The 70,309-nt window shown below is 41.5% G+C and overlaps 5 protein-coding genes across 11 annotated transcripts in view; 3 read left to right on the top strand and 2 right to left on the bottom strand.

The window, feature by feature from the left end:
* The first annotated feature begins 10,874 nt into the window (after positions 1 to 10,874).
* Positions 10,875 to 20,238, top strand: HFE (homeostatic iron regulator). 3 transcript variants are annotated; one of them, XM_032268586.1, is made up of 6 exons: positions 10,880 to 11,105; positions 15,655 to 15,918; positions 16,127 to 16,402; positions 17,594 to 17,869; positions 18,028 to 18,141; positions 19,389 to 20,238. In XM_032268586.1, the coding sequence occupies exons 1-6, from the start codon at positions 11,030 to 11,032 to the stop codon at positions 19,427 to 19,429; spliced, it is 1,047 nt and encodes a 348-aa protein (XP_032124477.1). In that variant the 5' UTR covers positions 10,880 to 11,029; the 3' UTR covers positions 19,430 to 20,238. The 3 variants fall into 3 exon arrangements, with proteins under 3 accessions (XP_032124479.1, XP_032124477.1, XP_032124478.1); XM_032268588.1 differs by lacking the exon at positions 16,127 to 16,402 and having other exon boundaries at positions 10,875 to 11,105; XM_032268587.1 differs by lacking the exon at positions 17,594 to 17,869.
* Positions 20,239 to 27,892: 7,654 nt separating this feature from the next.
* On the bottom strand, positions 27,893 to 46,820 carry LOC116543200 (histone H2B type 1). 3 transcript variants are annotated; one of them, XM_032268612.1, is made up of 2 exons: positions 46,297 to 46,820; positions 27,893 to 27,908 (listed from the first exon to the last, which is right to left on the bottom strand). In XM_032268612.1, exon 1 carries the CDS (start codon positions 46,684 to 46,686, stop codon positions 46,306 to 46,308), a length of 381 nt encoding a protein of 126 aa, XP_032124503.1. In that variant the 5' UTR covers positions 46,687 to 46,820; the 3' UTR covers positions 27,893 to 27,908; positions 46,297 to 46,305. The 3 variants fall into 3 exon arrangements, with proteins under 3 accessions (XP_032124503.1, XP_032124502.1, XP_032124504.1); XM_032268611.1 differs by lacking the exon at positions 27,893 to 27,908 and adding an exon at positions 36,858 to 37,122; XM_032268613.1 differs by lacking the exon at positions 27,893 to 27,908 and adding an exon at positions 43,269 to 43,283.
* On the bottom strand, positions 31,314 to 33,981 carry H1-6 (H1.6 linker histone, cluster member). Its single transcript, XM_032268590.1, has one exon. It carries the CDS (start codon positions 33,108 to 33,110, stop codon positions 32,388 to 32,390), a length of 723 nt encoding a protein of 240 aa, XP_032124481.1. The 5' UTR covers positions 33,111 to 33,981; the 3' UTR covers positions 31,314 to 32,387.
* Positions 46,821 to 46,933: 113 nt separating the features above from the next.
* LOC116543194 (histone H2A type 1-C) lies at positions 46,934 to 62,963 on the top strand. 3 transcript variants are annotated; one of them, XM_032268602.1, is made up of 3 exons: positions 46,934 to 47,533; positions 50,949 to 51,030; positions 62,795 to 62,963. In XM_032268602.1, exon 1 carries the CDS (start codon positions 47,021 to 47,023, stop codon positions 47,411 to 47,413), a length of 393 nt encoding a protein of 130 aa, XP_032124493.1. In that variant the 5' UTR covers positions 46,934 to 47,020; the 3' UTR covers positions 47,414 to 47,533; positions 50,949 to 51,030; positions 62,795 to 62,963. The 3 variants fall into 3 exon arrangements, with proteins under 3 accessions (XP_032124493.1, XP_032124494.1, XP_032124495.1); XM_032268603.1 differs by lacking the exon at positions 62,795 to 62,963 and adding an exon at positions 54,836 to 54,853; XM_032268604.1 differs by lacking the exons at positions 50,949 to 51,030; positions 62,795 to 62,963 and adding an exon at positions 48,402 to 48,417.
* A 7,264-nt stretch (positions 62,964 to 70,227) lies between these two features.
* Positions 70,228 to 70,309, top strand: part of H1-4 (H1.4 linker histone, cluster member) — a 795-nt gene continuing 713 nt past the window's right edge. Inside the window, exon 1 of the mRNA XM_032268592.1 lies at positions 70,228 to 70,309. This exon is cut by the window's right edge and continues 713 nt beyond it. Coding sequence (XP_032124483.1) covers positions 70,306 to 70,309 — 4 coding nt within the window. The 5' untranslated portion in view covers positions 70,228 to 70,305.

The following is a 70,309-nucleotide window of genomic DNA, read 5'->3' as shown; positions in this document are numbered from 1 at the left end:
CGGGATGGGAGGGGGTGCATAAGCCTTGGGGGGGTCTGGGGTGGTGAGGGGATAGAGACTTAAATCTTTGATTTGAAGACTTTGAAACTATCAAATCCCTTTTTTCATAGATGGGGGCGGGGCATCCTTTTCACTTCTCTACAGGCGAGAAATTGGGCTCTTTTTAAAAAGCTCTGAGGTCCCCCTCTGAGTTGTGTAAAGCAGGAGGTCTGGCCCTCAAGATACAGATAATAAAGGAAGAAGGGAGACCCCTTAAGCCTGCAAAGAACAGCCAATAGATTTGGCAGAGGCACTGAGATAATCTGTTTTCAAAGACAACAAACATGTATTTATTTATTTATTTTCGTAGGCTGCAATATAGAGATGAATTTCAGCCCATGCAAATTTGAGGTTACTTTCAGTAACCATACCTTAGACAAGTCACCGTACAGGACAATCTCCAGTTGGGAACTCAAATATATCTTTGAGTTGAAAATAAAGCAACTGACTTTAGTAAAACACACTCTTGAGTTTTGAGATGAACAATAGAGTTGAAATTTGTTGAAAATAGCAAATGTTTACACAGTACGATGGGAAAAGCACCAGAACATGTAACATTTGTTATAAGATCTGTTGTTGGTGAGCTGAAAATCACCTCTTCTCATCACCCCCCCTGAAACTATTCTGTTCTAAAATTTGCTGCTTTAAGGTTCACTACTTCGTATTTTACTCTTTGGCTCCAAGTAATTGGTATTTTATTTTCTTGAGATTAAAGGCAAGATAAATTGTTTGACCATATATTTGGTATAATTATAGATTTATATTTAGGGACAAAAGGAATATTACAATTCACCAAAATTTTCCGTTCAAATATATGTTTTCATGAAAATATGTGTTAAAGAGAACAGCCTTAGATTGTGGGAAAGTCAAAAGGTATCCTACAAATTGAGTTCAGTGAGAAATGAAAACTGAAACATCTTTTAGACTAAGGATGACCCCATTGTTTTCTTATATAACATTTGTCCAACATTAGGAAACATTGTATACTTATGTCCTCTGGGAATTAACAGTGTGATGAGATTACTGATAGATGAATTAGCAGTGGTGGAAAAACACTTTAGACCTGCCATTCCTCGGAGTGACAGGATATAGGAATCATACAAAATTATGGAAAGTATATAAACAATTGAAACACCTGCATCACACTAATATATGGTAGTAAAAGAAATCATATAAAGCTGGGCCTGTGGATCATGCCTGTAATACCGGCAGACGGATCACCTATGGCCAGGAGTTCACGATCAGCCTGGCCAACATGGTGAAACTCCGTCTCTACTACAAATACAAAAATTAGCTGGGGTGGTGGCACTCGGGAGGCTGAGGCAAGAGAAGCACACGAACGCAGGAAGTGGAGGTTGCAATGAGTGGAGATGGTGCCACTGCAATCCAGCCTCGGCAGCAGAGTAAGACCCTGTCACCAAAAGAAAAGAGAGAAAGAAATAGGCTGAGTGCGGTGGCTCATGCCTGTAATCCTAGCACTTTGGGAGGCTGAGGCGGAAGGATTATGAGATCAGAAGTTCGAGACCAGCCTGAACAATATGGGACAATCCTGTCTCTACTAAAAATACATTAGGTGGGCATGGTGGCACATGCCTGTAATCCCACTACGCAGGAAGCTGAGGCAGGAGAATCACTTGAAGGAGGTAGAGGTTGCAGTGAGCCAAGATCACACCATTGCACTTCAGCCTGGGCAGCAAAAGCAAAACTCTCTCTCTCAAAAAAAAAAAAATAATAATAATATAAGTACATATAACTTAGATCTTATTCTATGTGCAATGAGCCCACTTCTCATTTGAAACTCAGCTAAGTGTATCCACCATGAAAACAGCTGTGAGGAGTCTTGATTACTGGGTTACTGGAGTTCCTTTCGCTGTAAATTGGTGTCCTGGTTTATAAATCGACATGTAAATTAGATTACTGTGAATCAGTTTTCTGATATGATTATTCCAGTTGACTAAATCAAATCACATCTCTTTACATTCAAATCTGAAGTCCAGACCTCAAGCCATTAGGACATCCAGTCACTGAGAATATTGTCCCCAACCTCCTAGCAACATGTTGGAGGCCAGAAGGCAGAGAAACATGTAACCAATCCTTCACTAGATACCTTGTAAAATGTGTTGAAAAAGTTATGCAAAACTTATAAACAAGACAAAAATATTTCTCCAAGTCCTTCTAAGCTATATTAGAGAATTCTGTAAAAAGCCTACCTGTGGGTTGTCTGATGATGTAAGGCAATGCTAGACAGTAAACTGGAATGTGAATCACATACATACTTTCTAAGTTTGTAGTGGTCACAGTGAAAGAATGAAAAGAAACAAGGAAAATTAATGTTAATAATATATTTTATTTAACTTATATCTAAACTATTATCACTTCAACATATAATCAATATGCTAAAAAAAGAGATAGTTTATAAATTTCTTTAAATAATAAATCTTCAGAATGTTGTGTGTATTTTACATTTTTAGAACATTTGAAATCAGACTAGCTCCAGTCCAAAAGGTCAGTGATCACACGTACCTAGTGCTACTGTATTGGACAACACTACTCTATGTGAAAGTAACTCTGACTTAATGTTTACTTTTTATGGAGCCCAGATTATTTAAAACCAGACATTTACTTGTAGAAGTTTAATAAATCACTACAGATTTTGTCATGGAGATGGAAATGAATTTTTAATATAGAAAAAATGACCTCAAGCGTTGTTATTGTATTGCCTAATAAGACATTAACCAATTTTGGTCAGGCGCTGTGGCTCACACCTGTAATCCCAGCACTTTGGGAGGCTGAGGTGGGCAGATCACGAGGTCAAAAGATCAAGATCATCCTGACCAACATGGTGAAACCCTGTCTCTACTAAAAACACAAAAATTAGCTGGGTGTGGTGGTGCGCCTGCCTGTAGTCTCAGGCACTGGCGAGGCTGAGGCAGGAGAATTGCTTGAACCTGGGAGGTAGAGGTTGCAGTGAGCCGGGATTGCACCACTGCACTCCAGCCTGGGCAAAAGAGGGAGACTCCATCTTAAAAAAAAAAACTCATTAACCAACTTTATATCTGATTTTCCAGACGTCATTTATCTCTGACCAAATACATATTATTCTCCTGTATCTTCCTTTGACCTAATTGTGATTCTGCCTCCTCCCTTGCTAATGAGTTAAATCATTCTTTGACCATACACAAGCTCACTACATATAGTACACGTATGTCCATCATATTTTTAACTTCTTGAATATCGTACTTTGACACTTGGTTGTTCAATTTGGCCTAAGAGTTCTGAATCAAAACCTTTAGAAGCCATTCTGAAAAGCTGGAAGATAGAAAGCTTTTGACTACCAACTCCAAAGCAACCTGATATCTGCTTGGTGTTCCACGGAAATTTGTTTTCTCAAATTTTGAAATAAGATTGAAGAAGCCTGTGAGCAACAAAAAAAGTCTATTGAAATGATCTCTAAGGGAAAGTTGAGATTAAGGATGTGGTTTTCCCAGTCAAAATTTATGTCTTCAAGAAAGCTGCCCATAAATTGAGGACAGAGTTAAAATACCATAATGCAATATATTGTGTATTCTTGTATGTACACACACATCATAAATATTATAAGTTGACTAGTTTTCTTTCATGCCACACTCTTTAGGCTCTGGAAAACATGGTAGACAATGTTAAAAATGCAGAGGAAAATGTCAAGTCCAAAGATAGTAATGGGGCTAGAGAGCAACTCACAGAGCCAAGGTACATTCAACGGAGAGTAACAGGCGTTGGTGGGACAGGTATAAGGAATGAGGCTGACTGCTGGTTTCTTCTTCACTTTCTCCTTCTACTCTACCAATTAGCGTTCTTTGTTTTTGGTTGAGATAGAGGTCTTGCTATGTTGTACAGGATGGTCTGAAACTTTTGGCATCAAGGATGGGCTAACTCTTGGCACAGCCTCCCAAAGTTTTGACATTATAGATGTGAGCCACCAAGCGCAGCCTTAGAGTAGGGTTCTATCAGTTTTTGGTTGTAGCTAACCTAGTATTAATATATCCTGTATATGCCAGAGTTTTGAATAATTAAAACCTGCTTTTTCCTGAATCACTAACTGAACGAGGCTAATCATAACAGCCACCCCACTGGCAGTGCCTGCGTCAAAGAGTAGACGTAAGTGCTGCTGTCTGCTTGAGACCAACAATACAGGGCCTCCAGGATATTTTTAGCCTAAATAAGATTGTAGGGGCTCTAGTCGGTTGCCTTGCTTCAGCGAAACAAACTTTTTAAAATATATAACCGAGAGCCACAGTTTTGTTCATTTTTCAGTCTTTGAAGGCAAATGGCCAGCAATTAAAAGATTAAACCTGAGGCTAAATACTTCCTCATCTCAAGGGTTGAGACCAAAGTTACTGCATCTGTATTCCCTAACATGCCATCGAAATGGGTTGGGGAAACCAAAAGAAAATATACGAAAACATACCATTGGGCATAATAAATACATAGATTAGTGGGTGATGGCATGTGCCTGTAGTTCCAGCTACCCTATTCATGAGGCCGAAGCAGGAGGATTGCTAGTACCCAGCAGTTTCAGGTTACAGAGGGCTGTGATCACACCACTTCACTCCAGCCTGGGCGACACAGCAAGACTCTGTCACAGAAAAATAAATACATATAAAATTTAAAAATATAAATAAATACATAGAAAATATTACAAAAGGAACAATACGTTCCAAAATATACTTACCTAACATTTTGAAATTGCCATTATAATTGTATAAGTGAGTAGGAAACTGGGCCGTTAATAGCTACGTTATTCTTCAAGCTACTTTCAAATGATGTCAAAACATTTCAGAAAGTAAAATCTACCCTTAAAGGATAAGAATTTGTCAATTGTGAGAATATGCACATTTTTACACCTTCTCAATCTGTGGCCATAATGAAGACAGTTATAAAGCATAAGATGCAAATGTATATTAGGCAATAGCCTTCATCAGAATATGTACATAATCTGACACAATGACTATTTTGGAGCAAACATGGAAATTTAAATTTCAGTAGATTGGTTGTCGCTATTTTTTAATGTCCACTTTTTCACTATGCTGTTTTTACATACTTAATGAGCACTTGTTAAACACAGGACACCAAGAAAAATAATAAAACCAAAGATCAGCTAAGCAGTGTGTCCTCCCCAGGACTTATACCTGAAGGGACAGACACAGAGAAATATAACCATCATATGGTGTGAGAAACCTGATACGAAAGACAGCCACTGAGAAGAAAAGAATGAAAACACAAAAATGTTGATGTGCTGGTTAAATCTTTGCCCTCAAGTATTTACCAATGCATTTGGGAAAATAAGACATAAGACAACAGTCTAAAACAGTGATTTTTAAACATTTAGATTTCAGGACTTTTTTACACTCCTAAAAATTATCTGCTGTCATGACTGTTGTTAATAATACTAATACAGTTAATTAACTGAAACTTCCTTTGCACCAAGCATTATATGCACTATTTTCATTCTGGCTCCCTACATCCTATGAGACAACCACCACTGTAATCATTAGCACTTTGTCAATAAGGAAATGGAGAATGAGAATTCAGACTTCTCTAAGAAGTGCTGTAGATTGATTACAAATCATGCATCCTCAATACACACATATTAAAGTATCAACTGAAATCAAACAATAAAAATTTTGTCTATCTACAAAATGTACAAATTAAAATATGCCCCACTACTTAACTAACACACTTAGTAAGTAGAGGGAGGTCCTCTTCAAATACATTCTTCACCAACCTCTCAGCTTACCCCTCTGTCACAGGCATTTGCAATGTCATGCTGTTTTCCTGATGGACACTAGGTGGCAGCCTAAACCAGGAGCTGTTGAAAGAGGGTAACTTCTTTTTCTGCAGCCTCAATCTCCCGGGCTCAAGCGATCCTCCTGCCTCAGCCTCCTGAGTAGCTGGGGCAACAAGTGTGAGCCACCACACCTGGCTAATATTTTATAGAGATGGGGTCGCCATGTTGGCCAGTCTGGTCTAGAATTCCTGACCTCAGAGTATCTGCTGGCCTCAGGCTCCCAAAATGTTGGATTAACAAGTGTGAGCCATAGCACCTTACCAGAAATTTTTTTACCTCTAGCCATGCACTTAGTTTTCTGTGTCTTTCAGTGGACAGAGAAATTATTATATTTATTTGATAGAAGATAATTCTGAGGCTCTGGCGGGCCATGAGACTGCATGGATTGCACAGCCTGGCAAGAACATGGGAAGGAAAACATAGGTTTGCTTTGGCTTCAATCTCTCTGTGTCCAGAGGCATTTACAATGTAGGATGTTTGTGCTTGCAGACACTAGATAACTCTCCAAATGAAAATGCCAGTAAAGGGACAGCGGCTGATCCAGCCGCCTGGCAAATCATTAACTGGGTTGACACTGCATTACTCAGCAGATTTAAAAACTCATTCACGTACAGAGTCTTTTGATGGACAAAAATACTTATTACCCACGACTGACAGTAACAGCACTGAGAAGCTGGGAAACTGAAGTAGGACCCCGGAGCAGCCAAGTACGCAGGCTGGCTCCCAGGACCTTAGGACTTAATACTATGCCTAAAGAGAGTGAATTATCAAATAGACAAGAAACTCATGTGGGTGGATTCACTCACTTGCCCAAAACAATTATTAAGCAGTAGAAATGATAACTACGCTGGTATTGCCGACAGTTTACAGTGAAAGGGAAAAGACATGGGGATAAAAACAGGCAGTGATGTTTTATGTGTGTCAGTACCAAGTAGAGATCAAAGGAGAAAATGGCCAGTCTTACCAAATAGTGGATATAGAATTAATCTTACATCCACTGGAGATTAAAGTGGAGAAGACACTTTAATTATGTCTTAAATAAGAGTAACAAATTAAGCGGAAGAACCTATAGGGGCCAAGGGGAAACTTACTCTTTGGCTTCTGCAGATTCGTGGAAAACCACCACCAAGAGGGAAATTAATCGAATAAAATGCATCCGATTTATTAATGTGTACACGGAAGACTTCAGCTCCCAGAATCAGGGGAAATTGTCCATTTTTATTTTTTAGATTCAACAAACTATGGGCACCCATGTTGAAACAGGACTGCTAATACACTGAGCATGGAAACCTGGCAGGGCTGTCTGTCTAGATTCCTCCTGGCCTCTCCATGCAGCATTGCTTCCTTCTGGATCGTCTCTGGAACGGAGCCTTATGATCTATGGTCAAATAAGGTAGTTCAGATCATTTCTTTATGGCCAGTTTACACAGAACAACAGAGGGAAAGTCAGAGTAATATTTTTAGGTTTTATGGGTGGCTCCGGGAAACAGGTGTTTGGATTTCTATGGCCTAACTTGAGGAAGAGGAATTCTCGTTTCTGTGGCTAGACTCGGGAGAATAGGACTGAGAGACAGGAGGGTAGGAGAGGGTCAGAGAAAAACTTTGGCTTCAGAGGCCTCTATTTTGGGGTATCGTTTTCTGAATTACAACAAACCCCAGGGATCTACAGAGACTGCATACTTTTTTTTTCTTTTTTGTTATTTTAATCGTGAGATAAACGCAGCGTAGGTGATTTGTTTTTTGCTTTTTTTTGAGACAGGATTTTGCTTTGTTGCCCAGGCTGGAGAGCAGTGGCATAATCATAGCTCACTGCATCTAGGCTTCTGAGATCCTCCCACCTTAGCCACCAATGAGAGTTGCTCCTAGCATTTAGCAATTAGAGGCCAGAGATGAGTAGAGACCCGCTGAGTGTTTTGAGCCTATCCAGCTTCACAATTATCTTTGCTAACCCCTAACTTTTGGATGCTACAGAGGAGTAGCATCCCCTGGAGTGTCCAAAGGAGAGGTAAACAAGATCATTTGACATATTTGGTTATACAGGATTGTCAAACTAAAGCAGTGTTTGATCTTCAGGTTATACTTTAGTGAAAAATGTTAATATGTGTTCCAAAATTATACAGAATTTCTAGAGTTTTGATGTCTGAGTTTGTGTTATCAGTCATAATTAGGGCTATTGTGTTAGCTTATTGTAAATCACAGAGGTGGCCAAATTTCCTTGCCAGTTGTGTTTTTGACTGTGACCACCCTAGGACATTTTAACATTTATAGACAAATGTTGTCTTGTTTTAAGACTCTTCAAAGGATGGATTATAACTCTCGATTGCAGGTTTCAGATAATTTTGAAGACTGTGAACAGGAGTTGACAAGGTGAGCTGAACTACTGGAACTTCTTGGAACCTATTGCAACTATTGGAACTTCTTGACTCTTGCCTGTGTACCTCGTTCTTCCCAGATGCAGGACAAGAACTTGGGCAAAGGTGCTGCAGCATAAAGTCTGGCCAGAAAAACTGACATCCCAGAGGTCTTGTAACAATATTTTATGTTAAAGAATTTATACATATTTCCTATTCTAAGCATTTCAAATGGTTGCAAGAATTCACCTGATGACAATTTATAGCTGAGATGATGTATATTCTAATTTTTAACTCAACTTTATACCAATCTAAGTTGATAAGCATTCCTACAAAGTTTATGAAGTTCAGATTAGCCATATTAGGTATTGTCTTAAGATTTTTAATAATTGAAAAATTTGGAGCAGCTTTGTTCATTAGCTAATTGGATACTTTAAAAGTTCAGTAAGTCAGCTTGGTGCAGTGGCTCACTCCAGTAATCCCAGCACTTTCGGAGGCCGAGCAGGCGGATCATCTGAGGTCAGGAGTTCGAGACCAGCCCAACAAACACTTCAATTAAGAAATAATTTTCTCAATAAATGATGGTAGAACAACTGAATAACCACATTTTTGTTCTATCCGGGGTCCTGATTCAAAGACCCAGGCAAAGATGGAGAGAACTCAGAGCTCTCATACACTGCTGATGGGAGGATAAAATGTTTACTTTGGAAAACAGTGTGGCATTTCCTCAAAAAGTTAAACAGAGTTCCCATATGACCCAGCAACCCACTCCTAAATATATAACCAAGAGAAATCCATACGTAAGTCCACACAAAAACATGTACATAAATGTTCGTGTCAGCACTAATCCCAACAGCCACAAAGTGGAAACAAAACAAATGTCCATCAGCCAATGAATGAATAAATAAAATGCTGTGGTATGTCCTTATAATAGACATTATTGGTCCATGGAAAACATACATGAAAACCTTATGCTAAATTAAAGAAGCCAGTCACAAGAAAGCAATATATTATAGGGGTCTATGTATACTAAATGGTCCAAATAGAAAGAAAGTAGATTAATGATTGTCTAGGACTGGCAGGGGAGGGGGTGGAGAATGGAGGAATCAGGGGTGTGACGAATTCAGGGTACATAGTTTGTCTTCGGGGAGACAGAGAAATGTAAAATTTTGGTAATGGTTGAATACCTCTGTAAATATACTAAAATCCATTAATTGTTGCATTTTAAATAGATGAATTGTATGATATATAAATTATATGTTACCAAAAATTGACAAGAGTAACAGTACTATCAGTCCCAATGTGCCCACCATCAATATTCTACATTTTTCCCATGTAATTTTATCTATTTACCTACAGTTGAGGTCCTGATATCCTGTTTGATTTTCTTAACTTGTCAAAATTTGCACACATGCTTATAAAAATCATGCCTGTTGAATTTGCTACATATGTAAAGTTTTGAGCAAATCAAGTGTATTAAATTTATTAATATGGTTTGAAATGTTTAAGGTAATAATTCCTAAACTTCTTTGAGGGAGGAGGAAAGCTTTTAAAATCCCAGTGCCCAGGTGGCCTCCCATACTGTTACCGAGAATTCTGCGTTGGGATGGATCCTCTAACTGACATTAACAGAGCCAGAGCTCTGGACCAGCAGTCTTGCTTATTGTGCTAGTGAGGAAAGAATTGCAAACTAACACCAAAAGGCAAGCTTAAAGCAAACTTTATTGAAGCACAGTAATACACCCTCAGGGAGACAGAGGGCTGATTTCTGCAAAGTGAAATCAGCACCTCTTTACGGAGCTCAAAGTGCCTTTATGGGGTTTGTGGGAGGAGTTGAGGTTTTCGCTGTGTCTGAGTGACAGGATGATGTTATTTGATTGGCAGTTTATAGCTATGTAAACTAAACTGTGCATGTTCTTACCTATAATTCGTTATAAAAGCCTCCCAGGGATGGGGAGCAAAACCATGTATAAATTCTGTTACAGTGATGGTAGGATGAACTTTGGGGTGAACGTGAGGACGGGGTTTTATGTTACTGGGCATGTGCCGCTTTAGGGAATTTCTGCCTGTGCCCTCCTTCTTGCTTCTCCAGGATGTGCTGGTCACAGACTCTACCACAAACTCCATCCCTTAGGGTGGAATTAGGGCAGTCTTGGGGCTGAACTTAGATGGGCCAGTGGCTGTCTTCCTAACAGCCTTTCCGCTCTCGTCTCTGATCTCCTCCCAGATACTAATGTTTAACTACCTAACAATACCCATTAAATCAGGCCTCAATATGTTGAATCATTCTCCAGGTAATCCCAATGCTGTCAAGTTTGTGAAACACGTGTCAGATAATTCAATTATGAAGGCTGTATTTCAGTAGGATCTAATTGGTTAATGTTACGATTTAATTAATTCGAATCAAAAAACAATGGAAAAGCTTTATATTTGTAAATCAGATAAGACATACGAGTTGGTCTAAGGTTGAGATAACATTTTTAAATGTGTAATTGAAACTTGAAATTATTACATATTTAAATATCTACAGTTTACATCAGAAGATTGCGAAGACACTTTCCCCATTCGGCAACACCCCTTCAGGGTTTAAAAACCGAGGGGCCGCTGGATCGCCGAGTGTTTCACAGGCAGGCATCTTCTGCTGTAGGAGAGGAAATTAACGTTCTGAAGCCCTCTTGCTTTTCACCAGGAAGTTTTGCAGGGCATCTCCTGAGCGTAAGCCATAGCCGTAGGGTGGCTTCTGGAGCCGCTCGTTTCCCCGCCCCAGCAAAGAAGCGGAGACTGACAGCGACGCGCAGTCAGAGCCGGAGAAATGAGCCCGCGAGCCGGGCCGGCGCTTCTGCTCCTGACGCTTTTGCAGACCGCGGTCCCGCAGGGGCGCCTGCCGCGTGAGTCCGAGGGCTGCGGGCGCACTGGGGGCGCGGCGGGGGGTGGGAAAACCGAAAGTAGCATTTCTCTGCGCTCGGGAGTTTGGTCACTTTGGAGGACCTGCTCAGCCCTATCCGCCGCCCCGCCCCCTACTTTCTGCGTCCGGATCCCGGGAGGGAGTGCCTGCCACTGAGGGGCCGCTGGGGGTCCCTCGTCCCGGGAACTGCCCTTCCCCCGGCAGTCCAGGCTCTTCGGAGTGACTTTCGGAACCGCCCACTCCCTTGCCCCAGACCAGAATACTTTTAAATAACTCTCGTAGTTTCTCACTCGAGCTCAGCTAAGCCTGGGGCTCGTTGCACCTGGATTTCGGGTTTATTGTTTCTAGTGTCAGCTGCGCGGCTTTCCCCCGGGCTTCTCCAAACAGGAAGTTCTTCCTTGTGTGCCTGCCTAAAAGGCCGACCGAACCCACAGAGGGGCTCGCGCGGGGTTTCCATCTCAGAACGAAAGCGCTGGGCGGTGGGGGCACGGGGGAGTGGGGCTGGGATCTGAATTCGTCCCCATTCCACCCACTTTTGGTGAGACCTGGGGTGGAGGTCTCTCGGGTGGGAGGCTCCTGAGAGAGGCCTACCTCGGGCCTTTCCCCACTCTTGGCAGTGGTTCCTGAGCCTGGAAAATTAAGTGTATGTTAGTTTTGAACGTTTGAACGGAACAGTTTCTTTCCAGCTAGGCTTTATTGATTTGCAATGTGCTGTGTAATCAGGAGGCCTTCTCTAAAGAATGTCAGAGTACTGATAGTGAACATGTAGGCAGTGCACTCAGTTGTCAGTCATATTCATATCTGATCTTATTTGACGTTCACTAGGCATAGGGCGGTAGGAGCTATTAATAAGCTTAATTTACTAGAAGTTAATTGGACTTGAGATTAAATAACTCTTTTCAGGTTACCAAGAACATAAGTAATCTGGTTTTCTGATGTTATTTCAAGTACTACAGCTGCTTGTAAGCTTAGTTAACAGCGATTTTGCCCTGTAGTCTGGCACAGTGTTCTGTGGGTCACCTGCCGGCCTCAGCACAGCACTTTTTGAGGGTTGGTACTATGTATCCACATTTTACACATAACAAGAATAAGGCGTGCACGGCCTGGCCTGCTTCCCGGCAGATTTGCTCAATGGTACACAGGGCTTTGGTGGCAGAGCTAATGTCTCCAGTTCATAACTAGGATTCTTAAACATCACACTGTGTTAGAGGTTGAATAATAAAATTTGCTGTTGAGCATAAATATTCGTTGTTTACAAGTGTAAATGAGTCCCAACCATGTGTTGCACTGTTCTAGGCCCAAGGGATAGGGCAGGGAAACAAGCCTTTATCCTTTGATATTTCACATTCTAGTGGGAGAGATGACAGTAAGCAAATGAGCAGAAAGATATACATCAGGAAACGACAGGTGTTGTGAGAAGCAGAGAAGTCAGGGCAAGTCACTCTGACACTTGAGCAGAGACACGAAGGAAATGAGAATATTGACTGCCAGCATTATTTCCCAGGCAAACTGAGTGGGCCTGGCAGGTTGGATTAAAAAGCAGGTTTTCTCAGCACTACTCGTGTGTTTGTGTGTGTGTGGTGGGACGGGGACTGCCATCTGCATGCAGCATGTCTAGCAGTATCCTGTCCTCCCTACTCACTAGGCGCTAGGAGCACTCATCCTCCCTACTCACTAGGCCCTAGGAGCGCTCATCCTCCCTACTCACTAGGTCCTAGGAGCGCTCATCCTCCCTACTCACTAGGCCCTAGGAGCGCTCATCCTCCCTACTCACTAGGCCCTAGGAGCGCTCATCCTCCCTACTCACTAGGTCCTAGGAGCGCTCATCCTCCCTACTCACTAGGCGCTAGGAGCGCTCATCCTCCCTACTCACCAGGTCCCAGGAGCGCTCATCCTCCCTACTCACCAGGTCCCAGGAGCGCTCATCCTCCCTACTCACTAGGCCCTAGGAGCGCTCATTCTCCCTACTCACTAGGCCCTAGGAGCGCTCATCCTCCCTACTAACCAGGTCCCAGGAGCGCTCATCCTCCCTACTCACCAGGTCCCAGGAGAGCTCATTCTCCCTACTCACTAGGTGCTAGGAGCACTCATCTTCCCTACTCACTAGGTGCTAGGAGCACTCATCCTCCCTACTCACTAGGCCCTAGGAGCGCTCATCTTCCCTACTCACCAGGCCCTAGGAGCCCTCATCCTCCCTACTCACTAGGTGCTAGGAGCACTCATCCTCCCTATTCACCAGGCCCTAGGAGCGCTCATCCTCCCTACTCACCAGGCCCTAGGAGCGCTCATCCTCCCTACTCACCAGGCCCTAGGGGCGCTCATCCTCCCTACTCACTAGATCCTAGGAGCAGTCCCCCAGTCTTTCTTTTTTTTTTTTTTTTTTTTTTTTGAGACGGAGTCTTGTTCTTTCACCAGGCTGGAGTGCAGTGGTGCAATCTTGGCTCACTGAAACCTCCGCCTCCTGGGTTCAAGCAATTCTTCCGCCTGAGCCTCCCAAGTAGCTGGGACCACAGGCACGTGCCACCATGCCTGGCTAATTTTTGTATTTTTAGTAGAGACTTGGTTTTACCAGGCTAGCCAGGATGGTCTCGATCTCTTGACGTCATGATCTGCCCGCCTCGGCTTCCCAAAGTGCTGGGATTACAGGCGTGAGTCACTGTACGCGGCCTCCCCCTGTCTTGGCAACCAAAAATGCCTGTAATCTTTGCCACATGTCACCTAGGAGACAATCTCCTACTTAAGAGGCTAGGGTTGAAAGAATCATAAGGCGTACTGGAGGGTAGAGGCCAAGAAGTAGGTAATGAGCTCAGAAGAGGAGCCAATAATGACTTGTACAGGGCCTGTAGGCTGCGGTGTGAATGCTGGTGAGAAGTAACAGTGACCGTCATAGGCTTTACAAAGACTGCTCTGGCTTATATGTGGAAGGCAGAATGAAGGGAGCAATGGTAAAAGTAGGGAGCCCAGCCAGGAAGCGGTGACACAGTTCAGGCAAGAGACGGATTGCAGAAGGGTTCTATGTTGTGTGAGACAAAGAGAAGAATTGCCTGGGTTTGTTAGCTCACGCCTATAATCCCTGCACTTTGGGAGGCCAGGGAGGGTAGATTCTTGAGCTCAGGAGTTCGAGACCAGTCTGGGCAACATGGCAAAACCCCTTCTCTACAAAAAATAGAAAAATTAGCCAGGTGTGGTGGCATGCACCTGTAGTCCTAGCTACTTGGAATGCTGAGGTGGGGGGATTGCTTGAGCCCAGGAAGTTGGGCTGCAGTGAGCCGTGCCGCTGTACTCTAGTCTGGGTGACAGAACAAGATCCTGTCTCCCCTGACTCCCCATAAAAAGAGGAGTTAAAGTTGACTTTGTTCTTTATTTTAATTGTATTGGCCTGAGCAGTGGGGTAATTGGCAATGCCATTTCTGAGTTGATGAATGCAGCAGAAAGAGCAGTTTAGGGCAAATCAAGGATCTGGATTTGGACAGGTTAACTTTGAGATTCCAGTCAAGTATCCAAGTGGTGAGGCCATATAGGTAGTTCAGTGTCAGAGTTCAGGGCCAAGGGTGGGCGCGGTGGCTCACTCCTGTAATCCCAGCACTTTGGGAAGCTGAGGCGGGCGGATCACTTGAGGTCATGAGTTTGAGATCAGCTTGGCCAACATGGTGAAACTCCGTCTCTACTAAAAATATAAAAGCTGAGTATAGTGGCGCGTGCCTGTAGTCCCTGCTATTCAGGAGGCTTAGGCAGGAAAATCCCTTGAACCCAGGAGGCGGAGGTTGCAGTGAGCTGAGACTGTGCCACTGCACTCCAGCCTGGGTAACAGAGAGAGACTCCATCTCAAAAAAAAAAAAAAAAAAAGATTAAAATCTTAAAAATCTAGGTGTCATCATTTATTCTTCCAAGTAGTATTTCTGAAGTACCCACTACATGCCAGGTGCCCCTGTAGGCACTGGGGAAACATTCCAGAACCCCTCATTCTGTAATTGAGGAAAGGTATCGGGAAACTCACACTTGCCGAGAGGTCTTGTCCTTTCATCTTTCTGGGGGCCTCCTTCTGTATTTGCTTTTGCCCTATTGTCATCCAGAAAAGTTACTCTGATCTATTTATCAGCACATCCTTATAGCATTTCAAGGAAAAGACTTGCACACAAGAAGCTTTAGCTGTGAAGGTGGTTAAAAAAAACAAACACAAAAAACAAACCCACATGAACGAATTCCTCAGGATTTGGGTCAAATTTGCTCTGAGCACCAACTCCTTAGTTCAATTTCCACGGCCAGATACACCTTAGCATTTTCTAGAATCCACCAGCTCTAGTGGAGGCTGTCCAACTATGAGTAATGGAACAGGGTCTGGGGGCAATGAGGGGAGGCAGCCACATGTGGCAGAGAAAGGTGCACAAGGAGGGAGCAACCAGGACTGGAAAGACAGGACTGCATCTCACCCTTACCGGAATGAGACAGACACAGCTGATGGTATGTGTGGAGCCTCAACCTTCCGGCCCCCTCCTGCTGCACATGGTGAAGGCCTGTTGCTCTGTCTCCAGGTTCACACTCTCTGCACTACCTCTTCATGGGTGCCTCAGAGCAGGACCTTGGTCTTTCATTGTTTGAAGCATTGGGCTACGTGGATGACCAGCTGTTCGTGTTCTATGATCATGAGAGTCGCCGTGTGGAGCCCCGAACTCCATGGGTTTCCAGTAGAACTTCAAGCCAGATGTGGCTACAGCTGAGTCAAAGTCTGAAAGGGTGGGATCACATGTTCACTGTTGACTTCTGGACTATTATGGACAATCACAACCACAGCAAGGGTATGTGGAGAGGTGGTCTCATCTTTCTGAGGTTGTCGGAGCGTGTCATCTTTTCATGCATCTTGAGGGAAATAGCTAGAAGTCTGAGGTGTTGTGGGAGCAGGGAAGAGGGAAGGAATTTTCTTCCTGAGAACATTTGGTCATTGGGGATGGTGGAAATAGCGACCTACTCCTTTGGTTGTAGTAACAAGGCTGGGGGTTTTTCCAGAGTCCCACACCCTGCAGGTGATCCTGGGCTGCGAAATGAAAGAGGACAACAGCACCGAGGGCTTCTGGAAGTATGGGTATGATGGGCAGGACCACCTTGAATTCTGCTCTGACACGCTGGATTGGAGAGCAGCAGAGCCCAGGGCCTGGCCCACCAAGCTGGAGTGGGAAGCGCACAAGATTCGGGCCCGGCAGAACAGGGCCTACCTCGAGAGGGACTGCCCTGCACAGTTGCAGCAGTTGCTAGAACTGGGGAGAGGTGTTCTGGACCAGCAAGGTATGGTGGAAACAGCCTTCTGACCCCACACTCTAGTGGCAGAGTGGAAGAGGATGCAGGGCATGGAATCCCTGGCTGGGGTTTAAGAGGTGGCTCATGTTATATGCCTCTCTAAGTTCTGGGAAGGGACTTTCCCAATCCTAGAGTCTCTACCTTATAATTGAGATGTATGAGACAGCCACGAGTAATGGGTTTAATTTCTTTTTTCCGTGCATATGGCTCAAAGGGAAGTGTCTGCAGCCCTTGTTTTTATTTAACCAATAATCCTTTGTATATTTACACCTGTTAAGAATTCAGAGATGTCAAAAATACACGCATGCGCGCGCACGCACACACACACACACACACACACACACACACACAAAAGAATTCAGAGATATCAAGTCTCGTGAATACCAGGACAAAAAAAATACCAAGTGAGGCCAACTATCAGAGTAGCAGAATCCTTTAGGTTAAAAGTTTCTTTCACAGAACATAGCAATAATCACCGAAACTATCTGTCTTAAAAGGCCCCGCTTTTTTTTTTTTTTTTTTTTGGAGACAGAGTCTCGCTCTTTTACCCAGGCTGGAGTGCAGTGGCATGATCTTGGCTCACTGCAACCTCCGCCTCCTGGGTTCAAGCAATTCTCCTGCCTCAGCCTCCCAAGTAGCTGGGATTACAGGCACCCACCACCATGCCTGTTTAATTTTTTTTTTGTTTTTGTGGGGTTTTTTGGTATTTTTAGTAGAGACAGGGCTTCACCATGTTAGCCAGGCAAACTCCTGACCTCAAGTGATCCGACCGCCTCGGCCTCCCAAAGTGCTGGGATTACTGGCATGAGCTACCACACCCGGCCACAAGACCCCTTCTTTGAAATATGCCTATTATGTTTATTCAGGTGAAAATGACCATCCATATGCAATCATTTTCAATGCACATAAAGGGGAATTTTATTTGTCAGAACAGAGAACATGGGTAACAGGTATGTATATTTACGTGTTGGACAAGAGAACAGACTGATCTGACTGTGCTCCAAGTGATACTGCGTAAGAGCCTAATCTTAGGACACAAAATGTTGTCTCTCCTGCAGCTTGTTTTTTTCCTTAAAAGGGCATTTCCTTACTCCAACCCAGAAAAGGAAATGAAAGTTCCAGCCTTTCTGGCAAGGGTAAAAAGATCCCCTCTGGTTATCCTTCCTCTTTCCTGTTAAGTGCCTCCTTTGGTGAAGGTGACACATCACGTGACCTCTTCAGTGACCACTCTACGATGTCGGGCCCTGAACTTCTACCCCCGGAACATCACCATGAAGTGGCTAAAGGATAGGCAGCCACTGACTGCCGAGGAGGTTGAACCTAAAGACGTATTGCCCAATGGGGATGGGACCTACCAGGGCTGGATAGCCTTGGCTGTACCCGCTGGGGAAGAGCAGAGATATACATGCCAGGTGGAGCACCCAGGCCTGGATCAGCCCCTCCTTGCCATCTGGGGTATGTGACTGATGAGAACCAGGAGCTTAGAAAATCTGCTGGGGGTTGGGAGGAATGCCCGAGGTGATAATTACGGGAGTGAAATGAGAATCAGCTCTTTGTTAGGGGGTGGGCTGGGGGTGGCTCTCAAAGGCTTTAAATTGCTTTATATGTTTTAGAGCCCTCACACTCTGGCACCCTCGTCATGGGAGTCATCAGTGGAATTGCTGTTTGTGTCATCATCTTGTTGATTGGAATTTTGTTCATAATCTTAAGGAAGAGGCAGGCTTCAAGTGAGTAGGAACAAGGAGGAGGTCTCTTAGTACGTCTGCCCAGGGCACAGTAGGAAGAGGGGCAGAGGGAGGGCGGAGGGGATCTGGCATCCGTGGGAAGCATTTTTCTCTTTTATATTCTTTTTTTTTTTTTTTTTTTTTTTTTGAGACTGAGTTTTACTCTTTTGCCCAGGCTGTAGTGAAGTGGCGCAATCTCTGCTCACTGCAACCTCCGTCTTCTGGGTGCAAGCAATTCTCCTGCCTCAGCCTCCTGAGTAGCTGGGATTACAGGCATGCGCCACCACACCCAGCTAATTTTTTGGCCAGGCTGGTCCTGAACTCCTGATCTCATGATCCACCTGCCTTGGCCTCCCAAAATGTTGGGTTTACAGGTGTAAGCCACTGCACCCGGCCTCTCTTTTATAGTCTTTGGGAACACCAGCACTTCCCTGGGAGACAGAAATTAATGGTTCTCCCCAGAATGAAAGTCTCTACTTTCAACAAACATCTTCAGAACACCTACTATTTTGCAAGTGCTGTTTAAGGTGGTGCAGGGGCTTTGAGGTTGAGAAGTCACTGTGGCTATTCTCAGAACCCAAATCTGGTAGGGTGTGAAATTGATGGCAAGTAAATGTAGCTAAAGAAGACCCCATGAGGTCCTAAGGCAGGCAGGGAGCAAATGCTTAGGGTGTCAAAGGAAAGAATGATCACATTCAGCTGGGGATAAAGAAAGCCTTCTGGATCTTGAAGGAGAAGTGAGATTCCATTAGGTGAGGTTGAAGATGATGGAAGGTCTACACAGACGGAGCAACCATGCCAAGTGGAGGACTGTAAGCCATGCTGGGAGGTTAGAAATAATGACTGTACCTTGACGCTGAGTTTGCATAACTATCAGTCACCAGTTATGCATTTCTACCCCCTCAACATGTGTGGTGTGGGGAAAAGAGAGGCAGGTGGAAGCCAGCTCAGAGTCCTGAGTCTTTTGAGACACTGAGTTATGATCACTGGGGTGTCATTGAAGGATCCTAAGAAAGGAGAGCCACAATCTCCCTTATATGGTGAATGAGCTGTTAAGGGTTGGGAGGCGAGGACGCCAGGTAGAAAGTCAATAAGCAACTCCAGATGAGGGATAATGGTGCTCGAAATCCAGAAGTGCCATGAGGGTGGTCTCAATTGAGACAGGTGAATGAGGAAAATAAGGAACAGAGAAGAGTCCAGATGATGCCTGGGTTTGTGATGCCTCTCTCCTGGGTCTCTTGTCTCCACAGGAGGAGCCATGGGGCAATACGTCTTAGCCGAATGTGAGTGACATGCAGCCTGTAGACTCACTGTGGGAAGGAGACAGAATTAGAGACTCAAAAAGGAAGTGCACTTATGGAGCTCTTCGTGTTTCAGGACAGAGCTGAACCTAAAAATAGAAACTGCCTGAAGAACTCTTTGCTTTTAGCCTTCTCTGTTCATTTCCTCCAAAAGATTTCCCCATTTAGGTTTTTGAGTTTCTGTATGCCAGTGATCCCTAGCTGTGACTTCCCCTCTGGAACTGCCTCTCATGAACCTCAAGCTGCATCTAGAGGCTTTCTTCATTTTCTCCATCACCTCAGGCACATACACCTATGTCATCTCATTTCCTATTTTTGGAAGAGGGCTGCTTAATTTTGGGGACTTACATGATTCATTTTAACGTCTGAGAAAACCTTTGAACCCTGGCACATAGATGTCATAATCTTACCAGATTTTTACATATGTATCTAGGTATTTTCTGGACCCGCTCGACTTTTCCTTTGAATCTTCCCTCTGTGTTACCCAGCAACTCATCTGTCACCAAGCTATGGGGACTCTTCCATCCGATTGTGCTGTGGGTTGGACAGCTATGAAGGCTGCACACTGCACAACTGGAAGAGGCACCTTTCCCAGAAAAAGCATCATGGATGTCCGTGGGTATTACCATGGGTGTTTTTAGCAGGTAGGAGGCGAATATCTTTAAAGAGGTTGTGAAGAGGTGTCTTTTTCTAATTTGCATGAAGGTGTCCTACAGGTCTTCAGAGTGCATTGGTGCCTGCATTTGGGATGCTACTCTAGTATTCCAGACCTGAAGTATCAAAATAATTTTCTACCTTGTCTCTCCTTGTTCTGATAATGAAAATTATCATAAGGGTGATGATGATGATGATAGAAGCACTTATGTGGTGTCTGACTCTTCTGAGCACCTACTTACATGCATTATTGCATGCAATTCTTACGATAATTCTATGAGATAGGTACTGTTTATTTACCACATTTCTTTTTTAGACAAAGAAAGTGAAGTATAGAGTATCTCATAGCTAGCCAGTGATAGAAACATGTTTCAAACTCAGTCAGTCTATTTGATACATCTCATACGGCACTACATTCAGGTAGATGCCTGTAGTAAATAGAGAAGGAAGGAGATGGCTCTTCTCTTGTCTCATTGTGTTTCTTTTTTTTTTTTGAAATGGAGCCTCTCACTGTTGCCCAGGCTGAAGTGCTGTGGCACGATCTCCACTCACTACAATACTCTGCTTCCCAGGCTCAAGCGATTCTCCTGCCTCAGCCTCCTGAATAGCTGGGATTACAAGCGCCCACTACCACGCCTGGCTAATAGTTTGTATTTTTGATAGAGACAAGGTTTCACCATGTTGGCCAGGCTGGTCTTGAACCCCTGACATCGTGATCTGTCCACCTCAGCCTCCCAAAGTGCTGGGATTACAGGCACGAGTCACCATGCCTGGCCTCATTGTGTGAATGTGAATCAGATTGAAGGGAAACAGCAGAAAACAACCAGTTGATCCTCAGCTGTCATGTTTCCTTTCAAAATCCCTGTGGGAAGGAGCCAGAATGTGACTCCCTTGCTCCTCTGTTGCTCTCTCTGGTATTCATTTCTTTGGCTCCTATACAAGGACTGTGATTGGTGGGGACAGCTGGTATCCCTGCTGGGCCTTCACACACAGTGTCTTCCCTAGGCCAGTGCCTCTGGAGTCAGAACCCTGGTGGTATTTCCCTTGATGAACTGTAGTAAGCGATTTCATTTTGAGATGGCACAATGGAAGCCACCAAGCAGTGTAGAGGATTCCCAGGCCCTGTCCTGGGGTCACTGGGGTTCTGGTGCACATTTAAAAAAAAAGTCTAACCAGGACTCTCAGGAATTGCTAGATTCTGGGAAATCGATTCACCTGACCATGTTCAAAAGAGTCTTAATATATATAGCCAGATGGCATGTGTTTACTTTATGTTGCCGCATGCATTTGGCTGCATAAATGTGATACAAGCATTCTGTCTTGCAGGGCAGGTGCTTTAGGATACCATGTATAGCTCAAAAGTTTATTTTGTAGGCATTACATTTTAGCAAGGATATCTTGTCTCTTATTTTAAACCAATTTCTTTTTTTCTGGTTAGAAAAGTTATGTAGAAAAAGGTAAATGTTGGCCAGGTGCAGTGGCTCACGCCTGTAATCCTAGCCCTTTGGGAGGTGGAGGCAGGCAGATCACCTGGGTCAGGAGTTCAAGATCAGCCTGGTCGACATAGTGAAACCGTGTCTCTACTAAAATACCAAAATTAGCCAATCATGATGGTGGGTGCCTCTAATCCCAGCTACTTGAGAGGCCTAGACGGGAGAATCACTTGAACCCAGGAGGCAGTAGTTGCATTGAGCGAGATCTTACCACTGCACTCCAACCTGAACATCTGAGCGAGACTCTGTCTCCAAAAAAAAAAAAAGAAAAAAAGGTTAATGTGATTTCTGCTTATTGTAGGAAAGCTGAAAAATGAATAAAATAATGCTGTTATTTAATTAGCCAGTGATAAACTATTAACGACTTGTATGTTACCTCTTAGTATTATTGTTGCATTAAAAATACATATACTTTAATAAATGTATATTGTATACTGCATGATTTTTTTGATGTTCTTGTTCATTTTGTGTATATATTTAATTGCTTTGTCATTTTGGAGACATTTGTCTATTTTTTTTACATTTTGTTATATGAAATATTTTCATTAAACTGTGGTAGCCAAATTAATTATTTTTCTTCACTCTGGGGACATTATAATCTAAGTTGTAAGACTTAGATTATAATGGTTATTGTTGGTTATTTTACCAACAAACCATTCTGGAAGCATAGGACAAATTCTTTCTCTCTTAATATTGTCCTGTACTCAAAGCAGACTGCCGTAAGGCTTCACTTACTCTTCTGTTTCATAAATAATAGGTTACAATTCATTAGGTAATCATTTGTTTTATATTGGTTTCATTTCACATGGGGTGAGATTTCAAGAAACCCCCAAGTCTTCACAGTTACACATTTCAGCAACACATTTACTAAGCATCACAAACTATGGCCTGTTAATTTTTTTAACAGAAATTATTAGTCCTATTTTTGTTTTCTTTTTTTCTTACCTCAATTTTTCTGGTTTTATTCAAAAATTCTTTTCTTTTTTTTTTGAGATGGAGTTTCACCCTTGTTGCCCAGGCTGGAGTACAGTGGCAGGATTTCAGCTCACAGCATCCTCTGCCTCCTGGGTTCAAGCGATTATCCTGCCTCAGCCTCCCAAGTGGCTGGGATTACAGGCATGCGCCACCACACCCGGATAATTTTGTATTTTTAGTAGAGACAGAGTTTTTCCAAGTTGGTCAGGCTTATCTCGATTTGTGACCTCAGGTGACCTGCCCGCCTCAGCCTCCCAAAGTGTTGGGATTACAGACGTGAGCCACTGCACCCTGCCTATTCATAAATTCTTAAGGTCAACTACATTTGAAAAATCAAAGACCTACATTTTAAATTCCCCCTTTTTTTTTTTTCTTCTGACGGAGTCTTGCTGTTTCCCAGGCTGGAGTTCAGTGGCGCAATCTCGGCTCATTGCAACCTCTGCCTTCCGGGTTCAAACAATTCTCCGTCTCAGCCTCCCGAGTAACTGGGATTACAGGTGCCCGCTACCACGCCCGGTTAATTTTTGTGCTTTTAGCAGAGACCATGTTTCATCGTTCACCTCTGGTAAAACCATTCACAAAGCATGGTGGTAGAGAGAAGGGTGACACCTGGTGGCCATATGTAAACGTACCACGGGGGCCGGTGACCAGAGATGCAGGGCTGAGGGTTTTCCTGAGGGTAAAGGAATAAACAACGGGTGGAGGGGCGTGTACTGAAAATCACTTGTAGAGAAAGCCCCTGAAAATTTGAGAAAACAAACCAGAAACTACTTACCAGCTATTTCAATTGCTGGAATCACAGGCCACTACTGAGCTGCCTGAACTGGGAATACAGCAGAAGGAAAACAAACAACTCTGATAATCATTGAGTCAAGCACAGCAGGTGATTGAGTATGGCTGGGAGGTACAGGCCAAAATTCTTGTGTTGTGTTCATTTTTTTCAGCCAAGTTATAATAATTGTCTCAAAAAATTTTTTTAATTACATATATTCAGGGAGTAAAAGTTCAATTTTGCTACATTGATACATTGCATTGTGGTGAAATCAGGACCTTCAATCCATCCTGGAAAAAATTAGTTTTAGAAAAAATTTATGCCATGAAAAATTCGGAATATAGAAATTCATCAAATTAATTCCATAAAGAATTTATTAATAAAGCCAGAAAAATTAGAATATCTTATAGTACTGTCTATATTTTATAAAACATTCTTCACAAACACACACATTTAAAAACAAAACACTGACTCTAAAATTACCAAATTTCTTATCAACTATTAGTTTTAAACTACCGTTTCTTCTAACCACAATCTGATTTAACGATGACTAGCACTTAAATATTTCTAACTTTGAAATTAAAGATTTTCCTATGCAGGCTGATGTTTGTAATTGTGATTCTCTCTATCGACGTTGTATATAATGTGTTCTTTTCCTTTTTTGCGTCAGTGATTAACTTCTCCACTCTAACATGTAGAACATTAATATAATATTATTTTGTGTGACAATTTTATTAGAAAACCTAGAATGCCTTGGCACCTTGCATTTATTTCTTACTTCATATGCATGTATTTTGGCACCTCAAGCATTTTATTTCTGAGTACTTGCTTAAGGTATAGAAGAGATAGATGTGGCAGATTTAGAGCTGATACTTCTATAGTTTTTAATTCTTGACTGGATGAATTTGTATATTAAAAGTTTTTCATGACATAATTTTTTTTCTAAAACTATTCTTTTCCAGGATTGATTGAAGGCTCTGATTTTACCACAATGCAATGTATCAATGCAGCAAAATTGTACTTTTACCTCATGAATATGTCTAATTTTTTTAAAAAACGATTTTTTCAGCCAATTATTGTTACTTACTAGATATTAGGCTCTATTCTGAATCTTAATATAATTCCTCCAAAGTATCTTATGAGATAGGTGGGAGCTATTGCTGCTATTCTGTTATCCTTATGTTGCTGTTATGAAACCAAGTCACTGTGAGGTTAGTTAACTTGGTGAAGAAAATGATTGTCGGCGGGCGTGGTGGCTCATGCCTGCAATCCCAGTACTTTGGGAGGCCGAGGTGGGCGGATCACGAGGTGAAGAGATCGAGACCATCCTGGCCATGATGAAACCCCGTCTCTACTAAAAAATACAAAAATTAGCTGGGCATGGTGGCATGCGCCTGTAGTCCCAGCTGCTCGGGAGGCTGAGGTGGAAGAATCGCTTGAACCCAGGAGGCGGAGGTTGCAGTGAGCCGAGATTGTGCCACTGCGCTCCAGCCTGGTGACAGAGCAAGACTCCATCTCAAACCAAAAAAAAAAAAAAAAAAAAAATGATTGTCCTAGATTTTTATTCCAGCCATTCTTGAACAACCACTACATAACCTTATGTCTGAGCCAAGAAAACATGTGATGTGGCAGTTGTTACCATCTTTTTGGGAACAGCAGCAGCACTCCTGATGTTGATTGCAGGGAAAAAGGAATCTCAGAATTTGCCTGATTCCTATAACTTTTTTCCTAAATATTTTGAATCATCTTTCAGGTGTATTCTAAAATTTAAGGGTATTTTGTTCTGTTCATACAGAATTTTTTTTCTTCTTGAGACAGTCTCACGCTGTTACTCAGGCTGGAGCGCAGTGGCGTGATCTCCACTGCAACCTCCACCTGCCAGGTTCCAGTGATTTTCCTGCCTCACCTTCCCGAGTAGCTGGGACTAAAGGTGCATGCCACCATGCCCGGCTAAGTTTTTTGTATTTTGAGTAGAGAAGGAGTTTCGCCATGTTGGGCCAGGCTGGTCTTGAACTCCTGACCTCAAATGATCCGCCCTCCTCTGCCTCCCGAAGTGCTGGGATAACCGGCGTGAGCCACTGCAGCTGGCCAAATTTCTAACTTGTATTTTTATTGTTAAAACAGGGTCTCACTCTGACACCCAGGCTGGTGTGCAGTAGTGTGATTACGGCTCACTGCAGTCTTGAGCTCCTGAGCTCAGATGATCCTCCCACCTCAGCCTCCCAAGTAGCTGGGACTACCAAATGTTGCTCTTTTTTTTCTATTATTTGTTGAAACGGGTTCTGCTATGTTGCCTGGTTGGTCTTGAACTCTGGAGCTCAGGCAATCCACCTGCCTCAGCCTCCGAAAGGATTATCAGGCGTGAGCCAGGGTACCTGGCCAAATTTCAAACTTTTGAATTCACATATTCATTTACTCTCTTTATCATTCAGGGAGAAATTTTGGGATACGTAGCCTTGAAGCATCATTCACCGTTATTTTAACCACCAGCTTTAGATACAAAGTATTTTACATTTTTTTTTTAATCAAATTCTGGATTTTGGTCTGAAGATTGTAAAAAGAATTTTGGAGTCTTTAATTCATTATTTGTGGGCAGGGGAATAAGTACCAATAATTGTATAACTCGCAGTGGAAGTCATATTAGCTAACTTTAAGTCTATTAATTATCCTTGATTTATTCATTAAACTGAGTCACCATAACAGCACTTTCATAAAACAGTCGCTAACCAATTTCACTACTGCCCAAGGGCTTTATTGTGTGTATGAGGGCATCTTTTATAAGTATGGGTGTAATGTTACAGGTTTTTCTTTGTGTAAGTTTGGATTCACAATTTAATAATTACAACAAATGTAAAATACATTGTGATTTCTGTGTGCTATTAAGAAGGTATTCAAGGGAATTTTGAAAATCAAATTTAATTACTATTAAGTTCGTAAAATTTTTGAAACAAATGTTTAAGAGAGGATACTGTTAGAAATTCTCTTTCCAGCCAGACCTGGTGGCTCACGCCAATAATCCTAGCATTTTGGGAGGACAAGGTGGGTAGATTGCTTAAGCCCAGGAGTTTAAGACCAGTCTGGAGAACAGAGGGAAGCCTCATCTCTACAAAATATACAAAATTAGTTAGGTGTGGTTGTGTGCACCTGTAGTCCAAGCTACTTGGGAGGCTGAGGTGGGAGGATCACTTGAGTCTGGGAAGTGGAGGCTACCATGAGCCATCATGGTGCTACTGCACTTCAGCCTGGGCCAAAAAAAATAGGAACCAGAAAAGAAAAAGAAGGCTGGGCTTGGTGGCTCACACTCATAATCCCAGCACTTTGGGAGGCTAAGTCAGTGAATCACTTGAGATCGGGAGTTCAAGACTAGCCTGGTCAATGTGAAACCTCATCTCTACTAAAAATACAAAAATTAGCTGGGTGTAGCGGTAGGTGCCTGTAGTCCCAGTTACTCAGGAGGCTGAGGCAGGAGAATTGCTTGAACCAAGGAGGTGGAGGTTGCAGTGAGCCAAGATTACAACACTGCACTCCAGCCTGGGTAACAAGAGTGAAACTCCGACTCAAAAGAAAGAAAGAAAAGAAAAGGAACTTCCTGTCCAAATAAGTTTATTTTTAATAAGTAAAAGTGTATTAACAGTGTTTATGGGAGAGTGTCCACACAAGTACAGCAAGCCTACAAAGTACAGGTTAAGAGACCTTTTAGTAAAATAATTTAAACTGAGAAGAAAAAGCAGAGATTTTTTTCCTAGAAGAGTAAGGAGTGGAGGTAAGGAAAACCAGCAGAGACATAGGTTATGCTATAGAAACAAAGTTGTGCCAATGGCATTGATAATTTAATACAGAAAAAAATAAATCAGAAAATGGGTATGTATAAATAGGTTAGGTTTCTGAACAAGAGAAGCAGTGAAGCGTTAGATGGGAGTGAGAATAAATCAGCCACTGGCTAGAGGAGTGGTTTGCCCAAGACCAGGGATGATGTCCCCAGGTGTCTGGAAATAACTGTTGTGATGTTGTAAAGCCCCCGTAGTCTAAGTTGGGTGAGGCTATACTTATTTTCTCACCTGTAATATAGCTAAAAAGTATTTCTACTCTGGGATTTCCTTACGTTTTACTAAAGCGCAATTATATACTTAAAATTGATGGTGTATGCTGAACTGCTGGTCATTCTCAACTCTGGCCAAGTATCAGAATTATTTATTGAATATACAGGTGCCATATATAGGTGTGTACACACACACACACACCATATTCCATTCCTCAACTGGGATATTCTGACAGAGTTAGTGGAGGGTATTTCTGGCCAATTTATATTTTCATAAGACCTCTGTTTTTTTTTTTTTTTTAAGTATAGATGAAATATTGCTATGTTGAGCAAAATGGTATGGAAATTCTGAGTTCTCCCAACTCACCCTCCAAAGTGCTGGGATTACAGGCGTGAGCCACTGCATCAGGGCAAGACCTCTGATTAATATCCTAGGTTTATTTGTTCAAAAGTTTCACATATCCTCTTAACCACAAGTTGTTGGCAGAGTTTTAATCTGAAGGGCTTGGGTCTCATGTTGAATGAATGAGGTTCACCTGATGGGTGAGAGGAAGGTGAAATGGAAAGTGAACAGGAAGCCATGCAGATTCGGCAGGTGAGCCTCCCCTCTCCCAAACCATAAGATTGAGTATGCCTGAATTCTTCCCAGAGTGGAGGAATCCATTTTAGGGGTGTGTGTGTCTGTGTGTGTAGATCCTTTAAATATTTCTGTTCTGACATTCATTGTTTTTGAGTCGCTGTCATTGAGAAAAGTTTATAAAGGAGATATTAGGAGTAGAAAATAGAAAGTAAATAAAATAATCAAAATAAAAATGTGGTTTTATACATAATAAGCAAAATAAAGGAAAGCTATCCTAGACCTCTGGTTTAAATGAAGATGGCACTTGGTGAGGTGTGTTCCAGGGGAGTTCACATGATGTATGTTTTCAGAGAATTACCTTATTACATATGCTGCTATATTTTTAATTTTCACGAATTAAAAGGCGTGTTGAAATTTCAGAGTTTTACTTAGGATCTCAGACTCTGCACTTTTTCTCTGTAATGTTTGACATTTCTTCCTAGCTAAGCCTCCACTTATAAGGTATGTGTTGCCACATGTGGATAGTGACGTTTAAAAATACCTAAGAACTCAATTTGGGGCAGAAGAATGTAATCAATTATGTCAGAAGTGATACAAACCATATGACATTTAGAGCATTCTGGCCTTTTCTGAGTCTTTTTTCTCCATTCCTGGATTTCTTATCTTCATGTGAGCAAGTCTGTGGTTACTATATGTTGCTTCTCATAGGCCACAGTCTTATTCTAAATATTCATGATAGATATTTATTTATTAAACAGAGCGTGGTGGGTGGGGGGTAAGTTTTTATTTTTTAAACAAAAGTGATTCTTATGGGCGTTTTCAAAAGCTGCAGCAGGAAGCTAAGAAGAAAATTTTGAATTGAGAGATCTCTTCAAATTACATTCAGACCCAATTCTGCTTTTCTATTTATGTTTATTTTTAAAGGAGATTAGCCTTATTTTAACACCAATAATCTTATCACAAAACCTCCCAGAGGAAGACCCTGTAGACTTTGTAATGACCTTAATCAAGTATTAGCCCTACACTTCAATTAATCCCCTACTATACAAAACCTATGTTCTTTTCTTTGAAGCCGGAGCAAGTTGAAAGGGGATTAATAATGCAGGGAAGCGAAGAGTGGAATTGCAGGTAGAGCAGACAGGCACAGCAGGCCAGGAAGAGTGTCCAGAGAAAACATTATCCAGACTTGTTTATGTTCCCTGCCTCTCACAGACTTGCTGAAAAATGAGCCATTCAATAATTATTTGAATCTAGAATTTGCACTTATGAGGTTTTAATTTGCAGTTATTTTGGCTACATTTTGGCCTCCTAAACCTCGGGTCTTTAGGAGCGAAACTTCAAAACGAAACTTATACTTTGTTCAGCACAGAGAAGGCCATCAAAATGCCGCCGTTTAAATAAAAACATTAAAATGATTGAGAGGCAAAGTCCCTTGACCTATAAATCTGACCTTCTTTAAACATTATTTGTACTTTCTCCAATAAACTATTCCCTAATTTATTAGTTACTACGTGGAAATAAAAATAGACGTGGAATGGAGCTGTGTTTAGCGTCATTAGGCTGACAGGAATACAGTGCATTCAACTTGGAGACACCCTTCCCCTCTCACGAAGAGCAAGGTCTCACTGGCCAATCAAAGCAGTGAACTCGTAATGAAACAGTTTTCTTGCTCCACCCACTCTGTAACTTAATTTGAAAAAAATCCGCGCCAACTCATGTTGTTTTCAATCAGGTCCGCCAAGTTCGTATTTAAGGGACTGGGTCAGTTCAGGTTTCCCATTGCAATAGGAATCATGTCTGGTCGCGGCAAAGGTGGTAAAGGCTTGGGGAAGGGTGGCGCTAAGCGCCATCGTAAGGTCCTCCGGGACAACATCCAGGGCATTACAAAGCCGGCTATTCGCCGTTTGGCGCGGCGCGGTGGCGTCAAGCGCATTTCTGGTCTCATCTATGAGGAGACTCGAGGTGTGCTTAAGGTTTTCTTGGAAAACGTAATTCGAGATGCTGTCACTTACACGGAGCACGCGAAACGCAAGACTGTCACTGCCATGGATGTTGTATATGCCCTAAAACGTCAGGGGCGTACTCTGTATGGTTTTGGCGGCTGAAACTGTCTCCCGGAAACTTTAAACAAAAAAGGCCCTTTTCAGGGCCACCCACAAAGTCACTTAAAAGAGCTGAAATAACGTTGCAAAAATGTGTTAAGTTTGGGTAGCAGAGTTCACTGCACCATCCTGCATGAGACTGCTGAGGGGCATGTTAGGTTTTATTTGGTATTGTATCTGTTTACCTGACTGCACATTTTGACAAGTACTTTTTAAGCAGAAAGTAGGTCTAGACAGGTAACCTCTTAAGAGTAACTGGCTCCACTAAAGAATTTTTCTGTGTGCTATGTCTCACGCCTATAATCTAGCACTTAAAGACGCCAATTCGGGTGGATCACTTGGTCAGGAATTAGACTAGCCTGGCCAACTTCGTGAAACCCCATCTCTACCAAAAACAAAAATAAACTGGGTGTGGTGGCCTGGGTCTGTAATCCCAGCTATTCGGGAGGCTGAGGCAGAATCGCTTGAACCCAGAAGGAAGAGGTTGCAATGAGCTGAGATCGCAGCCACTATGCTCCAGCCTGGGCGATAGAGACTCCCTCTCAAAAGGCATGTATTTGAAAGCATTCTAAGAATGATACTTTGGACTTAACCCGGTGGCTGGAGGCCTGTGTTGAACAAAGGTTAACACTCTTTGGCTCATGCACCACACAGCTATGTAAATAAAGCATCTTTAGGGACAAGCTCTCATTTGCAGGAGGATTGGGTTCTATGGCCATTGTCCTGTTGGCCAAAACCAGAACTGGAGGAAGAATCATAGCTGGTTAACTGTTTTTAACCTTATGTATGCCAGGCACTGGAAGGCCAGAGGAGCAAAGGTGCAGGAAGTCATCCAGAGGGATTCCCATATTGTCGAGAGAATGACCAACTGCAGGGAGAGGCTAGTCGTTCTTTCTCACTGTCTGTGATGAGAATCTAGGGACACTCCACTGCTGGGCACAGCATTTAGACAAAAGAGCTCTCTGCTATGTCAGGCAAGTGAGCTAAGATACTTTAGCTCAGACCCCAGAGATTAGAACAATTTTGTGGTTTAGGAAGGTTGAATTCAGATCCTAACTGAGCAGCCTCCAACATTTCCATGAAGCTTTGGATTCTTAAAATTTTTTGGACTGCACAATGCTCTGGCAGTCTGATGAAACCTACAGACTCTTCATAAAGAAAATACTTAATTCATAGGGTTACAATTGTTTCACCAATAATATTAAAATAACGATCAAACCACTTGACAGTAATGTGTTTTTGTTGATATATATCAGTACTTCTGAATCCATATTCTGGGAGAACTTGATTCCTATTTATTGATCCCTTAAAGTCGGTGGACACCATATTAAGAACCAATAGTTACAATGACACCACAGGAAAAGACTAGAATGTAGTACTTGTGTGAAAAAAAAAAAAAATCAGCATATCATTGTTTGGATACCAAATTGCTCTCCACTCCCTTCCTCAGCAAACAATGGCATTTTCAGAACTTAGATGCTCTTATATGTAAAAGCCTACTCTAGTGCACCATCAAGCTTTTCAGGATTGGACATCAGACTGTTCAATTCCTGGACCTTTAGGTATACACGACGTCTGTGACAAGAAGCCCTTTTTCTTTAGCTTTTTAAGTTTTGGACAAGTTCTCATTTGCTGTCACCCAGGCTGGAGTTAAGTAGCACAATCATGGCTCACTGTATCCTCAAATTCCTAGGCTCAAGAGATTTTCCCTTCTCAGCCTCCGGAGTTGCAGGGTCTAAAGGAGCGCGCCAATCATGCTCAGCTAATTTACTCTTTTGTAAAACCAGCAGTCTCCAACCTTTTTGGCATCAGGAACTGGTTTCGTCTAGGACAATTATACCATAGACCAGAAAGTGCGGGGGCTGGGGGCGGTGATTTCCGGACTAAAACTGTTCCACCTCAGACCAGGCATTAGATTGTCACAAGGAACCTGCGACCTGGATCCCTTGCATGTGCCATTCAGAATAGTTTGCTCTTATGAGAATCTAATGCTGCTGCTAACCTGACAGGTGGCGGGGCTCAGGGTAATGCTCGTTCACTCCTTACCTCCTGCTGTGCGGCCCAATTCGTCACAAGCCATGGACAGGGACCGGTACTGGTCCGTGGCTGGGGGCATGGGGACCCCTGGTATAGATGGTCTGTGTTGCCCAGGCTGGTCTCGAAGCCTGGCCTGAAATAATTCTCCCACCTCAAGACTTTTCATCCCAGCCTATCACAACTTAAAACCTATAGTTTACTGTCAGAAACTTAAGTGTTACGCCATCTTAAAAAAATGTGGGTGGCTCTTAAAAGAGCCTTTGGGTTCTTTCTCAATCGGCTTCCTGGAAAGCTCTTTACTTCTTAGATGTGGCCTTTCTAACATTAGTTTTATGTTGTGGGGTCAACTTTGGCTTTCCAGCCCTTGCCTTTACTGGGCTCTTCGGCTGTTGCTTACCCTTGGCTCCTTTAGGCTTTCTCCCGTTTCTAGCAGCCTTTTTAGGAGCTGTCGCCCTCGGCTTCTTGGCTCTCTTACTGGTTTTAGCAGTCTCTGGGGACTTGGAGTCCCTGGATATAACCAGCCTCTTGGTCTTGGCAGAAGCAGACTTTTTGGCCTTAGTCCTGGTAGATTTAGGAGCGACCTTCTTACTGAGCTTAAAGGAACCGGAGGCACCAGTACCCCTGGTTTGCACCAAGATTCCCTTGTTCACTAAGCTTTTGAGGGACAGTTTAATGCGGCTGTTATTCTTCTCCACGTCGTAGCCAGCGGCGGCCAGTGACTTCTTGAGCGCGGCCAGTGACATACCTACTCTTTCCTGTGACATTGAAAGGGCCTCGGTGATCAACTTGGACACAGAGAGGTTGGTCGCTTTGCGACTTGCAACCGTCAAGGCAGCAGACTTCTTCCCTCGCTTCTTGGCTGGAGGCCTCTCCATAGCTGGGGGAACAGAACCGGCAAGAGCTGCAGGTACGGTTTCAGACATAACAGCAAAGACACTAAGTAGTAACCAGTGAAGAGCGTCAAACGCTAGGGGGCCTCTGGGCCTTATATAGGGCAGGGCAGGCTGTGATTGGTGCATCACCTAGGCACCGCCCCCGCCCCTCGGAGGAGGAGTATTTGTGTTTGTTTTACCCAGAGAAGTTGACTATAACAAACCCCCTCTGTACAGGATCTCCCAGAGTTTCATGCTAAATGATCTGGGGAAATTCATATTTCACATGACTTTTTGCTTTTTAATGAAAAATGACCCTGGTTGCCAAAACTATTTGAGAAAGCCCTCGATTTTCAGTCAAATTTAAGGAGAAGAACAAAACTTCCCCCTTTCCTTGTAAATTGATAAGTAATTTTTGGCAGAAAACTTATTTCATTTCTTCAGAGTGATCTTCCAAATGGATAGCTTCAAATCGATAGAGGAAATAAATTATTCACGCCATGATTTTTATTTAAAATTATTTATATTTGTGAAGGAAGTAACACAAACCTGTTAGCTAACTGCGGACTCAGAAGATGCTTATAGAATTGTCAAAGACTGCAGAGGATATCTTTATTTAGGCAAGTGCAATCCAATAAACCATAATCCTCAGGAACATGGGTTGTCTGTGATTAAAGATGCTCCCAAGTCCCTGCAGCTTTAGAGAAGACTCTCAAGGATGGGGTTATATCAAGATCTCACATATTATGTCAGATTGGCCAAAATCCGGCCATTCTTATGGCTGGTGTCCTCAACTGAGGTTTGCTTCTGGTTTCACTAATTCAACTCCCCTCCATTTCCCTGCCATTTCCTACCTCCCCACATAAACAGACACAGTCCCTCCACAAAATTAGCTATAATACGTTAACTATAAAAAATTAGCTGGCTGTGGTGGCACTTACCTGTGGTCCCACCTACCTCAAAACATGAGGTAGAGGGGCGGGTGTGGTGGCTCTCACCTGTAATCCCAGCACTTTGTGAGGCCGAGATGAGTGGATCACGAGGTCAAGAGATTCAGCCCATCCTGGCCAACACGGTGAAACCCTGTCTCTACTAAAAATACAAATATCAGCTGGGTGTGGTGATACGTGCCCGTAGTCCCAGCTACTCTGGAGGCTAAGGCAGGAAAATCACTTGAACCCAGGAGGTGGAGGTTGCAGTGAGCAGATATCAGGCCACTGCACTTCAGCCTGGCAACAGAGCAAGACTGTCTCAAAACAAACAAACAAAACCAAAAAAACATGATGTAGAAACCCTAGACTCAAGAACCGACTGGAAACTACAGACCTCATGTCTAACAGGACTGGGCTGGTTTATTCAGCAGTGGTTCCTGCCTGTAATCCCAGCACTTTAAAAAGCTGAGGTTGGAGGACTGCTGGAGGCTAGGAGTTCAAGACTAGGCTGGCCTAGTCTCAAAAAAAAAAAAAAAATTAGCTGGGTATAGTGTGGTGCCATATACCTACAGTCCCAGCTACTGGGTAGACTGAAGAGGATCACTTAGAGCCTACAAGTTTGAGGTTGCAGCTATTGCATTCCAGCCTGGGCAACAAGTGAGACCCTGTCTATGAATTATTTACTTAATTACTTAACTCAGCTGGCAGATTTGGCTGCAGAGCTGTGGGACAATGGTTATTGGAATAATTTCAAGTATGCTCCCCGGAGCTTCTACTGGAACTGGTGTTTGTGAGAGGTCTGGAGGTAAGAGCTTGCTCTCAAAGGCCAAGGCCTTTCTGTGATGTTGATGGAGTTTACTGTGCTCATAGCACAGGGTCTCAACAAAGGAAAACTCTGTAAGGGCCATTTTGTGAAGATCCACAAATACTAGTGTGATTTTGGTAGACATTGCTAATTTTTTTTTTTGTTTTTTGAGATGGAGTTTTATTGTGCAGGCTGGAGTGCAATGGTGCGATCTTGGCTCAGTGCAACCTCTGCCTCCCAGATTCAGGTGATTCTCCTGCCTCAGCCTCCCGAGTAGCTGGGATTATAGGTGCCTACCACCACACCCGGCTAATTTTTTTTGTATTTTTAGTAGAGATGGGATTTCACCATGTTAGCCAGGCTGGTCTCAAACTCCCCACCTCAGGTGATCCACCCACCCCTCCTCGAAAGTGCTGAGATTACAGGTGAGAGCCCCTATGCCCGGCCACCATTGGAAATGTTTAAGCAAATAATTTGTTGTATTGTTGTAGTTGTCTTGGGTTTAGATTTATTGCAGTAACAATCATTATTGAGAAGGGCCCACAGTCAGAGGTTGCTAACAATAATTTCAGAAGAATGGCAAAGACCTTGCTTAAAGAGACAGTTATGTTAAAGGAGAGAGTCTACATTTGAAATATTTCTGAAGAAAAAGGCAAAAGACTGCAAACTTCTAATTGCAAAGTGACAGAAAAATCTCTCTTTCTGTTATACCCATACACACGCACATATACACAAACACCTGAAACAAAAAATTCAAAGAACAGACCAGGTAAGGTGGCTCAAGCCTGTAACCCCAGCAATTTGGAAGGTTGAGGCCCGTGAATCACTACAGCCCTGGAGTTCAAGGCCAGCCTAGGCAACATAGCAAAACCCGGTCTCTATAAAAAAATTAAAAAATTAGCTGGGTATGGTGCCATGTACCTGTGTTCCCACCTACTCAAAAGACTGAGGTGGGAGAATCACTTGGGTGCAGGAGGTTAAGGCCACAGTGAACCATGATTGTGCCACTGCACTTCAGCCTGGGCAACACAGTGAGACCCTGTCTCAAAAAAAACCAAAAAAATAGAATTGTCAAAAGACTGCAGAGGATGTCTTTATTTAGACAAATGCCAAAATAAAAATATATATATTTTTTATTTCACTTATTTTCAGAAAACGGTACTATTCTGAGCGCCAGCACTTCAACACATTCTATTGTAAACTAGTTCATTTCTAAAGAATACTGCGTTGGAAGTCAAGAGTTTGATTTCACAACTCACTGAAGTACCATGTCACTCAGTTTGGAAAGTATTTTTCTTTAGAGAGATTACAGGTGCATCTTTCTGAGCACCTGTACATTTTTACATCTGTTTGGCTTCTCTGACCTGTGATAATTTCTGAGTGTTTGTCCCATTAAATGTTAGTGACTAGGGGTCAGGTTGATCCTAACATTTACAAGTTGACATATTCCATTGCTTTAAAACCAACACAGGATTAGAGAATTTAGAAAATTGTTAGATTCCATAATTTAAGACCCAGAAAAATAAATGATGCATATTTTGAATTAGATAGCTAAAAAGTTTCCATAAAAACAAATAATTATTTCTTATTGGGTCATGGCTAATTTAAAAAATGGGAAAAGTGTCCCTCACTAGTAAAGTCATTAAAATAAGGAAATGAAATTTCAAACTTTTTGGGGGGCCCCATTTGGTTAACAATACTTTTAAAAATTTATTGTAAACATGAGTGCTATAAAAAAACAGGAATTTCCATATTATGTTGGGAATATAAATTGGCATGATCCTGAATGGCAATTGGCAATGTATATGTTAAGGACCTTAGAAAATTTTTTTCACTTTTGATTTAGTATTTACACTTCATGAAGTCTATCCTTAGGAAATAATATTTGAACAAAGATTTATGCACAAAGATGTGTAATCTATAAAGCTGTATAATTCATAATGCATAGAAATGCGAATTAACTGAAATAGTATTGAAGAACTAATACATAAGTATCAATATACCCATAAATTATATATCCATAAAAATTGTTTATAAGCATATTTATTATCTAAATATATATACAGCATGACACCTAAAATTTATTTTACATATATGATACATGATATATGAATGTGAATATATATGATATACATAAAGAAGAGGAGACACTAGGAGTTATTTTAATTTTGTCTTTATGCTTCTCATTTCATAAATTTCTATGAAGAACAGTTTAATAGTTTTATAACCAGAAAAAAACAAGCTAATTTTTCTTAGCCAGGTCCAAGCTAATTTTTCTTATTGGTTCTTCCCTGATTGTTCAAAATACCTCTGTTTACATTCTTCTAGGATCATTCGTTTTCACTGGTTTATTTGCAAGATGAAACAGTTTCCAGCAGTGATGAGTGTTGGAAAAGATATTTCTAAAGGCTGTTGTCTCCTTCTAGAGAAAAGAGAGAGAGTGATTGATTCACTTCTGTTATTTATCAGATACGAAATATTGTATTTGACTCTGAGAACAATCATGATGATGGCTAAAGTTCATTGGGTGTTTGCTCTGTTCCAGGTAGTATTTTGAGAACTTTACATAATAGATACCAATGCATTTAGTTGTTACAACAACCTTGAGTTATCTACTGTCATTCTCCCTGTGTTATAGATGAGGAAATTAAGGCACAGAGGGGTTGAGTTTCCGAGGTAGCGCAGGAGGGCAGAAAACCAGAAAACACAGGGTATGTACATATCTGGGCAGAGGCAGAGCCTATCAGGCCATGATTCAGGTGTTTAGAGTATCCTAAAGGTAAGATTCATCTCTTTCAGGCCTATCCTAGACCACTCATGATGCCACAGCTAACATGCCAGCAGGATGGAGGCTCCTTCCTCTCATTTCCAGCTGATTAAAATTCCCAATCCACTCAAGCCTTCTTTATGGGCCAAGGTTAGTCTCCGATTTTTAGAGCCTAAAACTCTGAGCACTCTAAGCCCTCCAAAATGCCCTTACTTTGCTGCCTGCTGAGCATCTTTGAACCACTCTTGAGGCTAGCAGTTTTCCTTCCATTCAACATCTCAGAATCTGTATTGTTTCTTACTGTTCCTGTAGAATTCTTTTTTTTCCTTTTTTTTGGTCCCCACCCCCATGTTTCTGTAGAATTCTTAAATATGCAATTTTATATTTTAATTTCCAAAAATGTTTATTTCAGTGCACTGAAGCCCAAATATGTGTGTTTTAAAATCTAGTGTCCAAGGTTCATTACCCCAATTGTTTAAGCAAGTCCAATAACAAAAGGGGCACATTTTAATTTTCAATATTTTTTGGTTCTATCCTATAGCTGAGCTTGTGCCAATAATAGTAGAGAAAAAAGTGAAAAGAAAACTAAGGATAAGAAAATAAAGGAAGGGACAACAAGGGGAGAGGAGGTAGAAAACTGAGAACAAAAGTTTATCCATATTTCTCTTGGATCAAATTCTTTTACCATTTGAAAATTTGATATGGTCAGAGAATAAACCTAGAATTTTAAGTGATGAGGACAAGATTTTACCACAGGGTAGCCTCCTCTACCTAGGTCTATTTCCTCAAAGAATGAGACAAGCCCCATCATTTCTGCTCTTTTACCCTTCTGAGCCAGAAGCAAAGAGATCTCATATCAAGGCATGAGCAACTGTAGAAATATGAGACTAGATGTCTCTGTTAATTATTGTATAAATTTCATATTGGAGGATAAGCATACATGAATCTTTAAATCAGCAACTCAAAGTCCCATTATTATTACATATGTTTTGTTTCTCAGAACTGAGGTGGGGCTGAGTACAGTGACTCAGGCTAGTAACCCTAACAGTTTGGGAGGCTGAGGCAGGAGGATCACTTAAGCCCAGGAGTTTCAGATCAACCTGGGCAACATGACAAGACCCCATCTCTACAAAAAAACTTTTTAGAAAAATTATCTGGGCATGGTGGTATGCACCTGTTGTGGTTCCAGACACTCAGGAGTCTGAGGCAGGAAAATAGCTTTAGCCCAGAAGGTTGAGGTTGAAGCAAGATGCGACTGTGCCACTACACTTTGGCCTGGCAGCCTGGGTGAGACCCTATCTCTGAAAAAAAAAAAAAAAAAAAAAAAAAAAAAAAAAAACTGAGGCCGGGGAGTAGTAAGAAACTAACTCATTCTCCAGATTTACTCCCTTTTTCTTAATTATAATGAACTCATGATACTTGAGGATATGTCAAACTGATCTTCAGACAACAAAAAACTTGCTCAGGGTCTAAAATACTTTTCCTAAAAGGTTACAGACAGTGGTATACTCTACTGAATTTTATGCTTGGTCATCCGGGATTACACAGGCTAAAGGTAGGAAAAGATTAACTTTTAATGTCTTCTAAGTTAGGACTATTGGGATTGTTTGGCAATGTGCTGAATATATTATACCCTTCCAAATCAGGAAGAGTCAAGAGAAATGATAGTTATCATTCTGTAAGTCCTTAGGAATATGCCTAGAGATCCAATTTCATATATGTGGGGAAAAAAGTATATATTTTTTTCTACCTATTGGACCCAGGTAAACATATTATGATCAACTGTCATTTTTATATCAAATAATTTATGAAATTCCTATAATTTATGGAAGGCCAACTCCTACCAAAGTCTTTAGTCATAAGCTGCTTCAAGTCCTTTTAGGAGTGTAAAGATGGTTATAAATAAAATTTGTCAAACAGCAGTAAACACAGTGGTTTATATGCATTAAGAATCTTTAATATTCACAAACTTCTAGAAGGTAGGTGCTATCACCATCAAAATTAAGGTGTAGAGAAGGATACTAACGCACAGAAAGATTAAATGACCTGCCTTAGAGTCCCACAGCTGATATATAGTGATCTGGGAGTCAAACTTGGAGTTTGTCTCCAGAGGCTTCACTTTCTGTCATCATGGAGCAATGCTGTGCAGCCATTTTAGTGGTATGATACCATTTCTGGAAGTAGTTAGTGTTCTGTGGTTGTTATTTCATTTAATCATCACCCATCTTTATGAGTAGGGCAATTATTACCACCCTATAGGCTCAGGGTGGTTGTTTGTAAAACTGTAACTCAAAAACATTTAGTTAATTATCGGCATACTATTTATTTGCACACAAGGTATATCAAGCAATGGACAGATCTCACTCAACAAAATATTTTTAAAAGATGATTTTATATAATAGAAATAGAAGAAAAAACCTACAAACTGTCTAGGAATAGGATGTTGTGTTTACACATTATTTTCAGGTGAATAGAGTTTAGTATGGATAGTCTCTTCTTATGTAAACCAAGAACTTTAAAAGAAAACATTAGTGATTCTCTAGAAGCACTTAAGATTGGCTGTGCACCACTGCGGCTGACTATCTCTATGTAATATTTTCCACTGACAATCAGCATTTCCAAGGCCGAGCGTGGTGGTTCCTGCCTATAATCCCAGCACTTCGGGAGAACAAGGCGGGCAGATCACGAGGTCAGGAGTTCGAGACCAGCGTGACCAACATGATGAAACCACATCTCTAATAAAAATGCAAAAATAGCTGAGCATGATGGTTCATATAATCCCTCTCCTGTAATCCCAGCTACTGGAGAGGCTGAGGCAGAGGAATCACTTAAACTCAGGAAGCAGTAAACTGAGATCTTGCCAATGTACTCCAGCCTGGGTGACAGAGGAAGACTCCATCTCAAAAACAAAAACAAAAACAAACAAAAAACCTCCATTTAGATAGGCCATGTCTTCACCATTTCTGGCACCATAGTTTTTCAACTCCCACATTTGGGGTAAAAATATCTCATAAAGGAGTGAGTTTAACCATTTGAGTTTTAGTCTTTTTTCTTTTTTTTTTTTTGACAATGGCTTTGTAACAACACTTAATCATTTGCGTATTAGAGAATCAGAGAAATAGGGCAAAAAAAAAAAAAAAGGTTATGAGGGTAATTACAAATATTATAAGAATTCCTTGAAATATACATTGTCTCCAAGAACTTAATTGGCTTGTCTTAGTTAGATGAATAAATCTCAAAGATCAGTTTGGTCAGCTTTAGTTAAAGAACTTCAGTTTTCCTAGCTGATTATTTTCATTCAAATGTAGGTCATAAGCAGAAATAAATTACCTAGTAAACATTCTTATTTAGGAACTTTTAATAGCAGTATAAAGGTCCTTGTTACAAACCTGCAAAAAGTTAGCATGCCAATCTCTTAATAAAATATAACTGAGATTTATTTGCTGGTTTTTTAATACTTGGGAAGGCCAGATCAAAATTTAATCATGGGAAAGATAGATAATGGAGAAAAGAAGAAAGCAGAATAATACCACAGGTAAAAAAGGAAGTTGCCTATTCCAGACCTCATCTTCATGTGCAGAATTTGAAAAAAAAACTTCCTACTTCCAGAATTCTGGAGGTCTTTTAATGAATCTCAGAAGTGTGTATTTTTAGTGACAGTGCGTATCCCAATGGGATTCCTAATGTGTTTATACTGGGAAGCACATATACATCTGATCTGAAACATAAAAGCAGTATTTGTTGTTTAAAGTACTGAAAATGGAGGTTCCAGCATTGTTATAATGTCAAAAATTGGTTATTACATTAAGATATGAATATAATATAGTATGAATAAAAATTTTAAAACGATTGATAAAATAAAATATTATTTTAGAGTGGCAACCCAGAGTAAATTGAATTTACTACATTAACAAACAGTAACAACTTTTTTTTGTTTTTTGAGACTGAGTCTTGCTCTGTCACCAGAGTTGAGTGCAGTAGCACGATCTTGGCTCACTGCAACCTCAACCTCCAGGATTCAAGCAATTCCCCTGCCTTAGTCTCCCGAGTAGCTGGGACTACAGTCGTGCACCACCACGCCTGGCTAATTTGTGGATTTCAGTAGAGACGGGGTTTCACCATGTTGGCCAGAATGGTCTACCATCTCCTGACCTCCTGATCCGCCTGCCTCGGCCTACCAAAAGTGCTGGAATTATAGGCATGAGTCACCTCACCCAGCCAATAACAACTTTATAAATAAGTATGGCCTACATCTGCTGACCTCCTGATCCGCCTGCCTCGGCCTACCAAAAGTGCTGGAATTATAGGCATGAGTCACCTCGCCCAGCCAATAACAACTTTATAAATAAGTAAAGGCTCTAGGTAGTGATTATCTTGAATGCTTCCTTACGTTTCTCCTTAGCTATAGTACTTGATAGAGTCAGAGCTGTTTAGATTAACAACAGCCCTTAAACAAAGCAGGCAATTGTCTTCCCTCACAGGCATGAAGAAAACAGAGGCAGTCATCCAAAACCTGCATGGTCCTCTGGGCCCACAGGTAATACAGCACATACTCCTTTTACAAATCTAAAGTGGCAAAAGCAAGAGTATCTTTTCTAAGGCAATCGTATATTCTCTCATCTGTTAATCAATGGTTTCTCTAAACTGTAAAAATATGTTATTTGCATAAACTGTTTTTGGGGATTTGCATTTTGTACCCACTAATTTAGAAATTGTGCAGGTATCCAAAGATTAAGCATTAATGTACTCAATTTAATAATGTTCACTTAAATTCTTAACATTATCATACATTGTGAATTCAGTACTTAAGCTCACACATTGAATCATTATAATTTATAACATAAAATTTAATTCTATTTTAAAAAATGACATATATTATGATTTAATTTGGTTCAATTAATAATTTACAATTTTAAAATTATAAATCAAGTGATGTTAACTCATCTAACCAGTAAACCTAGTGGAATACATTTAGTAAATTCAAATTAAATTAGTTTTTGTTTTTAGAAAATGAAACCTAGACTTGTGTAAACTATATTAGGCTAATATTATTTTTACATTAAGTAGAAAAAGCCACATTTAAATTGTAATTATTAAGCCAGACAATTTGTCCAAAAGATCATCTTGATTGGAAATATGAATCGATGTTTTTCTTTATAAAACAGAATACCAGGTATTAATATTTTTAAGTTTTTTAAAAATAGTGGAGTACTTTTTTTTTTTTTTTTTTACAAAATACTTTAACTTATTAAATAAGACCACTAATAAAACTCAGTTAAACTGTTTTTTTCTGAGTTACAACTTGAAGAGGTAGCACATTTAAAGCACAGGGAAAATTTTTGATTGTTTTTTAGACAAATGAGTTTTTATTTAAATTGATGTACTTTAATTCTTATTAAAAGCCAACTTGATTAAAAAAAAAAAGCCATATATAGTCAGCCCGATTTAAAAAAAAAAGCCAACTAAAATTTCAGATTACATTATAGTTTATTAATCCCTGATGAGGTGGATAATCTCACAATTATTTATAGTCATAAAATAAGACAGTCTTGGCCGGCATGGTCGCTCGCCCCTGTAATCCCATCACTTGGGAGGCCAAGGTGGATTATATCAGGTCAGGAGTTCCAGACCAGCCTGGCCAATATGGCAAAACCCCATCTGTTCTAAAAATAAAAAGATTAACCGGGTGTGATGGTGAGCCTGTAATATCAGCTACTCAGGAGACTGAGGCAGGAGAATCACTTGAACCTGGGAAGCTGAGGCTGCAATAAGCCAAGATGGTGTCACTGTACTCCAGTCTGGGAGACAGAGCAGAGCTCTGTCTCAAAAGGAAAAAAAAAAAAAAGATAGTCTCAATATTATTGCAAATTAGGAAAGCTAACTATGTGAATAGAACAGAATTTAAAGTAGGTAAAAACAGAGTCATAGGTTATCTATCTAGCATGCTGATCAGTTAAAGGAATAAAGGCATGTAATTAAGATCAGAGGTCCCTCAGGTGGCACCATTGCTGAGAATATAATTCTGATTCTCAGTTTAGTAGAAAATTCTAGTTTCCAGTGTTATATCCCTTATAGTAAACTCATTAAAGTTTAGAAAATATTAAATCTTTGTTTTATTCAGGTATTGAAAACACTCTTTTTTCCGGACTCAGTCCAATTTATAACATTTGTTTCTTCTATTCTCTACCCTTACTTAAAGAACCCAAAGAGACAATAATTTGATATTACTAAATATTAATAATGAGTTTTCGAGTCTTTTGCATAGCGATTACTGAGACCAGGCATTTGGTTTCCTTGATTTCCTTTCTGTCTCTTGTTAGTCCCAGACTTTAAAAGGAGTCCTTTTAAAGCCAAAAGTTACAACAGGGCAGCCATTTTATATTCATATAATCTTAACACAGGAATGCTGGTTTTGCAGACATTGACAACTAACTATTTGGACTCAAAAAAGTTTTGCAAGGTGGAAACGGGCATGCAAGCATAAAACATCAAACAGTGGATCCCATCAAAAGCCAGAAAGAAAAACACCAACTCTCTAACCCTGTGTTCTCACAGAGAATATCAACATCTTAAAATGCCAACACTCCAAAAAATGTTAATAAATAAACGAGATTTCCTGTCCTCACCACTGACTAATCACTTAATAATGTGACCAGAAAACCATAATTCAAATTCCAGCTCTGCTACCAATACACAACCAATCAGCCAAATGCAATCAGAATAACAAGAAAAAAATGTGGATGATAAACTTTGAGCATGCAAAAACCAAAGGAAAGTGAACAGAAAACTCAAAGGGTCCAGGACCGGACAAGATGTTTCCAAGACACACATTCCTGTTGCCTCCTATTATGCGACTTATATATAGTGTCTTGGTGGAAAATTCAGAAATAAATGATCAAGGAGTTAATGATTTGCTTTCTGTGACTTGTATGGAAGACAGAACAAGCAATAGATTATTTCATCCAACAAAGGCAAAAACATAATTTATGTAAGAGAAAGGGGAGAAGGTGGGGAAAGAACTTGGAATCCGCTTGAGAATTCTGAATTTTGTTTGCAGATTTTGGTTACACTGATTAGTTTGTTGGCAGGTAGAAGAGAGGTCAGTCTGGATGGAAATAAGGCTTTAACCAGGTCCATTACAGGCATAGAATTTAGTTGGTGAGACTCTGGAAGTTTCATTTCTTAGAGCAGTGTTCAACTCTAAGGCCTTGTCTGGCACCAAACACTGACCTTAGTTTATTTTCCAGGTGTGAAAAAAATTGCAGATTTATGATTACACAGTCCTTATGTTAAATGACTCTGTAACCTAAATTACATGATATTTATCTAATTTTTAAAAAATCTGCTGTAACATTATTTATTGCATATTCTCAATATTCTCTCTTTTTTTTATTTGTTGTTATAAGACGGATTCTTCTGTCACCCAAGGTAGTATAGTGCAGCGGCCCGATCTTGTCTCACTGCAACCTCCGCCTCCCGTATTCAAGCGATTATCCTCCCTTAGCCTCCCGAGTAGCTGGGATTACAGGCATCCGCCATTGCGCCCGACTACTTTTTATATTTTTAGTAGAGACAGGGGTTTCACCATCTTGGCCAGGCTGGTCTCGAACTCCTGACCTCGTGATGCCCCCGCCTCGGCCTCCCAAAGTGCTGGGATTACTGGCGTTAGCCACTGCGCCCGGCCCATTCTCAGCCTTTAATGGAGAAAGCAAACTTCGCTTCTCGGTGCTAAAAACGTGTCCCAGACTTGAATAAAAACAGATAGGCAAACTAATTCTAAACTTTCATCTTAAAATCTTTGCCTGGAAAAGACCAAGAGTAAAATACTTAAGGAAATGTGGAATTTCCCAGGCTATAAAGCGGCCTGCAGTTGTCTAGGAAGGGAACGTCCTCTAGGAGACGTAGTGTATGCCAAGTTTAATGGCGTCTCCTCTTCATTCTCTCATTCAACGCCTATTCCTTACTCGCCTTCAGTTCAGTGTTGAATGAAGGCTTGTCAATTTACCTAGCACTTAAGAGTTGGCTTCTCCTAAAGCAACTTTCAACCTTTTGTGCAGGTTACAAGCCCCCTAAGGAGATTTTAAATTTCAGTCAGGCAACATACAATTTATGGCTAAGCACTGGGATTCAAATAAAATTTGGCTTGAATCTTAAATAGATAAGCCAGTTGAATAGAATAAGATGCATGAAGCAACATCTGGCGCAGTGCTTACATCAACAATATTTCTATACTGCCTTAGTCTTGTTAACAAAACTGAGACGTATTAGGTTAAAAGGCCTCATTACTGGAGCAGTTAGAATCTCGCGAGACAAGCCTCAGTATACTACGAAGTTGTGCGCCAAGAAAAGAGGGCGTGTCCTTCCTTAGACAGTGACTGCACAGGTTCCCACTCCGGTCCGCTATGTAAATATGGGTCTCAAACTAGCTTTCCTTCGATTGGCTAGTGTTAAAAATGACTGTAGGACACAGCCTATTGGCTAGAATCCGGTGGCGAAATTGACTTAGGCAGCCGTTGATGCCGGCGTCGTAAATGGCGTGACAGCTGGGTCCCAAACCTACGCGTGGCTGAGGTTTCTTCCGGGAACAGAGTATATGTGTGATCTCTGGTCAGCAAAATGGCCGCTTGTCACCATTTTGAACGGTTGATTTTTAGAGTATAGACCCCTTTGTCCCTCAAGATGTAATGCTTCTTCCCACCCCGCGCTGCAATCGCTACCTTCTATACCCCTCCCCACCCAAATGAAATTACCGTCCGGCCACAGCTCTCTTAAGTGACTAGGTGGGTGGCTCTTAAAAGAGCCTTTGGGGTTAGGTGTTAAGACGCTTACTTGGCAAGTTTACTTGGAGCTGGTGTACTTGGTGACGGCCTTGGTGCCCTCCGACACGGCGTGCTTGGCCAGCTCCCCGGGCAGCAGCAGGCGCACGGCCGTCTGGATCTCCCTGGAGGTGATGGTCGAGCGCTTGTTGTAATGCGCCAGGCGGGAAGCCTCGCCCGCGATGCGCTCGAAGATGTCGTTGACGAAGGAGTTCATGATGCCCATGGCCTTGGAGGAGATGCCGGTGTCGGGGTGCACCTGCTTCAGCACCTTGTACACGTATACGGAGTAGCTCTCCTTGCGGCTGCGCTTGCGCTTCTTGCCGTCTTTCTTCTGGGCCTTGGTCACCGCCTTCTTGGAGCCCTTCTTCGGGGCGGGAGCGGACTTCGCTGGCTCAGGCATCTTAAAACACCAGAAACGTGTCGAAAGCAATGAGCGGATTTCTGCTACTTATAGGGCTTTTATGCTAATGAGGGATGGAGAGCACCTCTTAGTTAATTGGAAGACAAACTGCACAGTTGTCATCCATGGGCCGAACTATGCAAATAAGGTATGAAAGTGCTGCTTTTCTATTGGCCACCTGACTGACAATTGCTACCGGCCAATCAAAAGGTCGTATTTACTCCCTGGGAAATAGCTATAAAAGCAGCCATGTTTTACATATTTTCTGATCTTGTTTGTTTTCGCGTGAGCCTTGGTTTCTTGTTTTGGTGCTTTTTTTGTTTGTTTGATTGCCATGTCTGGACGTGGTAAGCAGGGCGGTAAAGCTCGCGCCAAAGCGAAATCCCGCTCTTCTCGCGCTGGTCTCCAGTTCCCCGTGGGCCGCGTGCACCGCCTGCTCCGCAAGGGCAACTACGCCGAGCGGGTCGGGGCCGGCGCGCCGGTCTACCTGGCGGCGGTGCTGGAGTACCTGACCGCCGAGATCCTGGAGCTGGCGGGCAACGCGGCCCGCGACAACAAGAAGACCCGCATCATCCCGCGCCACCTGCAGCTGGCCATCCGCAACGACGAGGAGCTCAACAAGCTGCTGGGCCGGGTGACAATTGCTCAGGGCGGCGTCCTGCCCAACATCCAGGCCGTGCTGCTGCCCAAGAAGACCGAGAGCCACCACAAGGCCAAGGGAAAGTGATTTCATAGGTGTCTGAACTTCCGGAAACTATCAAACCCAAAGGCTCTTTTCAGAGCCCCCCCTACCGTTTCAAAGGAAGAGCTAACCTCACTGCTTGTAGGTACTAGGAAAAGTGCTAAGGTAAGTTAATTTTATCCTACTCCGGAGCAAAGTGTATTCCTGCTTTTAAGTTTTTTGGGAAACGCTGGTACTAAAGGTTGGCCTGTTTGTATGTAATAGTAGGTTAGCTATTTATGTAGTGTCAAGCACTGTCATATCGCAACGAAATAGCCTAGTTAACGTTTTGTAAGTCGATCATAGTGCCTAACTGTGGTTGATATGCAGAGATGCCTTGTGGTCCAAAAACTTCTGATAACTTTAAAAAAAAATTGAAGGTAAAACTAGCGTGATGGTAACCTTGTTTGGTCCTCCGACTAGTCCCCTTTCTATTTTTTAGTTTAGGCTGCAGGCAGCCTGCCTTTCGTAATTCTGTAAGATTTCTAGGTTCTGTTCCTGCCAATGTGCAGAGTATACTGTCAAAAACTTAACCAGAGAGTTGAAAGGTGTCCCTAATCTAGAACAACGTTTGACATTCAACGAAATCAAGTTAGTAATATTTTAAGAGGCTCAAGCGTCTAGATTTCCAATACGGCCAGAAAAGGGGATACAGTGAGGCCTGTGGCCTTTCAGTAAACCTTTGCTTCTGCTTACGTCTGACCGTAGCACTTTGGGAGGCCGAGAGGGCGAATCGCCTGAGGTCAGGAGTTTGAGATCCACCTGGCCAACAAGGTGAAATCCCCGTAACTAAAAAGAAAAAAAATAATTACTAAAATTAGTTGGGCGTGTTGGCACGTAACTGTAGTTCCAGCTACTCAGGAGGCTGAGGCAGTAGAATCACTTGACCCTGGGAGGCGGAGGTTGCAGTGAGCCGATATCACACTACTGCACTACAGCCTAGGCAACAGTGAGACAGTCTCAAAAACAAATAAAAAAGCCTCTTTGCTTCTAGGGATCTAGTGACAGCTGCCCCACCCACAGGAAATGGACTTCTGGGACCATAGACAAATCTCTAGGGAACCTATTTTCCTGGAATCTGAGAGTGTCGCCGAGGTTTTTTTCCAGATCTCGGTTTCTGCCTTTTCTTTTTTTTTTTTTTTTTTTTTTTTTTTTTTTTTTTTTTTTTTTTTTTGAGACGGAGTTTTGCTGTTATTGCCTAGGCTGGAGTGTAGTGGCGAGATCTCGGCTCACTGCAATGCAACCTCCGCCTCCCGGGTTCAGCGATTCTCCTCCCTCAACCTCCCGAGTACCTGTTACAGTCGTGCACCATCATCCCTGGCTAATTTTTTGTATTTAGTAGAAATGGGCTTTCACTATGTTAGCCAGGCTTCTCATAAGTTCAAGCAATTCTCCTGTCTCAACCTCCCGAGTAGCTAGGACTACAGGCGCATGCCACCACGCCTGGCTAATTTTTGTGTTTATAGTAGAGACAGGGTCTCGAACACCTGACCTCAAGTGATAGCCCGCCTCGGCCTCCCAAAGTGCTGGGTTTACAGGCGTGAGCCACTGTCCCTGTCTAGTTTCCGCTGTGTTCGGAAGTAAGTGGGTAAGGAAGTCTGGGGGCGGGTAAGTCTTACTTATGCCTCAGCGCCCATCTGCTCAGACTGGCCAAACAGACTCAGTCGTTTAGTCACAGGCGTCTGGAACTCCATTGAAGCGTTTTGCATGAAATCGTTTCGAGCCTCCAAACCTGACTGTGGCAGAAGATGATATTAATAATAATCCAAGTGGAAGCTGTTTACTGCTGACCTCCTACTTCCCAGATACTGGCACCGATTTGGAGCCGTTCCAGGCTTTTCCGCCCTTCCCTCCCTCTACCCCTGTTTTCCCCTGCAACTACCCTCAAAGGAAAAGGTACTGTTTGGGTGATAACAAAGTGGCATAAAAGCAAATGATCACTTTTGATGGTCACATGTTAGAATTTTCCGAGGATATTTTGAAATTAAGACGATTCTGATGGGCAGCTGGGGTAAGAATCATCAGAAATGAGGAAGGTCTGGTTTCACGGGGCTCTTGGCCAGAGTGCTGTGAGGACCGGATTCTTCCCCTAAGCATTTCCTGTGTGTCTGAGAACTTGGATCCTTAGGTTGGAATTGCATCATATGGGCCTTGGAATCCTTTTTATTCCCAGGCCAAATTGCCTTTGATCCCACCTCCCAATAGGTGAGAAACCTTGGCCTAGGGCTTAACCTCTTCATGCCTCCATCTCTTCCTTGTATACTTTTGCTTACTTGCAATGAAAAGAGCCTGGCTCAGTAAGTGTAGATTCTGAAATCAACACAGGCTGCATAAAAGAGATGGCTTATTAGGCACTTACTGTGTGCCAGGTACATTTAACAAGCTTCCAGTGTGTTAATTCATTTAATCCAACAATTTGAGAGATAGGTTTTATCCCTATTCTGAGTCTTGAGATGAGCAAACTAAAACTGCTTAAAGAACTGTCTTAAGTTCCGAGGCCAGGAAAAAAATACTTACAACTGCTATTTTATAACCAATCTCCATAAAAGATTATTGTCAGAAAACTAGAATGAGTAACCATACATAATGGGTAAACTTTGTCCACATACCAGAATGTTACCCATGGCTTCCTAATCTCTAAAGAATTTAAGAGAACGAGGAAAGATTCAAGCGACTCTACTGCCTCAGCCCCCTGAGTAGCTGGGACTGCGCCACCACGCCCTGCTAATGTTTGTATTTTTAGAAGAGACGGGCTTTCACCATGTAGGCCAGGCAGGTCTTGATCTCTTGACCTCGTGATTTACTCGTCTCCATCTCTCAAAGTACTGGGATTACAGGCATGAGCCATCACGCCGGGCCTTATTTATTTTTTCAAGATGGAGTCTTGCTCTGTCACCCAGACTGGGTGTAATTGTGTGATTTTCACTCATTGAAACCTCCTTTTTGCAGGTTCAAGCAATTCTCCTGTCTCAGCCTCCCAAGTAGCTAGGACTACAGGCGCGTGCCACCATGCCTGGCTAATTTTTGTATTTATGGTAGAGAGGGTTTCTCCATGTCGGCCAGGCTGGTCTCAATCTCCTGACCTGAGATTATTTGCCTGCCTCAGCCTACTAAAGTGCTAGAATTACAGGCATGAGCCGCCCTGCCTTAGCCTGATAAATCTATTTTCAAAGGAGTAAATATGACCATTGCACCTTCAACAGAAATTGGAATATGGCACATACATTTCAACATAAAATGAATTATCAGGCATTGAATTAGTATAGTCATATTGAAGAAACGTCAGAACTTCATTGGTCGTTATTATTATAGTTGTTTGAGTTGTAGTTAGGGTAAAGTAAGGGAGCCAACATGTCTGAGAATTTACAACTTGTACACATTGCCTACAGTTGGAATAAAGTGTGTTAAACTCCAACCTCTTTGGTATGATGTTGGGACCTAAACTTTTGCCACATCCTTCATTGTCTTAGCATACTTAGGCTGCCATAACAGAATACCAGAAAGTGGATGGTTTAAACAACAGAATTTTTTTTTCCCCCAGATCTAAGAGGCTTGGAACAGAAAAATTTTCTTATACTTTTGGAGCCTGGAAGTTTAAGATCAAGGTGCCAACATAGTTTCTGGTGAGTTCCTGTCTTACAGATGGCTACCATCTCACTATGTGTTCATGGTGTTTCTTTGGTGCCTGAGAGGAGAGTGAGGTCTAAGTTTCTCCTTATCTTTTATAAGGACACCAGCCCTACCGGGATTAGAGCCCTATCCTATGATCTTTGGTTTCGTGTACCTCCTAAAGGCCCTATCTCCAAATACAGTTACACTGGGGTTCAGGGTTGTAACATATGAATTTCAGGGGACAGTTTAGTCTATAACATTCTGTCCCTCGCCTGCCAAAATGTATGTCCTCCCATGCAAGATAAATTTATTCCATGCCAACAGCCCCCTGAAAGTCTTAACTCATTTTTGCATCAATTCTAAAGTTAAAAGTGTTACCTAAAAATCATCTAAATCAGGTTATGGGTGATAATCAATGTATGATTCATCTGGAGACATTCGTTTTCCAGCTTTGAACCTGTGAAACCAGAAACATTACATGCTTCTAAGATATAGTGGTGAAACAGGAATAGGATAGACATTCCCATTTGAAATTAGAGAAATAGGAAAGAGGGAAGGCGTAATGGGTCCTAATCAAGTCCAAAACCTGCAAAGGCAAATTTGGTTAGATTTTAAGAAAACTCCCTTTTGGCTTGAATTCCTGAGTTTCAGGCCCACTGGGGTTGCAGCGTCACCTCTGACTCTGTGGGTGGTCTACTCTATCTGCCCTGCCTGACGTCTTATTCTTTCAGTTTGGTGGGGTCCCACCCAGGCAGCTATCTGTGAGGGACTCTCACACAGTTCTGCAGGGCATCCTTTGGAACTTAGCTGGAGTCAGCCTTAACTACCTGTTTCTACCCCCACCCTACCCTATCTGTACTCTGAGTCTGAGTTGAAAGTGGCAGCCCTGGTGGCTCATGCCTGTAATCCCAGCTCTTAGGGAGGCAGAGTCCAGTGGATCACTGAAGGTCAGGAGTTCTAGACTAGCCTGGTCAACATGGTGAAACCCCATCTCTACAAAAAATACAAAAATTAGCTGAGCATGATGCCAGGTGCCTGTAATCCCCACTAGTCAGAAGGTTGAGGCAGGAGAATCACTTGAACCTGGGAGACAGACGTTGCAGTAAGCTGATATTGTGCCACTGCCCTACCGCCTGGGTGACGGCATGAGACTCCCTGGGCAACATGTCAAAACCCCCATTAAACAACAACAAAAATATTAGCCAAGGTATGGTGGTGCATAACTGTAGTACCAACTACTTGGGAGGATTGCTTGAGCCCAAGAGGCAGAGGTTGCAGTGAACTGAGAATGTGCCACTGTACTCTAGCCTAGATGACAGAGCAAGACCCTGTCTCAAAAAAAAATAATAATAATTGTTCAACCATACATCTTTAAGGAAAGCTTTCTCAATTTTTACAATATGGATAGATTGAGAAATCTATTCCAAATCTCCAATTTCTGATTGTGTTTTGCTTAAAAATTGCTTCTTCATTTAGTCTCTTTCCTCTCACATTTTACTATAAGCAATTAGGGGGACCTAAACCATACCTTCAATACTTCGCTTACACATCTCTTCTGCTAAATATTCAGTTTTATTGCTTATAATTTCTACTATCCAGTAAACACTAGAATGTAAATTCAGCCAAGTTCTTGACACATTCTAACAAGGACAGCAATTTCTGCAGTGTCCAAAAACCTGTCCCTCATTTTGATGTAAGGCCTCACTAGAGTTGTTTAATGTTCATATTTTAACCAACATTCTATTCATGATCATTATGAATCTAAGTTTCTAAGAAAATGGAAGCTTTCTCTCCAGCTTGCTTCCTTTCTGAGCCTTTGCCAGAATTGACTTTAATGTCCATATGTCTATCAATAATCCTTTCACAACTGGCCTTTTCTATCATGAACCTTAAACTCTTCCAGCCTTTACCAAACATCACCAATTTCCTAAGCCACTTCCCCATTTTTAGGTATTTGCTGTTGCAGCATCCCACTCCTTGGTACTAAAATCTGTGTTAGACAGCTTGGGTTGCCATAACAAAATACCACAGATTGGTGGCTTAAACTAGAGACATTTATTTTCTAACAATTCTGCAGGCTGGAAGTCTGAGATCCAATGTGCCGACATGTTCAGTTTCTGGTGAGGACGTCTTTCTGGCTTATAGATTATTTCATAGACACTGACAGATAACCATATCCATTTTTTGTTGTGTTTGCTAATAATCAGAGCCAAAAGTGTAGGGCTCTAAATTTACACTACAACAAATTGTCCTGTCATTAAGCATTCACCTCAAAATGACCAGACTGAGCTGTGCTCTAAATTTTAGAAATCTGGAGCTTGGTTCTGATCCCTAGTCTGTTCTGTCTCATTAATGGCGTTTTCAATAACCACGATTCCAAAGACTGACTATATGCAGGAAACTTCTAATTTTACATCTCTAACCTGTCCCTTTCTGAAATGCAAATGTGTGTACTTCCATTTTTGCTTGACATCTCCATTTAGAACTCTAATAGGCCTTTCACCCTGAATACTTTGAAGACATAAGAATAAACATTGTACTCCTTAAGCCTGTTATCCTTTCCAGTTCGTCCGAATTCCATAACTGACACTACCATTTACTCAAATCAACATTCTAAAAGTGGCACTTGCTGCATTTCCTTCATCTCTACAAACCCAAAGTATCTGTGAGTCAGGTCACTTGCATGTTTAATACATGCAATTCAATTATTTCTCCATACTTCTTACCAAGACCTGAGGGTCCACTCAGTGACCACCTCTGACCTCTGTTCATCTCTTCTGCTGTTCTCCTTTGCTGTTCCAGCCACAATGGTTTCTTCTCACCAAGGACAGGCATTTCACAGATTGAGCTGATTCAAGACATTTACCTTCTTGGGCTCAATCTCTGAAATGCCTGTTCTTTGATGTTTCTTCTGATGAGCTCCTTTTCACTCTCAGGTCTCAGCTCTTTTTCAGAAAAAAAGTAGACCACCAAAATAGATTAAAAATCTGAGAATATGAGGCCGAGGCGGGTGGATCACGAGGTCAAGAGATCGAGACTATCCGGGTCAACATGGTAAAACCCTGTCTCTACTAAAATATAAAGAGAGATGCAAGAAAGTAAGCTTTCTCCTTTTCCCCCTTCAAATTATGTTCTATTACTCATCCTGTTTAGATTCTTTACAATGCAGTTTGAAGTTTTATCAGATTTTTGTTGTTTGCCTTTTTCCATTAAACTCTGCTCTGTAACTAGGAATTCGGTCTGTCTATTCATTCACTGTTGTGTCCCAGCATCTACTAGAGGGCCTGATATTTAGTGGAAACACAAATATCTGGTAAAAAAAAAAAAAAAAAAAAAAAAAAACAAAATAGATATTTTCTAGCCCAGAAAGCTGTTTCACTGCCCAGAGTTTGGTTATCTAAATTTCTATATAAAAATGTATATCTACAAATCATTGTTAATACGTTACCTACTCACCTTACCCGGCTACCAGGAACACAGTAAGGTTTAGAATTATGCCCCATTTGTTTTCGACACCCTTACCATTTTCCCAGTTTCTGCACTAACCTCTCCAGACTTCATGTATATTGATAAGTCTAAGTTACCTAGATTGTTAATTCTTTTAAGGGCCTGTTCTCTACTAGATGGAATTATGCAGCAAATAATTCACTTTAATATGCTCTGGGTCCAGGGTTAATAGAGGTTTGCTTAAAATCATGGAAAGAAAATGGTCACACAGCTCGAGTGATCAAATCTGTGCTGTTTCATCCACTTAATGTTTATTTTGTGATAATGGAACCTCCCAGCTTTTATATTTTCTTTCTTTTTTTGAGACAGATTCTCGCTCTGTTGCCCAGGCTGAAGTGCAGTGGCACAAATTCAGCTAACTGCAAACTTCACCTCCCAGGTTTAAGCGATTCTCCTGCCTCAGCCTCCCAAGTAGCTAGGATTACAGGTACGTGCTGCTATGCCTGGCTAGTTTTTGTGTTTTTACACATGGTGTTTCCAACGTTGGCCAGGCTGGTCTCCAAATTTGGGCCTAAAGTGATCCTCCTGCCTTGGCCTCCCAAACTGCTGAGATCACAGTACTGAGCCACTGCACTTGGCCCCAGCTTTTATGTTCTAATGCTGAGATTATTCAGTTAACACTCTTATCTAGTAGGATAAGTTTGTTGAAGAATTCTACCTAACCTTATTCCCTGTGCTTTTCACATGTATGTCTACCCTGAGCCTTCTCATCCTTTCCATAGATCTTCAGTAAATACAGGGGGAAAAAAAACCGGAATGATTATGTTGACAGCAAAACATGTTTGTGCAGAAATGGACTACTCACTCTCTAAGCTTCAGAGACTTAGGGGAGTGTATTCCTGAGTTATCTGTCATTGTAGCCGTCACTAGATCTTAAATCCCAGTTGCTACACTGAAGGGCATTATTCTTTTTAGAGTTGTGCTTTGCAATACAGTAGCCATTAGCCACATGTGACATTTTAAATTTAAATAATTAAATCAAAAATTCAGTTTCTCAGTCTCACCACACTTAAAGTTGCTTACGTCTACTGTATTGGATACGCAGATATAGAATATGTCTATCATCACAGAAAATTCTAATGAATTGCACTGGGGTTGGTACTTCTAGTGCTTCTGGGCTAATGTGTTCAAGTGCACATAACTAGCTTCCTCCAGGTGGAATCAGAGTATAACTTTGCCATATAAAATACAAGACACCCAATTATATTTGAATTTCAAACAAGCAATAAATAATTGTTGAAGTATGCCCATCGTTACATCACCCCAGATACTACATGAGACATCCCATACTTAAAAATAACAACAAAAAAACTGCTGTTTATCTGAAACTCAGATTTAACTGGACATTCAGCATTTTTAATGTGCCAACCCTATTTGAAGAGCAAAATTGGACTGTCGAGCCTAGAGGACAGGACACCACAGGGAATTTGAGAAACTGAGAAGGGTTGGTACCTGTAAAGAAGCTAACTCATTATGAAGAAAAGGATCTGTAAGGTTTTCTGTATGTGTAAGGAAGGCCAGGAAGGAGGTTTTCAGATATATTCACTTTTTCTTCTCTCTTAGGTTGAAAAAACTCATTTTAGAGAGATGCCAGGATCCTGAGTGCCTGCCAAACCTACCAATTCTAAGGAATAAGTGGATGGATGGCATTAATGTTCCTGCATCATTGATTGATTCTGCATCTGCAAATTTTTATATTAAAAACATTGTACATCATGTGTGTGGGGGGGATAACGAGGGTAAAATGGAGAGAAAGAATATTATCGAGGGAAAGTTCTTTTGAGTACAAAATGTGTTTAAAGTATTACATCCACAGGATTCAAACGATTTGAAATAAAAAGATATATAGAGAAAATCCACGCCTCAACTTATCCCAGGGGATTACTTTCTTTTTCTTGTGTATCTACCCAGTATTCACTCCTGCTGATGTCAGTCAATAATGAACGATAGGTTATGAGAACATGCAGAGCTTCCATGTATTGCATCATGCAAATGCATTATATTTTATGTAACCTGTCCCCTGTTGGTAGGCACTTGATTTGTTTTAGTATTTTGCTGTCTAACATTTCTGGGATTATTAACCCTGATTTACTGCAAAATTGAAATTGCTGTGCTATTCTGCTGGAATGGTGGTAACTGAACTGAAAATTCTAGTTACTCTTGGGTTAGGCTCAAGGTTCTTCTAAAAACTATGTGAGCCGGACATTGTGGCTTACTTATTTCTGTAATCCCAGCACTTTGGTAGGCCAAGGTGGGCTGCTCACTTGAGGTCAGGAGTTGGAGACTATCCTGACAAACATGGTGAAACCCCTATCTCTACTAAAAATACAAAAAATTAGCCAGGCGTGGTGGCATGTGCCTGTACTCCCAGCTACTTGGGAGGCTGAGGCAGGAGAACTGCTTGAACTTGGATGGGGAGGTTGCAGTTAGCCAAGTTCACTGTGCTCCAGCCTGGATGAGACTCTGTCTCAAAAAAAAAAAAAACTATGACCATCATTTAGTTATTTTGAACCTCAGTTTCTTCACCTCTAAAATAAAGATCATGTGTATGAATTGTTTGGTGCTCTAAAGATCAGCACAAATAATTTCATTTTGAAATTACATTTAATTTTAATTGTACTGTGAAATATCTTAATTTTGAAATAATTTTATTTGTAATGTACACAATCTTAATGTATAATATATACAATACATTGTAATGGAAGCAGATTTCACAAATTCCACTCTGGCATATGGAAATAAAAGGTGTAATGCAAAGGGAGAGGAAGGCATGTATCATTAATTTTCTGCCTAGGACACCTCCCTGGTTAAATTGCCATTTCCTGCCTGCCTTGCACAGGAATTAGGAAACATCCTCCTGACCTGCTTGCCCTCTTTTGCCTTCTTTTTCATCTGCATTCAAGGTCTGGTTTTAACACTGTCTCTGTTACTCTTAAAAATCTGTGTGTACTGGTAGCTGGGGACCTGTGTGGTCACTGCTGTATTCCCAGCTCCCAGCATGGTTCTGAATGCTGAGAGCTGGAAATACAACAGTGGATGCCTCATTGGCAAATAGTCACTCAATAAATGGCTCATGAATTCATGAGGCTCACTCTGGTTAGAAATTTCACTTCTGGGCCGGGCGCGGTGGCTCATGCCTGTAATCCCAGCACTTTGGGAGGCCGAGGCGGGTGGATCACGAGGTCAAGAGATCGAGACCATCCTGGTCAACACGGTGAAACCCTGTCTCTACTAAAAATACAAAAAATTAGCTGGGCATGGTGGCGCATGCCTGTAGTCCCGGCTACTCGGGAGGCTGAGGCAGGAGAATTGTCTGAACCCAGGAGGCGGAGGTTGCGGTGAGTCGAGATTGCGCCATTGCACTCCAGCCTGGGTAACAAGAGCGAAACTCCGACTCAAAGAAAAAAAAAAGAAATTTCAGTTCTGGCCCTGAATTTTCAGGAGCTGGTGAGACAGCCACTTTTATCTCATAGGCTGAGTTGGAAGAAGGGACACCCAATTTATTCTTAAGAAATACCTTGCCAGGTACTGTGGCTCAGGCCAGTAATCGAGCATTTGGGGAAGCTGAGGCAGGCAGATATCTTGACCCCAGGAGTTTGAGACCAGCCTGGACAACATGGCAAAACCCCATCTCTGCAAAATATGTAAAATTTAGCTCAGCGTGATGGGGCTGCACTCTGGTCTCAGCTACTCGGGGGTTGAGGTGGGAGGATTGCTTGAGCCCTGCAAGTCAAGGCTGCAGTGAGCCATGATTGTAGCACTGCATTCCAGTTCTGGGCAATAGAACAAGACATTGTCTCAAAAAGCAAAAAAGGCCTATATAATAAACTTATAAAAAGTGGATTTTGTGTGTGTGTACACAAACACAACCCTGCACACACATGCACTCAGGTGTTCTGGAAAAACACAGGAATCTAGAGCCAAAAGACTTGAGCTTTTTGTTCCAGCCCTGCCACTCACCAAGTGTCTGATGGGATTAGTTACCTGCCATGTCAGAATTTTTCTTGTGTAAAATAAGATAATAGTACCTTCCAGAGTTGTGAAAAACTATCAAATGAGATGGCACATGAGAAAACACTTTGTTCCTTGTGAAACCTGACATAAATATGTGCAAGTTTATATAAAGACTATCATCTGCCTATCATTTTCAAATATGGAAAAAGTGAACGCAGGAGAGGATGTTGGGATTTCTGGCAGAGATTTGCTAGCTTCCACCTGCAGAGATGGAAGTAATAGGGATTCTTAGGCCTTAGTACTAACTGCTTCTGGTTGCAGTTTGCCCCCATGGCTAAATGAAGCTTTTAGAAGAACCAGCCTGACACATGGAATGTGGAATGGTGGTGGAACGTAACCGCACACCTCCCACCAAGTAAACTCCAGGTTCAGAAGCAGCAGCCCCAGTTGAGGGCATGCATGTTTGTAACTCAGCTGAGCCACCTTTCCAGAAGCAGAGGCTTTCCAAACAGGATGCCCCCCACTCTGCCCATTCTGCTTTTGGTTCAACTTGACTTCCTACCTTCAGTGAGAACATGGAGAATTCATCCTGACTGGGTCCCTGAGCAATGTTGGCATAGGAAAGAAAAATGAGGAAGGCCCTAGGTAGACTGGCCCTGTAGGAGGAAAGAATCAATGAAAGAGCACAGAAAGAAACTTGCATTTCCTTTATGACAGTTCCTTCAAATTGAGGATGAAGAGGCTGAGGTTCTGAATTGGTTGGCACAGAAACAAGTCAGTGGCTTTTCCACATCCACACATTGAGTTATATTTCTGCCCTTTCATTGTCATTTTCTCTGATCTCCAATTAAAGATCTAAGTGGCATTTTGAAGCTTTCCTTTCTACTCTGGCCAGTGTACCATTGGTAGTCTGAAATTGGCCATAATGGCAGTATTTGTACCATGGGAACTAGCATATGGCATATCAGGGCTTTTTGTTTTGTTCTTCGATAGCCAGTAAACATATCAGCACAACACTGCCGTAAATATTCTCTGCTTCTTCCTGGTAAGGATAACCTCATCTCTGTCTCCCCACTCCCCAACTCCGTCTGGCACAGGCACATGGGGTCACTCTATTGTGCTGTTTTCCTACCCAGAAGGGGCCGTCTCAAGTGATCCCTGTGCTTCTGGTCTGGTTAAGTTCCATACTCTTTCCTAGGAGCTGTACTCACTGCATATGTATCTATATTGTTTCCCACCTCAGCTGTTTTCATTTCTGCTCTCCCAGTTTTATGACAAAGCCTAGAACACTCTTTTTGCAGAGACTCACCTGTTTGAATTTCACCTTCACAGTAAGGCCCATGGATGACTATTTTCACACTGTCAGAGGGGCAGGGAGGCCTTCTGAGAAAGTGGTCTCGTGGATGGTGATGCTGGGAGTGTGAACTGTCAGCAACAGCATAGCTAGGAATGTAGTGAGCAAAGGCACCGTAAAGATGCAAGCAGAGCTCTTCAACCAATGACCCCAGGGACTTTCTCTGGGTTGCCTGGCAATGAACTGGGAACAATGGATGCTTCTTTCCCCGTGGGAGGATCAGCCAATGTTCCCAGGTGCTGGAAGTCTGGCTTTCTCAGCTGACACCCACACAGAAAATGTTTATTCTCTTTATCAAGTCCGCTTTCATGCTTTCACTATGAAAAGGAGCAGCCCAGGCTGCGTGTGGGTCCCTTTCTGGAGCACAGCCCCTCTGTGCTTCAGGCTGCCCACTTCCTGGGCTCACGGCTCCGTAGGCTGCAGAACAGGCACTGTGTATCTGCAGCCCTCTGCCCACTGCTTCCAGGTGGCACAGGCGACTCTGTGCCTGCTGACAACACAGGCAGAAGCCAAGATTGGAATGAAATTCAGAGGAAGGTGGTGGACAGTGGAAATGAGTGGATATAAGCTTTCATAAAGGGGCTAAGATTTAACTTTTAAACCATTATTCCAATCACCTTGTATCTCATCTTCTCAAATTCTGTTAATGAAAGTCACAAACCAATAGCTCTCTTTGTGATTTTCCATTTATGCCCCCTTTCTGTCGTCCATTGTTTGCCCACTATCTCTTTTTCCTCTCCGTTTAACATTAGCTATTTTTAAAGGAGCACTTTAGAACAGTTTCCTTCCTATTTTGCACTGCGTAGTGTTGAAATATGTGGAGGCTCTACTGGCACATGCCACAGATGCCACAGTGGCACTCAGTCATGCAGGACCTAAGAGTTCAGCTTCTGGTTTCTGGTAGGCCCACATTTGTGTCACGCTACAGAACTTGTGGATCAGTCCTCCGCCTTTGTGACTAGAAACCAGACTGCTCAGGTCTAACTTTTAGATCAGAAGCTGTGCCTCAAGATGAGATCGCTATTCCTTGTTGCCCAAATTTTTTATGGTTTACTATGCTATCCAAACTAATAGATCCATTTCTAAGCTCCTTCACATGATTTAATTCTTTCCAGGGCTGTTAGACCAAAGGCTTCAGACCCCTATGTGGGCCTCTCCACAGGACAGTGCACCACATGGCTGACTTTCTTCCAAAAGAATGAGCAAGTGAGAGGGCACAAGAAAGAAGCCATAACCTTGTGTAACTGAATCTCAAAGATAACACACCATCATTTTTGACATATTCGATTGGTTAGCAGCAAGTTCCTAGGCACAGCACACAGGAAAGGAGATAATGCCAGAGGATGAACCCTCAGAGGCAGGGATCATCCTAGAGAATATCTGCTACACTGGGTAAATCACAACCTGTTCAAAACAAGGCAAAATGTCTTCTTAATATGACATCCTTAAAAATGGAAGTGCACCTCTGTGTTTTCTAGGGCACTTTGCTAAGTGCAAGTACAGGGTCACATGCTTAGACATCTAAAATTGTAGAAATATTTGTGTTTGAGTTTCTGATTGTTCTATCACTTGCCCATTTACTCTCTGATGCTGCTGTTCCTCAATGGAAACTACATTTCCCAGGTTTCCTTGCTCTTTAGTTTCCAGTAGAATTGGCCAATGAGTGGCACTGATGGAAGATGATGGTGGAGCCAGAGTATGTCTCTTTTTCTTTGTTTCCTGAGGCTTCTCCAGCTTCCTTGGTACTTTGACTCCAGTCCTACCACAGAGCCTTTCTCCTGTTGGTCTCAGTTCCTGCCTTACCAGACTGTGCTCTAACCACTTGACTCCAGCATGACCTCTTCCCTTTGTTCCTAGAGGACCGAGGTGGCAACTTTCTGCTGCAGCTTATCTGTGGGTTGCCCTCACCCCCTCTCTTGGGTCTCTCCACTTTTTCATCACCTGTTTATCAAATTACATCTATTTAATTTCTTCTATATGAAATCTCTAGAATGGACTGTACTTATTCCCTGACAAACAGTAGGATTGAATGAGCATTGCCCTTTCCTGAGCAATTCATGTGCGGAGAGCACAGTTTGGAGTTTTTGCCAGTCCTAAATATCTGACCTGGTCCTCATGCTGCTGGAAATCTAGAGGATGGTCACTTCTTCTGGATGTACCTTCACCACTCTGGGCTCAAGATTCTTGTTTTGTAAAGTGGGAGGATTTGTGATAAATGTGGTCCCTTAATCTCTGAATATTGGGAACTCTAGAATTTTTCCGTAAGGAATATTTAGGAACGGCATTCTGATTGGGAAGTGGTAGAAGCATTTTATGAGACTAAAGTGGGAAGAAGGGAAAGAAACAGGTAACATAAAACCCTGAATTGTCCGTATTCCTGAAGGTGAGCGTGACTGGTAGAAACTATGAGGAAAGCTGACATGATAAAATAAGTGCATTATCTTACAAATCACTTCGTGTTTTTCAGTCCACTCCCTGCTTTCTGCCTCACCTCCAAATCAAGGAAGAGTGCTTAGGAATAAAGTTCTAGCCTGGGCAACATGGCAAAATGCTGCCTCTTCAAAAAATAAAAAAATTAGCCAGACATGGTGGCGTTCACCTGTGGTCACAGCTTCTCTGAAGGCTAAGGTGGGAGGATTACTTGAGCCCTAGGGGCAGAGGCTGCAATGAGCAGAGATTGTGCCACTGCAATCCAGTCTGGGCAACAGGAGTGAGACTCTGTCCCGGAGGGAAAAAAAAAAGAATAAATGTAACAATTAGGAAAATAAAATTTTTTGGTACTTGGGATAACAATAATTTACAAAGTAGAATTCGTTACTAGAAAAATCTCAGGAAGAGAGGCAGCTATCTTAGCTGTAAGAATATGGACGATTAACATCTTTGGGTATGATTTTGTCTGTAGAGTACATACTTTGAGCTAGGTACTATTCACTGAATTGTTCACTGTATCTTTTCCACAGAGCAGAATGCAGCACACAAGTGTCCCTGGGATAGAAAACCCGACTGATCAGAGACCACTGCTTGATGAAAATGTCTTTGATTACCACTCTATGCTCAGAAATTATCTTCTAATTTGTATCTTTGTCTCCACACCAGAAAGTAATGCAATAAAAACCTCTCTGATACTTATTTTTAATATAAAATGTCTTTTTAATTATAATTTGATAAAGTAATGGTATGGTTTATAAACCTCTCTCATGTGAATTTAGGTTTGAATAATCAAAGTAATAGATATTCTTACCATGTGCCAGACATTGTTATAAGCACTTCAAAAATATTATCTAATCCTAGCAACAATCCTACTAAAGTAGATAATAGTTGCCATCGTGAATTTTTTTGTCAAATTACATAACTCCTCAAATCTTGGTGGATAATAACAAGAAGGGTTATTTCGGGCTCAAATTCTATTTCTGTTTGGATCAGCAATGGCTCTGAAACATATCTTCTTCATAGCGAGATCCAGGCTGAGAGAAATTGACATAAAGGGATCTCATTATGTTCAAAGATTCTGCAGGAAAGTGGACACATTCTATTTCTACTCATATTTTATTGAGTAGAAGCAAAGCAGCTCACATGTAAAGACTGATATGCAGGTAGTAGGAAAGAGTGCTCCTCATATGGAGAGGAATATTGTAAACCCATGTCAATGGGCAAGAATATATAATACTGCCAAAAAGGGAGGCAAAAACATGGGAGCAATAGTACAATTTACTGCAATATTCCTGTCCAAATTTTAGGCTTGAGAAAATTGAGAAATAGAGTGTAGTAAGTTTCTAAAGTCACCTAGTAAATGATGGAGAATTGAGATTGGAACGGAGTAGTACATCTCCAGAACTCTGATACCCAGATTCCAAGATGTCTCAAAAAATTCTCATCTGGTATTCCCAGGCTTGTGTATCTTCCTCCCAAATTGGATAGCTCTGACCTATGAAACTAACAAATATTGTGACTCCCAAAGTTAAGTCATAAATGGTATTCTGACTTCTGTTTCACTCTCTCTTAAATCACTCTGGGGAAAGCCAGCTGCCAGATACTGAGCCCTCGTGTAGCCCTACAAAGGGTGTCATGTGCCAAGGAACGGAAGTCTTCTGTTGATAGCCAAAACCAGCTTGCTAGCCAGGTGAGCCATCTGGGAATCTTCCAGCCCCATTCTTCAGTGTAAGTCTACAGATGACTAAAGTCCCAGCAAATATCTTGACTCCAGCCTCCTGAGAGAGCCCATGTTGAAACTACTGTTCCCTCATCCTCAAATTCCTGAATCATGGAAGGTGTGTGACATAATGAATATTTACTATTATTTTAAACCACTAAATTTTGGGACAATTTATTATGTAGCAATAGAGTCTACACAAGAATCGATCTGTTAAAACATTATGCAAAGCTGCCACTGCATATAAATTAGCGATTATGTGTAAATTGAAAATCCTTACATTTATAAACAAACAAATTCATATAAGGGGAATGGAGAGGGAAAAGCAAAGAGATATTAAGGAAACAATAAGTATCACAGATAAAGAGAGAAACTGAAAAACTGAAGATACACAAAAAGGCCAAATGCAATGTATTCATTAAACCACCTCTTCCAAAGACAGTGGCCAGAAGTTTGAATAAACAGATGCTGAAAAGATTGTTTTAAAAAATGATTATAGGTTCAATGTTAAACGGAGTAGAAAAGTTGTTTATATCGCCGAACCTAATGTAGCCTATAGTAAACTTTATGAATATGTTGCAATAGTCTAATTGTCTGTCATAAATTAAACAGGTATATTATACTTAAAACATGTTCCTCTGTTACTAATTCTATGCACATCTGCCTCCTAAGGCCAAGGAGACTGAGAGGCATAAGAAGGAAGATGACAAATCGTTTCTCAGAAAGAAACATTTAATACGGACTTATAAACAGAAGCCACGTCTCCTGACAAGTTGGTGAATCTGCCCATTCACCTTTACCCCATCCCAGGCCCCAGGACTGAAAGACCATAGAGAATTTGCCTAAGGGCAGGATTATAGTAAGTATGTATTTACAATAATAAGATTGTTTTGACCTTAAAGGCAGGATTTATGCCTGCCACCATCACCAGCTGATTTTTGTGTTTTTAGTAAAGACAGGGTTTCACCATGTTGGCCAGGCTGGTCTCAAACTCCTGACCTCAGGTAATGTGCCTGCCATAGCCTCTCAAAGTGCTGGGATTACAGGCGAGGCACTGCACCAGCCCAGCCAGTATCCAGTTAATTTTGTTTTCCAACATTACTTAACTTTTATCTTCTTCCCTCCCTTAAGTGTTACTATGTTATTATTTTTTTTCCACCACTATGGAGAATCTATATCACATTTTGGTATTTTGTATTTTTTATTTTTACCACGTATGAAAAACATTCTAACATTGTGAAATACTAAGAGAATTTTGTTTTTTTGCAAAAAGTTGCAAAAAAAATTGCAAAAATAGTATGTAATGTTTCTTATTGTCAACAACTGTTTTCCTCTAATGTTAATGTTTTACCTAGCCATATATAATGATTGGAAATAGGAAAGAGACATTGGTAAAATACTAACTAAACATCAGACCTATTCAAATATCACACATTTTCCCACAAATTTTTTTTTTTCTGTCTCAGGATCCTATTCTGCATCTCACATTGAATTTAGTCACTACTTGTTTCTTAGTCTCTTTAAGTCTTATTAGTTCTGCAATCTGTTCTTATATTTATGATGTTCACACTTTTGAAGAGTGCTGATCAGTTATTTTGAAGAATATCCCTTGACGAATTTCTTTTTGTTTCGGTGGAGTGAATTATGTGTTTTTCACAGGAAATACTTCCAAAACGATAAAATGTCCTTCTCAATGCAATGAGTTCATCATACACATATGTCTCTTTACTTTGTGATGTTTACCTTTGTTAGTTAAGGTGGTGATTGCCAGGATTCTTCATTGTAAAGTTCATTGTATTATGTATATATTCTTTTGTACTTTGCCTTATCACTTAAATGTATATCCTGGAATTCACTGTATACTACTTTATGGAGATCAAAGTCATTTTTGTAGCTGCATATTACTGTACTGTGTAAATATGTCCTACTTTTATCCAACAGTTCTCTTATGTAGGAACATTAAAGTTGTTTGAAATATTTTACAATTCCACACATTGCTGCGATGAATAACTGTGGGCGTGCAACCCAGAGCTTTAATTATTGACTTCAGTAAAAAGAAAAACAATGCTGAAGATATCATATCTATCTAGTATAAAGCACCTCTTTTCCAACTTCTCTCTTTAATAAAGCAATCATGGTACATCATGCTAAAATACAGAAATTCAGAATTAAACTCTTTAAGTGCAGAACTGTGAGGTAAAAGCAACCATGTTCAATCTTCTTTTTTCTTTCAATTTTTCTCACATTTTTCTTCTTAGTTTATAATCATATTTGTAGTTTCGTATTACTCCTATCATGTCCAAAATAAAAGAGCTCTGAGTGTCCTCCATTTTCTACCACTCAGGGTTCCTTAGGGGCTTTAAAAATGTCAATGATAAAAAATTACTTTCTTAGCTCCTTAAAGAACAACATACTTGATAATATTTTATGACTATAAAAGTTCAGGAAATTGCATAAGAAAGACATACTACCACTCTGGACATGTGAACAGTCACAGTAGAAATGTCTTTTACATAAGTGCCTAACACAAAGATTTGTGTATATAACTAAAACTACATGCAGTGAGAACTGGTGTTTTATATTCGATTCTAACTCACTGAAAAGAGAAATATTTTGGCCTTGACAACTAAATTGATTTCACAACTTTACATGCTTGTTCGGATCTGCAGCTTGAGAAAACACTGCTTTATAATAGAGTACTGTACAGGCTTTCAAGTAAGACCAATGTGCACTGGAATCTGGAATATATATATATATATATATATTTTTTTTTTTTTTTTTTTTTTCAGACAGAGTCTTACTCTGTTGCCCAGGTTGGAGTGGAATGGTGCGATCTCGGCTCACTGCAACCTCTGCCTTCTGGATTCAAGCAATCCTCCTGCATCAGCCCCTCGAGTAGCTGGGACTACAGGCGCACTCCGCGATGCCCGGCTAATTTTTTGTATTTTTGTCGAGACAGGGTTTCACCGTGTTGCTGATGCTGGTTTCGAACTCCTGAGCTTAGGCAATCCGCCCGCTTCCACCTAGCCCGACCTGGACAGTACCTCTTACCAACAGTTTTCTCAAGAGAATTTTTTAACCTCTGCATGCCCGTTATCTCCTTTCCAGAGTGGAGATAACTATCCATAACAGAGGATTGTTACATTGACTAAAGAATATAGGTAGCTCAGTCTGCAGCCCAGTTGTGTGTGTGGCGGCGGGGGCGGGGGATGCAGACAGTACATAGTTCAGTAGCCAAAAAATGAAAAATATAACTGATTAAAAATGATAAAAAGGGATAAGGAATGTAGATGCTGTACTAGAGGATTGCAGTAGTCTTCAGGCAGCCATGGTTCAGTCTACCTTTTGTGGTTGGAAAATAATGACTCATTGAATGAGGAACTTTACTCTCCTTTCTCCTTCTTGAGCCCACTGCAGTGGCCAGCCAGGTGTGAATCAAAGAAAGTCAAGATCGAACTGATGCTGCCCCCATCTTCCCAATATATGGTCATATTCAACATGGATATCTTTTCTTCTTCTTTTTTTCTTGTTTTAGACAGAGTCTTGCACTGTTACCAGGCAAAGAAACAAGAATTATCTGGGCGTGGTGGCAGACGCCTGTAATCCCAGATACTTGGGAGGCTGAGACAGGAGAATCGCAGTGAGCCGAAATTGCGCCGCTTGACTCCAGCCTGGGCGACACGAACGAAACTCTGTCTCAAAAATAAATAAATAAAGACACTCATGAACATGTGTGTGTGTGCACACGGCTAGTTTTGAGATAGCCAGCCCTCTGATCAAGAAGAAAGTGAGGTCTTTTGGTATTTCTCTTATTTCATCACAGAAAAGTGTCAAATAGGTGATTGATTTCGTTAGCTACCAATCCTCAATCTTTTTTACCCAGGCTCGACGGCACTGGCACGTTCACTGCAACCTCTGCCTCCCAGGTTCAAGCGATTCTCCTGCCTCAGCCTCCCGAGTAGCTGGGATCACGAGCGCTTACCACAACACCAGGCTTTTTTTATTTTCTATTTTCTTTTTTAGTAGATACGACGTTTCCCTATGTTAGTCAGGATGGTATCGAATTCCTGACCTCCAATAATCCGTTTGCCTTAGCCTCCCAGAGTGTTGGGACTGCATGCGTGAGCCACCGCACCCAGCCCTTGCATGTGGAGGCGGAGGCGGAGGCGGTGGCTTCAGTAAGCGGAGATCGAGTCATTGCACTACAGCCTAGGCAGAGTGAGACTCCCTCTCAAAATAAAAAAAAAAAAAAAAAGAAAGAAAGAAAAAAAAAGAAAGAAAACACACCACACCCTAGGGGCCAAGCAATGAAAGCTCAAACACCACAGAATTCGGAGAGTTTTCTCCTAGTCATAAGGAATACACTGGATAAAGGGAGGCAGGTGAAAGCGAGCTTCAGTATGCCTGTGTAAGTTTCAGTCATTTACAGTGTTTTTGTTGTCATTAAAAAGGTACAGTTCTACTATTCTGTAATCAAATGCCCACAAAATCAGTTTCCCTAGTCTGCTTTAGAGATTTATCCATCTCCCTTTTTATTTCAATAAATAGCAAAGGGCACATTTATTTTTGCACTGTTGTGCACTAATTAGATTGAAAATATTTACACATTAAGATATTAAACACATTGATAATTTACATCACTTTTATACCAAATTCAACATTAAACAGTACTATTTTGATACATTTCACTCATGTTATATAAAAATTCTATATTCTCTTTATTTCAGCAGCAGAATTTGTGTCTGGAGATTTTAAGCAATGAAATTAAAATTCAAAGTGATATCCAATGCCATGTTACAGTCAGAGACATCCACAGAATAGTATCATCACCTTGCAGCAGCAGGCAAAAGTTTATTTAGTTTCCATGATAAGTGCCTTGCAGTTCCACCCATACTGTTCCAGTCATAACCGTTTTTAAGAAATAATTCTTTTGATGATGCTTTCATTGCCAACGTACGGACACATTTCTTGGTTGGGCAACTACCTAAAGAAATTCACTCTTTCACACATTGTTCAAAGGATGTTTTCAGAAGGCAATCATTTATAGTGGCTTAGATAGACTCTCAAAGCTCTGCTTCTGAGATCGATATTTTAACTTATCATTTAATTAGTACATGTCACTTATTTTTCTTTCTATGGCACTCTGGGAAACACTGGGACCCAGTCTTCAGGGGAATTGACACCATGCATGGTGAGTGCACTAGTCATTCCTCAACTATTCAGTAATAATAGGGACTGGGTTTCTCTAATAATGGGAGAAGATCTTTTTCAATCTACTCTTCTTATTTATTTTCCCTTATCATTAACGCTTGAATTTCAGCTCTAAAATACTTTATTGCAATTTGGTTCTGAAGCATATGCCGAAAGCATTCAGCAAGGCTGCAGACAAATTCTTTAAAGTGCACCACCACTTCCAGTGACTTTATGAACATCACATTTAAAAATTAATCATATTTCATCTCTGTACCCTGAGTATATTTTGGACTTCCCTTCGTTCCCAAATACCCTGAATTCAAGGTATCTCAATCCATGGAGCAGTTGTCCAGAGGAAGAGAGAAGCAACAGCCCCGCCCCCAACCCTTGGGAGCAGAAAGGGAAAGAATTATCCAAAAGAATTGTTTAAAAACTCAGGTGTATCGGACAGAAGTAAAACCATGGCTGCATAGAATGATGTCCCAGGGGTCCAAAACTTAATCCCATATGGGCAATAATTTGTTTGGCATTAAACTAAATCAGTTTGATGAACTCAAATGCCCTCGGCTCAATAGGCAGGACTCTCCGAGGAGCCTGTGTTACTTCCCTCACTTAAGTGCAGATTTGTAATAAAAATCTTAATGCCAGTGGCATGCTTTTTGGACATATAAGAAGCTAACCACTTGGAGAATCATATTTGAGAGGTCAGAAAACTCCACAGTTAAAGATCGGTTTATAATTTACGAAGAAAATAGAAAGTTTTGTTTCTCTGAGTTGAAATTTGCCAAGCACGGTGGGAAATATTGCAAGTTTTTGGCACAAGGCTTTGTGCTTTCCTCATAATTTGAGATCTGCGTGAAACCTGAGGCTTCGGGGATCATTATCTGAGAAAAATCCGGCAGTTCGGTGTAGACAATTTTTATATTTTTGGCTTTTTTTGAGGTGTAACAAACACAACTCAGGATCCGAGAGGACACTCTGCGGCTGCCAGCGAGGCGGGCTGGACAGCGCACCAATCACGGCGCAGCTCCGCCCTATATAAACGGGCGGGCGCAGCGCCGCGGCCCGAGTCCCGGCCAGTGCCTCTGCTTCCGGCTCGAATTGCTCTCCCTCACGCCTGCCTTCAACATGT

This window comes from Sapajus apella, unplaced genomic scaffold, assembly GCF_009761245.1.
Source record: "Sapajus apella isolate SASKATOON/1434 unplaced genomic scaffold, GSC_monkey_1.0 scaffold184, whole genome shotgun sequence".
Classification (NCBI taxonomy): domain Eukaryota; kingdom Metazoa; phylum Chordata; class Mammalia; order Primates; family Cebidae; genus Sapajus; species Sapajus apella.
This window is presented reverse-complemented; position numbering and strand designations above follow the sequence as displayed.

Bases quoted from the DNA above. Each gene is read 5' to 3' on its own strand.
- HFE (XM_032268586.1), top strand. From the start codon at position 11,030: ATGAGCCCGCGAGCCGGGCCGGCGCTTCTGCTCCTGACGCTTTTGCAG. The intron at 16,403-17,593 runs GTATGGTGGAAA...TTTCCTGTTAAG, and splicing joins AGGTGTTCTGGACCAGCAAG to TGCCTCCTTTGGTGAAGGTG. The intron at 18,142-19,388 runs GTGAGTAGGAAC...TTGTCTCCACAG, and splicing joins AAGGAAGAGGCAGGCTTCAA to GAGGAGCCATGGGGCAATAC.
- H1-6 (XM_032268590.1), bottom strand. From the start codon at position 33,110: ATGCACCAATCACAGCCTGCCCTGCCCTATATAAGGCCCAGAGGCCCC.
- LOC116543200 (XM_032268612.1), bottom strand. From the start codon at position 46,686: ATGCCTGAGCCAGCGAAGTCCGCTCCCGCCCCGAAGAAGGGCTCCAAG.
- LOC116543194 (XM_032268602.1), top strand. From the start codon at position 47,021: ATGTCTGGACGTGGTAAGCAGGGCGGTAAAGCTCGCGCCAAAGCGAAA.